The 68682-nt window shown below is 47.6% G+C and overlaps 2 protein-coding genes across 6 annotated transcripts in view; one reads left to right on the top strand and one right to left on the bottom strand.

Moving 5' to 3' along the window:
* Positions 1-10305: 10305 nt before the first annotated feature.
* On the top strand, positions 10306-43535 carry LOC125451686 (chondroitin sulfate glucuronyltransferase). Its single transcript, XM_048529164.2, has 4 exons — positions 10306-12185; positions 14944-15505; positions 35963-36145; positions 37583-43535. The coding sequence occupies exons 1-4, from the start codon at positions 11908-11910 to the stop codon at positions 38840-38842; spliced, it is 2283 nt and encodes a 760-aa protein (XP_048385121.1). The 5' UTR covers positions 10306-11907; the 3' UTR covers positions 38843-43535.
* Positions 43536-54647: 11112 nt separating this feature from the next.
* The window catches only part of smarcd3a (SWI/SNF related, matrix associated, actin dependent regulator of chromatin, subfamily d, member 3a), a 149141-nt gene continuing 135106 nt past the window's right edge, over positions 54648-68682 (bottom strand). For all 5 annotated transcript variants that reach the window (XM_059646287.1, XM_059646284.1, XM_059646285.1 and 2 more), the window contains exons 12-13: positions 66781-66882; positions 54648-56061 (exon numbers count right to left, since the gene is read on the bottom strand). In XM_059646287.1, coding sequence (XP_059502270.1) covers positions 56008-56061; positions 66781-66882 — 156 coding nt within the window. In that variant the 3' untranslated portion in view covers positions 54648-56007. The remainder of the gene's footprint in view (positions 56062-66780; positions 66883-68682) is intronic.

Here is a 68682-nt window from a genome sequence, read left to right as displayed (position 1 = left end):
GCCCTCCAACGTGTCTCCCGCATTTCCCGCATCTCATTCCTCAACCCCCTATCTGCAATAATAACCAAAACAGAATCCCCCTCGTCCTCACGTACCACCCCACCAACCTCCAAATCCAATGCATCATCCTCCGACATTTCTGCCATCTACAATCTGACCCCACTACCAAAGATACTTTTCCCTCCCCACCCACCCTTATGTACTTTCTGGAGGGACTACTCTCTCCATGACTCCATTGTCTGCTCCGCAATCCTCTCCAGCCCCACCACCCCTGGCACTTTCCCCTCCTAGCACTTTCCTCTGCAACCGACGCAAGTGCTACACCTGCCCCTATACCTCCCTCCTCACTGCCATCCCAGGCCCTAAGAAGGCTTTCCACATCAAACAGATGTTCATCTGCACATCTGTTAATGTGATATACTGTATCTGCTGTACCTGTTGTGTCCTCCTCTACACTGGGGAAACCAAGTGGAAGTTTGGGGACTACTTCGTGGAACACCGACGCTCAGTTTGCAACAAACAACTACACCTCCCAGTCGCGAACCATTTCAACTCCACTCCGCACCACCCACCCCCACTCCTTGAACAACATGTCCATCCTGGGCCTCCTGCATTGCCACAATGATGCCACCCAAAAGATGCAGGAACAGCAACTCATATTCCGCTTGGGAACTCTGCAGCCCAAGGGTATCAATGTGGGCTTCACAAACTTCAAAATCTCCCCTCCCCCAACCACATCCCAAAACCAGCCCAGCTCATCCCTGCCTCCCTAACCATTCCTCCCACCTCAAGCCCCACTCCCATCTCCTACCCACTAATCTCCTCCCACCTTCTTGATCTGTCTGTCCTCCCTGGACTGATCTATCCCCTCCCTAACTCCCCACCTACATTCACCTTCACTGGCTCTAACCCTGCCTCTTTGACCTGTCTGTCTCCTCTCACCCTATCTTCTCCTTTATCCATCTTCTATCCGCCTCCCCCCCCCGTCTCCCTATTTATTTCAGAATCCCCTTTCCCTCTCCCATTTCTGAAGAAGGGTCTCAACCCAAAACGTCAAACTTTCCTGTTCCTCTGATGCTGCTTGCTTGGCCTGCTGTGTTCATCCAGCTTCATATCATGTTATCTTACAAGTTAAAGTTTCTGTTTTGTTTGATATTCGGCTGAAAAAATACTTTTGTAACTGGAAGAGGAACATTTTGTCTTTTTAAGAGATAAAGTTTAACACTGACTCCTTGAAAAGGTTTGGCAGAAATCCAATTTGAAATGATTAAAATATTTTGCTTTCGTTTACCAAGAGCTTTTATTTTTCAATGTAAAGACTAGTCTTCCTGATCGTTTTCATGTGAGGCTTCGGTTACGTTTAGGATGTAGAAGGCATAATTAGTAAGTTTGCAGATTAGGGGCTATCACTGATAGCAAGGAAGGTTATCAAAAATTACACAGGGATCTTGATCAGATGGAGAAGTGGCTGAGGATGGGCAAATGCAACTCAATAAAGTGTGACATATTGCACTTTGGAAAATCAAACTAATGTAGGGCTTATACAGTAAATGGTAGGGCCCTGAGGATTGTTGTGGAAGAGAGGGACCCAGGAGTACAAGTACATGCTTCATTGAAAGCGGCATCATGGATAGACAAGGTGGTGAAGAAGACATTTAGCACACTAGGCTTCATCAGTCAAGGCAGTGAGTATGGGACATTATATTACAGTTGTATAAATCATTGGGGAGGCTGCATTTGGAGTATTGTGTACAGTGTTGGTCACCCTGTTACAGGATACACAGTCAAACTGGAAAGTATGCAAAGAAGATTTATAAGGATGTTGCCAGGAGTTGACCTGAGCTATAGGAAGAGGTTAGCCAGGATAGGACTTTATTCCTTGGAAGGTAGGAGAGTGAGGGGTGGCCTAATGAAGTGTATAAAACATGACTGGCATAGATAGGATGAATGCATACAGTACTTTTCCCAGGGATGGGGAATTGAAACCTAGAGGGCATAGGTTTAAGGTGATAGGAAAAAGATATAAAGAAGACCTGAGGGGAAACTTCTTCACGCAAAGTGCTGCATACATGGAAAGGGCTGCCATAGAAAGTGGTTGAGGCAGGTACAATAGCAATATTTTTAAAAAAATCTGGATAGATATATGGATGGGAAGGGCTTAGAGGGATGGGGACTGAATGTGGGCAATTGGAACTAGTTGAGTGGGCACCATGATCGGCATGGACCAGTTTGGACTGAAGGGCCTGTCTCTATACTATATTACTCTATGATTCTAAGTAGCAAACATCAGAATCTGATGTTGTAAAGGAGAAAAAGGATAAACAAAAAGGAAAGTTTCTGTTCCTTCCCTACTGTTTATCTGTAAAGTTATGGTGTTGTTTAAGGGTCCCTCCGTAAACCTTTCCATCAAACACTGTTGAAACCAATATTTAATTGTGAGATCAACTTCTTTGTTTTATTCTGTGTTGATAGTTTTATTAGTCATGTAATCAGGTACATGAAGAATTAATGTGAAAATGTTTCAATCTATGTTCCTTTTAGAATATGTACTATTACTTGATTTGTGTTAAGTATTTGGTTTGAATTAAGTTGAGAGTACTAAAGTTAATATTAAATTCACTAGTGGGACATGGGTGTTGCTGGCTGGGCAGCATTATTGCTGTTTATCATTGCCTTGACATAACGGCTAGATACTTTCTTGAATTGCTGTAGTTCGTGTGCTGCAGGTAGGCCCAATGACATTAGGGAGAGAATTTCAGGATTTTGACCCAGCAACACAAGATCAGCAATATATTTCCAAGTCAGGACTGCGAGTAGGTTGGAAGAGAATGTGCAGGTAGCAGTGTTCCCAATAAATTGTGAAAACTGGAATTTTATTTGTCATCATTGATGCAGTCTAGTTGTTATGTTGAGGCTGGGGAAGCCTTTAATCTGGATGAAACTATAAGACGTAGGAGCATAAGTAGGCCATTCAGATTACTGAGTCTGCTCCATCATTAATGAGATCCCAGCTTATCTAATAATCCTCATATTGTCCCTATATTAATGTTGCGCTTCATTGTCTTGATTCAAGCATCTGTTGCTCAAGCTTTGTGATGCACATACAATATAAGATTGTACATGTAGTAGTAACAATGAGGATTTCTCCTCCTACTGCCATAATGGGTTGGATGTTTTATGGTCCAAGATATGAAACGAGCAGCTCTTGCACCTTCTGTAGGCTAGATTGCAACTTTGGCGTCTAGGGTGAATCATTCCAGGGTATAATCCATTGCTGTGCCTCACAAACTTGGGATAACTTGTGTATGATCGATTTGTAATGTTTCATGATTTGATTAAGCGTGTGTGGTGCTGAGATTTAGTCTCCATACAGTTGATCAATGCATAATGTTTCCATAAAGCCTTTTGTGATCTCAGGTGTCTTTCACCTGGACTGTGTGGATGTTTGTGTAATACTAATGTTCTTTAAAGGGGCTCACATCGCATGAAACTGGAACCCCCTTCCCTCACAAAATAAAACATTTATTCTACCCACTCCAGCTTTGATAGTAGCCATTTTCATCTCCATTGTAATCCTGGTAAATGAATGAAGATGGAAGGAAAGAGTGTGTCATGCTTTACAGAGTGAATCACAATGCTCAGCATTTCTGAGGGTTGTGGTGGCACACAACTTCTGGACAAGGAAGGCTGGGTTCAAGTCTCACTCCAGAGGTATGTCATAACATCTTTGAACAGACTGATTAGAAATACCCAGACTCAGCTTCTCCGTTTATGTGACCTCCCCATATTTTTATATTCCCTTTTGGATACCCTCCATGTTAAACGCAATGGTTTTGATCGTCATCCTTTTTTCTACCTAAATTGTTTGACTATTCACCTCCCTACTCTATCCCGTGAGTTCCAGGAATAGTAGACATAGTGCTGCAGTGCTTTCCCATCAAAGCCAGGGTGATACTGATTTTCACCCCACCCCCTTTGCATCATCCCTTTCCTCCCATGTTATACTATTTCTTCCACCTATGTTGGATTGTCCCCCCTTTACAATTAATGTCTCCTCTGCTTCCCAGTATGCTGCCTTCAATTCTGACAATTGTTCCCTAGCTCCCCACCACAGTAGTGACCTCTAATAGTCTCTCTTGCTTTTTATTGGTCTGACAATGCTAAGAATTGACCGTGATCCATCACCAAAATTGAATTGAAGCTAGAGTCCCAACTGATAGGTAACTGGATCCCTGCCTGGTCTCTGTGTACCTCCCTGATTGACTGCGCTGGACCAATCATGGCTCACTTCCCCGCCTGCAGTGAGACAAAACAATGAACCTGATTGTCTTAAAGCAGCTAAGTTACTGTGACCATGTCCATGGCCCTGGACCGATAATGAAAACTGCCCTTGACTTATTGTGCTGAGACACGCTGGCTGAAGACTGTCTTCCTTGACTTGACTGAAGACTAATCCCCTTAGATTTTGAGACGTGTTCATTTAGCTCATGCGGGGAAACACATTGCATGTGCATACGTTGCTGGCACATGGTGTAGATGTGAATGAGGCAGCATAATGCTATACAACACTGTCCAGACCCTTGTCTGATCACTGCTAACACCATGATAAAGTTCCTGGCTATGTGCTAAAAATGCTATGAGTATCCAAGTAGTTACAAAGGCAGCAAGCAAAGAGCCATAAGGTGTACTTAGGTACAATTCATCAGTTGGGCAGCTGTCTCTGTGCGCAACATCCTGGCAGCAGTGCAATGATAGGTGCCAGGATTGTCCAACAAACAACACTGAAGTGCAGGACTGTTTGGTAAGTGGATCAGAAATGTGCCATGAGGAGAAGCTGATTTGGAGTCATAGAGTGATACTGCATGACGGACCCCTCAGTCCAATAGTCCATGCTGACCATGGTGCCCACTCAGCTAGTTCTATGTGCATGCATTCTGTCCATATCCCCTAAATCCTTCCCATCCATGTATCTATCCAAAAGTTTTTTAAATGTTAGTATTGTACCTGCCTCCACCACTTTATCTGGCAGCCCATTCCGTATATCTGCCACTCTCTGTGTGGAGACATTGCCTCTCAGGTCCTGCTTAAATGTTTCCCCTCACACCTTAAACCTATGCCTTCAAGTTTTCAATTCACCATCTGAGGGAAAAAGACTGTATGCATTCATCCTATCTACAGCTCTCATGATTTTATACACCTCAGTAAGGTCACCCCTCATTCTCCTACGTTCCAAGGAATAAAGTCCTATCCTGGCCAACCTCTCCCTGTAAATCAGGCCTACCAGTCCTGGCAACATCTTCATAAATGTTTTTTGCACATTCTCCAGTTTAACTATGCCTTTCCCATAACAGGGTGACCCAGAACTGTACACAAAATTCCAATAAAAAACAAAAGAACTGCGGATGCTGTAAAACAAGAACAAAAACAAAGTTGCTGGAAAAGGTCAGCAGGTCTGGCAGCATCTGTGAAGAAGAAAGCAGAGTTAATGCTTCTGGTCTGGTGACCGTTCCTCAGAACCTGCTGAGCTTTTCCAGCAACTTTGTTTTTGTTCACAATACTCCAAGTGCGGCCTCACCAACAACTTATACAACTGTAACATAACGTCTCAACACCTATACTCAATACCTCAACTTGTGAAGACCAGCATTTTAAATGCTGTCTTCACCACCTTGTCCACCTGTGATGATACTTTCAATGAACTATGTATTTCTACTCCTTGGTCCCTCTGTTCCACAACACTCCTCAGGACCTTACCATTTACTGTATACGTCTTACCTCAGTTTGACTTTCCAAAGTGTGAAATCTCACACTTATCTGTACTGAATTGCATTTACCTGTCCTCAGTCCACTTCTCTATCTGATGGAAGATCCCTCTGTGATTTTTGATAACCTTCGTTATCAACGATACCTCCTAATTTTGTATCATCTGCAAACTTATTAATCATGTCTTGTACATCCACATCCAGTTCTTTTATGTAAATAATAAATAACAAATGTCCCGAGAACCGACTCCTGTGGCACACCACTTGTCACAGGCCTCCAGTCCAAGAAACAACATTCAACCATCGCCTTCTAGTTTGACTTTGGTGCATGGGAAAATGTATCTCAATGAGGCGAGGTTAGGGAATAATGCAATGCTAATGCATGCAATTACACTTCTCATTGCTACTAGGCTAGATTCTTATCTCTTTGTTTAAAGCGTCAGTAGAGAACTGGACTTCTTCCTCTTGACATCAAGAATCTTATTTTTGCTGATCCCACCCTATTTTCCCAACTGACTCGTCAACAACCATGCTCTTCAGGAGCTAGGAAGATTCCACCTATAGTTCCAAATTAGGGTGTCTAATGACAGGAGGTGTTAATATAGCTCCCTTACATTTGTTCTTCTGGAGCTTGTATTTGGTTGGCGATATTGGAGAAGCCTTGGAGAGTTGCTGCAGTGCATCTTGTTGGTGCTTGCTACTGTTGATACTGTGTACTAGGTACGAAAGATGTAATTTTTAAAATATTAAATGATAGCTCAACAGCACCATCTGGTGTAACCCTTGTGATGCTCCAGTACTCCTTTCATATCTCGAGCCATTCCACATTTTTTTATTTCCCTCAGCAAGACAGGATATACCTTAACTGAAAGAAATACTTATTAATTTTAACTTTGACTATACCAACCTATTAAGCCCCTCCATTTGTCATTTTTAATTGTATTCAATTTTAACATGAAATTGGAATGTACAGATATCCTAAAGATCGTGAAGCAAGGATCTTTTATTCCAAGGGCATTGGATCATTACAAACATGAAGGAAAATAAAGGTTAAACATAGATGACACTACTTATATGGAATTAAGCCTGTGGTTTACATCTGATGTGGAAATGCCTGACGCTTCCGCTCATGAAGCCTCCTTCCCGTAAAGACTTCCTTTTTTTCCAGACAGAGTTTGTTTGAATTGCTCCATCTGCCTTGCTCAACAGCCTCATTCACCATTGCCACGTGCTGCTAGAGGTCTTGTATCACAATACTTCTAGTCTCCTGTTATCTACTGTGACATTATCTCCAGGCTACTTTCTTGTGGAGACAGCTGAGAAGTGTTCATTAAGTATTTCGTTTATGTCTTCTGTTGCAGGATCTTCCTGTTCTGGGCTACACTATTAGGGGTTTGCTCTTACTCTGGTTATATAATGGTGTAGCAAAAGCATATGGTTTAATCAAGTTTCATACTGACCTTGCTGCATGCAAGAGTCCATTGATTTGCTGAACAAAGCCTCTTCAAGATTTCAGTGGGTGACCAGAACACTCCATCCTGATGATTGATCTCCCTCAAATTCATGCAGGCTCATGTCACTCATGCAGACATGCACACCCAATTTCAGAAAATGGTGGCTGATATTATCCAATCTTCTCTCACCTGGGGTTTTTCCTAGGCAAATGTAACACCATAAGAGTAGATGCAGTTATAAGCCATTCAGATCATCGAGCCTGCTCCACCATTCAATGAGATCACATCTGGTCTGACAGTCTTCATCTCTACTTTCCTGCCTTTTTTTTCCCTCAAAATACTTGATTCCCATCCTGATTAAAAATCTGGATGAACACAGCTGGCCAAGCAGCATCTTAGGAGCATAAAAGCTAACGAAGAGTCTAGGCCCAAAACGTCAGCTTTTGTGCTCCTAAGATGCTGCTTGGCCTGCTGTGTTCATCCAGCTCTACACTTTGTTATCTCGGATTCTCCAGCATTTGCAGTTCCTATTATCTCTGATTAAAAAATTGTCTATCTCAACCTTGAATATACTTGTCCAGGCCTTCTTGCTTATAAATATACACGGCTTCAGCATTAAGAGTTGAACATTGAACTGACTGTTGTGCAATAATCAACAAAGTTGGCCAAGCAAGACTTTTTCTTTCCAAAACAGATAGTTTAATTTGGTCGGCATCTATGAGTTTGATCAAAGGGTCTATTTGCATGCTGCATGATTCTATGAGTGAACATCACCCTACTTCACATCCCTATAATGGAGGGAAGATCACTGTTGAAGCATCCAAAGATGCTTAGGCCAAGAATACTATGCTGAGGAACCCTGACAAAGATGTCCTGGAGCTGAGGTTGTTGACCTCAATAGTTACAAGCATTTTCCTTTGTGTTGGGAATGCTTATGGTCATTGATGATTTTCCCTAATTCCCACTGACTCCAATTTTGCTAGGTATCTTTGATGCCAAACTTGGGTTTTAACGCCCAGACAGTCACTCTTTCCTCACCTCTGGAATTCAGATCTTTTCATTGTTTGGACCAAGGCTGTAGTGGAGAAGAGGGGTCACTGGATCCAAAACGTGGACTCTGCTATCTTTCCACAGATGCAGCCAGACCTGCTGAGCTCTTTCTATTTTTATCACTTCATCCCAATAATGAGTTGAGTGAAGCTTTTCTGAACAACTTCAAAAGCTCAGTCCATTTCTTTGATGTTTTTCTTTCTCTTTTGCTGTTGTTTTTCTTCTTACCTCCCATCCTTGGCCATGTCCTGGGTGAAACCCAGAGCAGATTCCTGGCCTTGAGATGAAGCCCGACACAGTCTGTGCTGGAAGGACTGTCATTCTGAACTCATTTCTCTATCTTTCTAATTTATTGCTGGACTTTCTTTTCATTTTTCTAACCCCCCCCACCAAGAATTTGTACTTAAGATTCTGTACCTAGGTACCTTGGAACCTAAGACAGTGCCATAAGTAGCTACTTATAAACTTTTCACTGTACTTGTGTGAGTACAAGTGACAATAAAGCTAATTCTAATTCTAAAGCCATTGCAGCCAAAAAGATTTTGAGACCATGCGGTTATGAGAAGGCTGCAGAGACGGCACTAGAGTTTGACACAGCGACAGATGGGGCCAGAGTGCGATACAGGCATTGGTGAGGCAATTTTAATTTTTGTATTTTTTTGGCAAGGTCCATTCACCTACTGACGCTAGGCTCATACCAATTCTATCTTGTCTTGCTGCTTAGACCAGACATAAGACCAGGATACTTGTCACGGCTGTTGGCAGATCTCACTCAAACAGGGAGGATACCCTTCAGTCAGTGCATCTCAACACTAAGTTAAAGCAGCCTCAACTACTGGCCTGCTCAGGATGATCAGACTGTGCTCTTTTCATAAGGGTAAGGAACTGAATCATGGGCATTATCATAACCCGAAGGCAGCACACGATCACTTAATAAAATGTGAGGCTGGATGAACACAGCAGGCCCAGCAGCATCCCAGGAGCACAAAAGCTGACGTTTCCGGCCTAGACCTTTCATCACTTGACACTTTTTTCCCTACTGTGCCCATTTTCCTCCTGGATTGAGAGAAGAAGCTTGTAAGGGAGACGAAAGTGGTTGGCTATTATTCTTGGTGGTGGTAGGGAGGTATCCAGAGCGAATGAGTAGGCAGTGCAGGGGGCATGAAGGGTTCGTGTTGTCGGGGGTTGGGTGGGTGACAGTGAATCAGGGAAAATGTTGCAGGCATTAGTGACAGTGATAGAGTGTGAGCCTTGGTGGGTACAGTAGCACAGATAAATCGAGTGTGAAGGAGCAGAAAAGACGGTGGTGCCTACCTTGGTGGAGTGAAGAAAATCATTGACTGTTGTGCACTGCTGCCTATTCCTGCCAACGCCTGACAACTTGGACTAGTGTGGTCGTAGTTTTTAACGGCATGGTAACAGGCCCTTTGGCCCACCATTTCCAAACCGATCATCAGACATCCACCAATTTTAATCCTTTTGTTTTAAGCAGATGGCCTGTAGTCTGGTGTGCTGTAAGCGCTCCGCTAAACCTGGTCTGCTGTCGTGGCTTCCCTCCTGATCTAGGAGGATCTATAGGACGCTGGCCACAAAGCAGAGTGCTGACAATCCTCTCATGGATCCCCTTACATCATCAGAACCGTGCAGGGCAGCTCGGAGCTGGCAGTTGTTGTGAAGGTGCACGATGGCCTAAGAGAGAGAGAAATGGAGTAGGGGTTGCCGGTGAGCTCCGGCATGACAGCTGTTGTGGTAAGACAGGGACATGTCTTGACTCATGCAACGGGTTCGGGTCAAGATAGGAGCATCAAGAGCACAGTCCGAAGCACTCCACACAACTCAGACTCGACCGTAAACAGCGGGCGGCCTGTACTCGGTGGGGGGGGGGGGAGGCTGCCGTTAACTCTCCCCTTCTTTCCGTCCCGCGCTTCCTCGCCGCACGCGGAGCCGCGACCGTTGACGCACACGCGCAGAGGGGCAGCGAGCGCCGGCTCGGCGCACGCGCAATTTAACGCCTCAACACCCCCACCCCCACCCCCCCCCAAAAAAAACCGAAACCCAACGACAACGGCGGCCTTCGAGGGAAGTGAGGGGCTGGCCTAGGTTCCCGAGAAGGACAGACCGAGGCCGCGGAAAGGTGGGCTGGGAGGCGCTTACACTCCCGAGGCCCGTGGTCCGCCTGGAAAGACAGACTCGACGCCGAGACCACCCTCGCAGGTAGTGGGAGAACAGAAGAGGCCTGCTCGTCCGGCCGTCTCCCTGAACCCGGACGGACCGCAAAGCAGCTGGCTGCCGGCGGGGGGGGGGCGGAGTGTGAACTTGCAGTTGGCAGGAGAGTTGCAGAGCCGTCCTCCCTCCAGCTCCATTTACTGGGAGCAGCATTGGAAACCCGGAGTGAAACAGGAGGCGGAGAGAGATGGACTGTCGAGCTTGTCCTGGGCAAATCGCTCGAGTCCGGGCCGGAGGTGCCTACAGCCTGGCGCAGTGAGACTTCTCCATGTAAAACTTCTGATCAAACACTGTCTGTGATACACACTCAGTCACAACACCGCCTTTAAAGAAGATTCAAACTCTGGTTCAGTCTTAACTTGACAGCCTCTGGGCTCTGATTCTGGCATTTCTCTGAGAAATTCTGTTCCTAAGTGGGAGGAACATCTTGCAAATATTTAAACAAGGAGGAACTAACTCACCTGTCCCTACGATTTGATTGTCATTTGCTTTCTTGTCAATATAAGGGAGTAAGGGATTGAAGATGATATTAATCCTGCCTGCCAGGTTGCCCAAATTACCCTGCCATCTAACAGTAACCCATTGGCCAGTGCATCCATTGGATCCAGCAATAGAAACCAGAATTTAAAGCTATCAGAAAGCTCTCAAACTTTTTCTCAAGAATAGCACGTTCACTGTGTTGAACACCTAGTAGAATCTTTTCATAGTATAAAACAAAGAATTGCGGATACTGGAGATCTGAAAACCTGTTTTAATTTTTCCATACACTGGGCCATTCCCATTTAGAGGAGCTATTGTCCTCCTCAGCCCAAGGGCAACAGAAGTTTGGAGAGTGTGGGAAAATGTTCTGTATCAATTTAAAAGATGTGGAAAACATAATTGCAGTAATGTTTTAACAAGTTTGTGACAACTGTGACCAAAGCCACCTCGCATCAGGGTGTAGCATGTGTGAAAAGTTGAAATTATTTTGATCCTTCACTGCCATTATTTATTACACATGCTAATAGAGTTTACAGCAGATAGTTTGAATTAAGTTTATTAATGTAAAATGTCAGTTTATGTGTCGCTACATGTGATGTGATCAGTATTAGTGATTTATTGATCAGGTTTTGATTTCTGTTTATGTTGTCGCAGACATGAATTGAATCTCCCTGTGAGGCTGACTTCATGCCCTTTGGGTGTCGCTATGATATGCTTTCTTGTAATTAGGGATTTCTTTTAGAAGCTAACTTCAAAGATAGTCAGAGCTCCTGGCTTAGACTTACCACTCCATGCCTCGCTTTTGTTTGTATCTGTTTTATACCCGTTTATGTCTGAGATGAAGCAAGTCAATTTTAAATTATTTACCTAAGAGAATACCTGTGTGCGTAGGTCTCTCTCTCATTCTTTACTAGTTTTCCAACCCATTCCAAACAATGCGCTTTACTTCTCTGCTTCTCTTCTTTCGGCCTGCTCTTCCGCTTATTTTGGGGCTATCCTTGGGCTGCAGCCTGAGCTTGCTGCGAGTCTCCTGGATTCAGGGAGATGGGCAAGAGTCGTGTATGGATGCTGGGGATAGCAGAGGGCTGCCCCACGATACCAGTCACCTGGAGCCTAGATTGGAAAATGGAGAATTCAGTGACAACAAGGAGTATGAACCCAGGATTGTCCCTTATTACAGAGATCCCAACAAGCCACACAAGAAAGTGCTCAGGTAAGAATTTAGGATGAAAGGTAATGCATGTTAGCAGTGTTTAAAAGCAAATGTACGCACATCTGGAATGTTTGATTTTTGTTCTGCAAAGTCAAGATTTGTTTTTACATTTTACATTTTAATTATTCTGTTCTGTTTTACTCTTGCTGGAAGGGTACTGACCAGTTATGTAACAGATGCCCAATGTGAAAACCCTACCCCGGCAATAATAGTTTCACCTTACTTGTTCTCAAAATCCCTAAAGATGTTGAATACCTCTGTCAAATCTTCTCTGCATAACTTAAACGATGCCCAAATGCCCATGTGTAAACTTTAATTGTGCATGTTGGAAAAATATTTATCTCCGGGGGGCAAGATAACAAAGTGTGGAGCTGGATGAACACAGCAGGCCAAGCAGCATCTTAGGCATACAAAAGCTGACATTTCGGGCCTAGACCCTTCATCAGAAAAGCTTTTGTGCTCCTGAGATGCTGCTTGGCCTGCTGTGTTCATCCAGCTCCACACTTTATCTTGGATTCTCCAGCACCTGCAGTTCCCATTATCTCTAACTGCAGGGGGCATCATAGTTATGTTTTGATTCTGTTTTTGCTTGATGTTCCTCCAGAGTCTCTCATGTTCTGGGAGATGTGGGTTCAAATCCCACTGTGGCAAATGATAAAATTTGCATTCAGTAAAAGTCTAGAACAAAAAGCTGTTCTAATAATGACCATTTAACCACTATAACAATCAATGAAGAAAAATAGCCTCCCCTAAAGGGGATTAATGAGCCAATCTTCTGCCCCTACCTGATCAGCTGACATGTGACTCCAGACCCACAGCAATGTGGTTGACTCAGATGCCCTCAGAAATAATGTAACAAGCCATTCAGTTCAAGCGCAATATGGGTTGGGCTGTAACTGCTAGCCCAGCTGACATCTACATTCCATGAAGGAATTAAAATTAGATTAATTGAAGACAACTGTCGTTTTGCAGCACCTACCATCAGCTGTGGCTTACTGTTACCATCTGCTCCTGTAACTCAAGTTTTTGGGGTCAAGGTTTTGTTCAGTGCTGTTGTTGGGAGAGCCCATCTTTTGGATGCGTCATTAAATCAGATTTCTGCCCGTCCCCTCATTTGCGTAAGTGATACTGCAAGGAAGAGGTTATTGTGAAGAGGAGCAGAGTTCTCCCTGGCCATGATTATCCTGGAACCAACACTCAATATGCTTAATTTGTTTGGTATCTCATTACTATTGATGGAGCTTGCTGTGTGTAGGTTGACTGCTACCCCTCCTACCAGTGTGCTGTTGTTGTCATCTACAGTTATTTATTCAACCCAGGTGAGCAGCACCAGAACTTACCTATTCTGAAGAAGAGTCGTATGAGGTTTGAAACATTCACTCCCTTTCTCTCTCCACAGTTGCTGCTAGCCCTGAGTTTCTCCAGCATCATGTTTTATTTCAGAATCTACATTAGCGATTCTGGCAGAGGGAGATATAGGAAGCTGCCATTCCTGATTGAAGTGCCTGCTGGCTAGGAAATGGTGAGATGGGCATGGATGTTGTCAGCATCAAGTCTGGGATCATGCTCAGACATTGATGCCAAATGATGAAAGCTAGGCATTTTGTAAAAATATCACTAGGCTAAAATACTAGAGTGCAGAAAGCAAAAGAAGGAATTATATTTCTTTGCTGCCTTTCGCAAGTCCAAAATTGGAGAATCTCAGGCTATTCATGTCTGTGCTGGCTCTTTGAATGCTATTCAGTTAATTCCATTTGTTTACAGCCTTTCTGTTGAGTATTTATACAATTGGCTCCTGAACATTATTGCAGCTACTTCCACCACACTTTCTGACAATGATTTGAAATGCACTACAACTCGGGAGTTAGGAGATACCTGTTTCTCATTTGTTGCCAATCTGAATGAAGGTACTGATTCCCCTGCCCTGGCGATAAGTTTCTCCTTACTTACTCTCCCAAAATCCATGAAAATGTTGAATACCTCTGTCAAATCTTCTGTGCATGAGGGAGATCGATTGCAGATTTTAAACATTCTTTTATAGGATGTGGGCATCCTGACAAGGTCAGCATTTATCTGTCCATCTCCACTTGCTCCCCATTACTGAAATACCTCTTCTAGCACCATTTTGGTCGATCCCCTCTACACCCTTTCTCTAAAGCCCTGGCATCATCCTCATTGGGGACACTGCTTCAGGTGAGACTAAACTGTGGTTTGTGATAACTTCCTTGCTTTTGTTCTCACTGTCTCTAAAACCAAGGATTTTTAAAATTATCTTTTCAACTTGTTATATCCTGGCTAATGAATTGGTACTGAAATGTCAGCACTGTTAATACTGTTCTAATGCTAACGGCTGACATATAAGAAAAATTCCACAGGTATAAATAAGATAAAACACTACATCACCAGTTTCTTTAGTCATGCTGATTGCAAATTGAATTTTGCTAGAACACTAGGGAGAATTCCTCTGCCTGTCTTTAAAACTGTGCAGTAGCGTTATTTTAAAGTTCACCTCCATTTCTCAAAAGGAAGCAGAAGCAGGGTACGTGAATATTTTTAAGGCTGAGGTACATTCTCGACAAGTAAGGGAATGAAGGGTTATTGGGTAGGCAAGAAGGAATCTGATCAGATTTAATAGTGGAGCAGTTATGTAGGGTTGGGTGTTAGAAACAGGGGTTTCTAACTGGGGTGGTGCCTCCAGAGGAGGAGGGAGAGAAGTACGGGCACTGGTGATTAACATTGTATGCTTCTTTTCACTCAGGACACGTTACATTCATACTGAGCTGGGAATCAGAGATCGACTTTTTGTTGGTGTCCTGACATCTAAGGCTACCCTGAATACGTTGGCTGTCTCTGTTAATCGGACCGTGGGTCACCACTTCAACAGGCTGATTTACTTTACTGGCTTTCGCAATACCAAGATCCCACATGGGATGCAGATAGTCTCTCATGGAGATGACCGGCCAGTCTGGTTGATGTACCGGACCATCCAGTACATGTATGAGCATTTTGGCAATGAGTTTGATTGGTTCTACCTGGTGCAGGACAACACGTACACGGAGGCCGAACGTATCAAGTCGCTTGTTTCTCACCTGAGCATCAAAGACCTGTACCTGGGTCGGGCAGAGGAGTTCATTGGGGGTGACCTGGACTCCCGCTACTGTCACGGCGGCTATGGTTATGTGCTGTCGCGGAGTATCCTTATCAAGCTGCAGCAGTATTTGGACAGCTGTCGAAACGATATCCTGAGTGTTCGCCCCGATGAGTGGCTCGGTCGCTGCATCATAGATTTCATTGGCATTAGCTGTGTCGATAAACACAAGGTCAGTGGCTAGCCACTTTCTCTTCCTCTGATCTTTGCAGGATAGTCACAGCATCATCTTTATCCAGATAGTGATGAGACTGTGAAATTCTCTACTGTAGTGAGTGGTTTTGACAATAGTATAGATACAGTTAAGAATGTGAGCATTTGATTGGGAGAAATGTGGAGTGCCCTCTCACAAGGCAGGAGATGCTAGCCCAGTAATTACCCCTGCTATTAAAGGTGGTAAGAATAAGTGTTTCCCCCCCTCCATTTATCAGTCTGTTTTTAAAAAAAAATCTTAAATTAAAGGATAGATTTTGCCCAAGTAAGTATTATTTACCTTTTGGTGGAAATCCAGATCTTGAAAAATTGCCTTGTGGTATTATCTCTGAACTATTAATCCAGCAATGCAGGTAATGTTCTGGTTACTCATGTTCAAATCCTGCCGTAGTAGATAATAGAATTTGAAATCCATAAAAAATTTGAAGTTCAAAAATTAATGACCGTGAAACTGTTTTTCAATCAACGGGAAAAATCCATCAGGTTCATAGTGTCCTTTAGACAAGGTAACTGTCACCATTACTTGGTCTGCCTACATGCAGACCCACAGCAATTTTCCCTGGGCAGTTAGAGTTGGGTAATAAATAACCAGTGATGGCCATGTCCTATGAATGAATACAATATTGGGGAATTTATTAAAATTGAGAGTGGGGCAAGTTGATTTTATTTTTGTTGAAGAATGTTGTAGATCGGTTCTGCTGTTGTGGTGGACTTTGTCAAAATGTAAGTAGAACATTGGAACTGGTTCTCACTGCCCTCGAACTTGCAAGTAGAGGACACCCAATGAATTCAAAAAGAAATTGGATGGGGACCTGAGAGGAATAAATTGCAGGACCACAGGAAGTGAGCAGTCGAACCAACCTGCATTGTGGAGAACACACATGGTCACGAGTGGCCAAATGGTTTTTTTTAGCTGTGGTGATGTCTCTGACCTGAAAGGGCAAGCAGGTCCTTGTATTAACCAGATGATTATACCTCCAGTTGTGCAGCTGTCATCCCCAGCTGCTGCACTGGCCTTGTCAAGCTTGATTCTGTGCTCCAGTTTGCTTTCAGTTGGAAGCTATGTTGAACTTAGGTCTTTGCTTGTGGCTCCATCAGTTGTCTTTCCTTAGCTGGGAATGAGGCAAATCAGTACTTCGACCATCCCGTTTCAGGGGATTGCTGCATTGTCTGGTGATGGTGATTCAGTAGGAGAGTTCTGGATTTGATTTTGGGACTGCACCAGGTTGTTTGATCTTGGATGTAGCAGTCAAAGAGGGTGTTACAATTATTTTCAGTTTCTCAAGACTGTTTTATTTCTCTAACCTTTACATTTTAATTGCCAGTGCCCATGAGTACAGACTTTGAGTGAATGTGGGGCTGGGCTAGAATAATGGCCTATGGTACCACATTCATTCTTGGTTCAAAGGTGATCATTTGACTGAGCTGGCAGGATGCCGGGTCAGTTTATTGTAACCACAGAAAATGCCTGTGCCTTTGGGAAAGGAGAGTACTGAGAAGGCAATAAATCTAGGCAAGAAACAAGTAAGGCGCTGAAGGTTCATTACCAGCAAGTGGTTTTAACAGAAGGCACTAATTTGAATGTTTCCTTAGGTTCACAGCAAGAGACAGGAACTAACGAGTAGCAGATGATAATTTTTATGCAGGGTAGGGTCAGTCCTTGTAAGCCACTGAGCATGCTTCTCTGAATTTCGAGGAATATTTTAATGCAGAATGCTTGCTGGAAATTTAACCCCAGAAAACTGGAAAAGTGTCTTAATCAACGTTGGAAGTGATCACTGGATTATTATCAATGTTGTATGGTGTTGGGCTTCTTGAGTGTTGTTTGGAGCTGCACTGATCCAGTCAAGTGGAGATCATTCCAACACAGCCCTGACTTATGGACATTGCAGTATGGGGACACTGGAGGTCTGGAGGTACGAAGTGAGAGAGTGATGGTGAAAGAGATCCAGTGGCGATGACGTCTTCCTGAAAGAAGCACGCTCCTTCTTCCAGCGTGTCGTGACAGTTCACACAATTGAGAGACCTGGCCGCTTTCCTGTTCTCTGGTGTAGGCTTTCCCGTAGTGGGGAAACAGGGGAGGTGGTAGTATAGTATTATTGTCACTGGGCCAGTAATCCAGAAGCCTTGGTGAAAACCCTGGGAACATGGGTTCAAATTCCACCATGTCAGCAGGTGGAAACTAAATTCAATTCTAGAATCCATCTGCTTCACTAATTCCCTGTAAGAAAGGAAATCTGCTACAGGGGTGGCCAAATTCTTGACCAAAGAAACAAATATTAAAGGTTATAAGATGAGGACAGAATTCCAAAGAATAGAGTCCAGGTACTGAGGACCCACTGCCAATGGGGCAGGAAAGGAAGAGGGATACAAAACTCCAGCATCTGAGGAGCAGAAAGATTTGGAGGCAGTTGACGTGTTGTGGAATATAAGGCTGGGCTACTAAACGCAAGGAATAGAGGAGATGTGGCTGGGCCAAGGATCTAAATGCAGTCATTGAGCATAAGAGTAATGGATAAGAGACAAGTATGTGAACAAGGGAGTGACATGAATACAGATTGGAGGGTGAGGCATGAGGTATCAAAGTATCCTCCAAATAAAAACATAGCACTGTGATAGCTGGAAATCTGAAATAAAAATAGAAATGCTCAAGAAACATGTGGAGGGATAAACAGAGTTAACCTGTTGAGTCCAATGTGACTGAACAGTTTGAGCTGTTTGTAAGACCTGAAGGGAGCTGGCCTCCATTTTGCATGAAGAATATTGGGTAGATAGTCAGAATACTTGTAAAGTTTGGAATTTCTTGTCAACCTGCAAGAGTATTGCAAAATACTTTGCTACGAATAGCACCCTGATGAAATCTTCCTACTATGTTTACAAAGCAAGCAGTGCAAAATTATTTTTTCTGTATTCTTTTGGGGGATGTGGGCATTGCTGAAGAAGCCAACATTTATTATCCATTAATTACCGCTCAACTGAGTGAGTGGCTTGCTAAACTAATTCAAAAGACATCTAAGAGTCATGTGCATAAGGAGAGTCACTGCAGAGGGACGGTCACACTCTCAGGGTCAGTTGTTAAGGGAGCTTCCCATTTTCAAAGATTTTGTGATGGGACAGCACCGAACTGTCAGCACAAGGGAAGCGCCACACTGTCAGAGGATCTCTTTGGAGGGTCAATGCTGAGGGATAGTTGCATTATATAGAACATAGAACAGTACAGCACAGAACTGGCCCTTCAGCCCACGATGTTGTGCCGACGATTGATCCTCATGTATGCACCCTCAAATTTCTGTGACCATATGCATGTCCAGCAGTCTCTTAAATGTCCCCAATGACCTTGCTTCCACAACTACTGCTGGCAACGCATTCCATGCTCTCTCAACTCTCTGTGTAAAGAACCTGCCTCTGACATCCCCTCTATACTTTCCTCCAACCAGCTTAAAACTATGACCCCTTGTGTTAGCCTTTTCTGCCCTGGGAAATAGTCTCTGGCTATCAGCTCTATCTATGCCTCTCATTATCTTGTATACCTCAATTAGGTCTCCTCTCCTCCTCCTTTTCTCCAATGAAGAAAGTCCGAGCTCAGTCAACCTCTCTTCATAAGATAAGCATTCCAGTCCAGGCAGCATCCTGGGTAACCTCCTCTGAACCCTCTCCAAAGCATCCACATCTTTCCTATAATAGGGCGACCAGAACTGGACGCAGTATTCCAAGTGCGGTCTAACCAAAGTTTTGTAGAGCTGCAACAAGATCTCATGACTCTTAAACTCAATCCCCCTGCTAATGAAAGCCAAAACACCATATGCTTTCTTAACAACCCTGTCCACTTGGGTGGCCATTTTAAGGGATCTATGTATCTGCACACCAAGATCCCTCTGTTCCTCCACACTGCCACGAATCCTATCCTTAATCCTGTACTCAGCTTTCAAATTCGACCTTCCAAAATGCATCACCTCGCATTTATCCAGGTTGAACTCCATCTGCCACCTCTCAGCCCATCTCTGCATCCTGTCAATGTCCCGCTGCAGCCTACAACAGCCCTCTATACTGTCAACGACACCTCCAACCTTCGTGTCGTCTGCAAACTTGCTGACCCATCCTTCAATCCCCTCATCCAAATCATTAATAAAAATTACAAACCGTAGAGGCCCAAGGACAGAGCCCTGTGGAACACCACTCACCACTGACTTCCAGGCAGAATATTTTCCTTCTACTACCACTTGCTGTCTTCTGTTGGCCAGCCAATTCTGTATCCAGACAGCTAAGTTCCCCTGTATCCCATTCCTCCTGACCTTCTGAATGAGCCTACCATGGGGAACCTTATCAAATGCCTTACTGAAGTCCATATACACCACATCCACAGCTCGACCCTCATCAACTTTTCTAGTCACATCCTCAAAGAACTCTAAGGTTTGTGAGGCATGACCTGCCCCTCTCAAAGCCGTGTTGACTGCATTTAATCAAGCCATGCTCTTCCAGATGGTCATAAATTCTGTCCCTCAGAATCCTTTCTAACACCTTGCAGACGACAGACGTGAGACTTACTGGTCTGTAATTGCCGGAGATTTCCCTATTTCCTTCTTTGAAGAGAGGAATTACATTTGCATCTCTCCAGTCCTCCGGTACGACTCCAGTGGAGAGCGAGGATGCAAAGATCTTCGCAAGTGGCGAAGCAATTGCATTTCTCGTTTCCCAAAGCAGCCGAGGACAAATCTGGTCTGGGCCTGGCGACTTGTCAATCTTAATGTTTGACAAAATTTTCAGCACATCAGCTTCCTCTATCTCTATCCATTCCAGCATGCACACCTGCTCTTCAAAGGTTTCATTCACTACAAAGTTTGTTTCTTTCGTAAAGACAGAAGCAAAAAAACTCATTTAGGGCTTCCCCTACCTCCTCAGACTCCACACACAAGTTCCCTACGCTATCCCTGATCGGCCCTACTCTTTCTTTGACCATTCTCTTATTCCTCACATAAGTGTAAAATGCCTTTGTGTTCTCCCTAATCCGTTCTGCCAAGCCTTTCTCATGCCCCATCCTGGCTCTCCTCAGACCATTTTTGAGCTCCTTCCTCGCCTGCCTGTAATCTTCTAGAGCTGAGCTTGACCCTAGCTTCCTCCACCTTATGTAAGCTACCTTCTTCCTTTTGAAGAGAAGCTCCACCGCTCTCGTCATCCAAGGCTCCTTTATCTTACCCCTTGCCTGTCTCAGAGGGACATATTTATTCATCACTCGCAACAACTGTTCCTTAAACAGTCTCCACATGTCTATAGTGCCTTTACCATGGAACAATTGCTCCCAGTCCATGCTTCCTAACTCATGTCTAGTCGCATCATAGTTTCCTCTTCCCCAATTAAATATCCTCCCATTTTGCCTAATCCTCTCCTTCTCCAGAGCCATGTAGAATGTGAGGCAGTTATGGTCACTATCACCAAAATGCTCTCCCACCACAAGATCTGATACCTGCCCCGGCTCATTTCCGAGCACCAAGTCTAGAATGGCCTCTCCCCTCGTCGGCCTGTCAACGTACTGAGTTAGGAAACCCTCCTGAACACACCTTACAAAAACAGCTCCATTCAAATCTTCTGCTCGAAGGAGGCTCCAATCAATATTGGGAAAGTTAAAGTCACCCATTACAACAACCCTACTACATCCACACTTTTCCAAAATCTGCCGACCTATGCTTTCTTCAATCTCCCTGCTGCTATTGGGGGGCCTGTAGTAAACCCCTAACGAGGTTCTGGATGTGAGTTTGCTCGCTGAGCTAGAAGGTTAGTTTTCAGACGTTTCGTCACCATTCTAGGTAACATCATCAGTGAGCCTCCGACGACGCGCTGGTGTTATGTCTCGTTTTCTATTTAGTCACCCTAACGAGGTGACTACTCCCTTGCTGTTCCTAATTTCCACCCGTACTGACTTGGTAGGCAGATCTTCCTCGGCAATGGAAGCTTCTGTAGCTGTGATACCCTCTCTGACTAGTAGTGCTACACCCCCTCTTTTTCCCCCCTCCCTATTCTTTTTAAATGCTCTAAACCCTGGAACATCCAGGAACATTCCTGCCCCTGAGAAACCCATGTCTATGTTATGGCCACAACATCATAGCACCAGGTACTGATCCATGCGCTAAGTTCATCACTTTTATTCCTGATACTCCTTGCGTTAAAGCAAACACACTTTAACTGATCCCTTGGTTCCTTCCCAGCAAAATCCTTCCCACTAGCTGGTCTCCCTCTTGCTATTGCCTCACCTGCATCAACTCTCACCTCCGGTATACAGCTCAGGTCCCCACCCCCCTGCCATACTAGTTTAAACCCTCTCGAACTACTCGAGCAAACCTTCCACCCAGGACATTGGTCCCCTTCCAGTTCAGATGCAACCCGTCCTTCTTGTACAGGTCCCACCTTCCCCAGAAGGCATCCCAATTATCTACATATCTGAAGCCCTCCCTCCTACACTAGCTGCGCAGCCACGTGTTAAGCTGTGCCCGCTCCCGTTCCACGCCTCGCTATGTCGTGGCACCGGTAGTAAACTAGAGAACACTACTCTGTTCGTCCTGCTTTGCAGCTTCCATCCTAACTCCCTGAAATCACTTTTTATATCCTCAATCCTTTTTCTGGCTATATCATTAGTGCCAATATGTAACACGATTTCTGGCTGTTCGCCCTCCCCTTTTAGAACCTTATACGCCCGATCGGAGACGTCCCGGACCCTGGCACCAGGGAGGCAACATACCTTCTGGGAATCCCAATCCTGACCACAAAATCTCCTGTCGATGTCCCCTACCACGAGTACTTTTCTATTCTGCCCCGTTCCCTTCTTTGCCACAGTGTCAGGCTCAGTGCCAGAGAACTGACTACTATGGCTTTCCTCTGGTAGGTCATCTCCTCTCTCTCTCCCCGCCCCCCCCCCCAAGCAATATCCAAAATGGTATACTTTGCTGAGGGTAATGCCCATAGGGGATCTCTGCACTGTCTGTTTGTCCCCTTTCCTCCCCCTAACTGTAACCCATCTATCCTTGTCCTGAGCCTTAGGAGTGACCAACTCCTGGTAACTCCTCTCAATTACCCGCTCTGCCTCCCGAATGATCCGTAGTTCATCCAGCTCCATCTCCATTTCCCTAACACGGTTTTCAAGGAGCTGGAGTTGGGTGCACTTCCCGCAGATGTAGCCAGCGGAGACGTGTGCCATGTCTCCCACCTGCCACATTCTGCAGGAGGAGCAAGCAACTGCCCTAGCATCCATACCCCACTTATCTGAACACCCACTCAGTACTAAAGTAGAAAGCTTAGCTCAAGTTGCTATAAAATTAATAACAAACTTATATTCAATAGAGAAAGTTTAGAATGAACCTTACCTTATTAACTAGGTTAGAGGAGGAGGGCGGGTGGGAGACACTACAGTTGTAGAGTCTTGGGTTTAGCTGCCTTGCTGATATATATGGTCACTGCTTTCCTTCCCGGCTGCCCCTCTGGTCCTTGTCACTTCCTCTGCTGCTCCCGCTCCTTCTGTGAAAGGGAAAACACCGCTGCCCACTACCGGTAAGTAATTTTAAAAACCTGCCTTACCTTAGCTGCAGACTTCCAGGTTCTTCTTACCTCCGCTGCTGCTCGCACTCAAAAAATCTGCATTGTTGGAGGTCTGGTTGGATGGTCACTTCTGAGGTAGAGCTGCATGTTTGGGTCATAGAAATCTCCAGCACAGAAAATGGCTCTTTGATTAGTGCAGATTCAATGGATTAATAACAAACCTAACTATTGTAACCCCGTTTACCAGCACTTGGCCCATAACCTTGTATGCCTTGGCATTGCAACTGCACATCTAATTATTTCTTAAATGTAATGAAGGTTTCTGTTGCTACCTCCCATAAAGGCAATTTGTTCCAGATTCCCTCCCCACTTTGGGTGAAAAAGTCTTTTTTCCCCTCACATTACCTCTAAACGTTCTGCACTTTGCCATTGGTCTATGTCATTTGTCTTTCCATCAAGGTAAAATGTTTCTTCCGACTTGCCTGTCTATGGTGCTCATAATTTTATACGTCTCAATCATTTCCTCCCTCAGTCTCCCCAGCTCTTAGGAAAGGAATGCCAATCTGTCCAATCTCTCTTCACATCTGAAAATCTACAACCCAGGCAACATCTGCACCCTTTCCAGCATAGTCACATCCCTCCCATAATGTGAAATCCAGAGCTGCACACAATACTCTAGCTGTGGCCTAACTAGTATTTTGTACAGTGCCAGCATAACCTCCCTGCTTCTGCACTGTGTTACAGCTTTTAAAGGTAAGTATCCTATATGCCGCCTTAACCACTTTATCACCTGTCCTGATACCTTAAGGTACCGGTGGACATGCATGCTAAAGTCCTCTGATCCTCGGTGCCTCCCATTATGTATTCCTTTGCGTTGTTTGTTCTGCCCGATTGTGTCACCTTGCATTTATCCAGATTGAACTTCACTCACAAATCACTATATCACAGATTGTAGGAACTACAGATGCTGGAGAATCTGAGATAAGAAGGTGTAGAGCTGGATGTACACAGCAGGCCAAGTAGCATCAGAGGAGCAGGAAGGCTGACATTTCGGGCCTAGACCCTCCTTCAGAAATAAATTTCTAAAGAAGGGTCCAGGCCCGAAACATCAGCCTTCCTGCTCCTCTGCTGCTTGGCCTGCTGTGTTCATCCAGCTCTAAACCTTGTTATCTTATCAATATCTTGTATAGCTAAGGCATTCCTCCTCTCTATTTACCACCTCATCAATACGTTTGCAGGAAATACAAAAATTGATAAAGCTTCCCGTAATGCAAATCGTAAGGGCTCCAATACTGACCCTATGGACTCTGCTAGACACAGACTTGCAGTTGGAAAAACACCCCTCAACCATCATCCTCTATTTCCTGTCTCTTGGCTAATCGTGGATTCAATTTGCCAAATTTCCTTGGATCCCATGGGATGTCATCTTTGCTGTCTGTCTCAAATAATTACTTATCAACAAATATTACTAAAAAACACTTGTATCAGTGATAATGGGAACTGTAGATGCTGGAGAATCCAAGATAACAAAGTGTGGAGCTGGATGAACACAGCAGGCCAAGCAGCATCTCAGGAGCACAAAAGCTGAAGTTTCGGGCCTAGACCCTTCATCAGATAGGGGGATGGGGACAGGGTTCTGGAATAAATAGGGAGAGAGGGGGAGGTGGACCAAAGATGAAGAGAGAAAAGAAGATAGGTGGCAGCGGGAGAGAGATTATCTTCTTTTCTCTCCATCTTCGGTCCGCCTCCCCCTCTCTCCCTATTTATAAGAGAACCCTCTCCCCATCCCCCTCTCTGATGAAGGGTCTAGGCCTGAAATGTCAGCTTTTGTGCTCCTGAGATGCTGCTTGGCCTGCTGTGTTCATCCAGCTTCACACTTTGTTACTAAAAAAACTATTTGGACATTCATTGTAGCTGTTTATTTGGATCAAGCTGTGTATAAAATTGCTGCATTCCTATTGCAATAGTGACTGTACTCCAGAAGAATTTCATTGACTATAAAACCCTAAGGGATTTTCTGAGGTGGTTACAATGTGCTGGAGAAATGAGTTCTCTCTTGATGTTGAGTCTGCAATCCTGCTTTCATGGGGATTTCTGCAGCTTATAGAAATATTTTGGTGGTTTTTACATCTTTGTGAAGCTGCTCCAGGAAACTTGTGCTTGATCTCTCTGGACTGTGTCACAGAGAGAGGCTGAGGCAAGAGGGCTTGTGCTTTTTTTTAAGGAAAGCTCAAAGTGAAATCAGTTGAGAGTAGATTTAACATTTCCAACTGTGAAAGATTTTGTTTGTTTCTTTAATTACTGGGAACTGTTTAGTTTTTGAGAACGAGTGACCTTCAATTTGAAACACAAAATTGTGTGGAATTTTGTTGTGCCTAATCGTTTAACAAAGCAGTCTGCTGTTGCTTGTAACAATTTCATCAGTGAGTCTTCAGTACTACTTCACTCTGGTGGGCTGTTACCGATTGCTGAGCACACGTTGCACGCTACTGACAATTGCACTCGGAGATGACTGATCTGTGCTCTGCAGAACAGTTAGCATAGCCACTTCATTGTTTAAACCAGGGTGAGCATTTGAACACTATATGGATTGCTATCCCCTGTCTCACTCCAGTTTGGAAAATCCATTTAATTTACAGTCTATGTACATGCATTTGTTGTAACAGGATTGCATTTTTAAAAAAAGTACAAGAGAGTATGTGAAATATTTACCAGAGAGTCAGGAGTGTGGAAGTGGTCTGGGATTAATCGCGTAGCTTTTGCAAAAAGCCAGCACAGACATGGTGAGCCGAATGACCTCTATCGGTGCTCTGTGGTTCTGTGATTTGTAGTCTTCTAGATTCAATTAGTATCTGGAAGTCTTGGAAATAACTGGACATTTTCAGGAGCACCACTGATATCTCGGAACAGTAAACAAAATAGCTGCATGTACTCATACTGTTTCATGAACTTTTTGCAAGGACATCAGAAGACCGTGAGCTCTGTGTGTGGGAGAGATTTTGTGGACGAAGCAGAAAACTTTCATTATCTAGGCTGGTGCTTGAGTGCAGTGTTGTAGTTAGATACTTTGAAGGACTCCACCTTCTGAGAGAGGAGCAGGCAGAGCTGAGGCATTCTCACCTTGTCATTGGGGAGTAGTGCTGAAGGATCCCTAGCCTGTCAGTGAGAAGCAATCAGAGCTGAACATCCTCAGCCTGTCAGTGAGGGGTGTGCAGTACTGAGGGACCCCTAACCTGTCAGTGAGGAGCAGGCAGTACTGCGGGACCCCTAGCCTGCCCCCTAGGAGAGAAATTTTCACAGCATATTAAGTATTGGATTCCTGTGGTTGGTGGTAGATGGTCAGCAGTAATGTAGCAGTGATACTGAACGAACAGCAGTATATTTCCAAATTGAATAGTTTGGAGGGAACTTGGAGGTGGTCGTGTTCTCATGTATCTGTTGCCCTTGACTTGGGTGGTCGAGATCATGGATTTGAAAGGTACTGTGGAAGGAGCCTTGCTGAGTTGCTGCAGTAGATTTTGGAGATGGAACATACCACTGCTGTGTGTTGATTGTGGAAGGAGCGAATGTTTAACATGTTGGATGTGGGGCCAATAAAGTGTGCTGCTTTGTTAAGCTGCTTCTGTTGTTGGAGCTGCACCCATGAGGCATGTGGAGGAGTATTCCATCACAATCCTGCCCATGCCTTGTAGTTGGTGGACAGGCTTTGGGGAGTCGGGGGCTGGGTTACTTGCCGCTCATAGCTTCTAACTGTCCTTGTAGTTGCTGTGTTTATTAGGCGAGTCCGGTTCAGTTTCTGGCCAATGGTTATCAACAGGACATTGATGGTTGGTGAGGTACACTCATGCTGATGATAGTAATTGATTAATGTTGTGTGCTGCAAATGTTATTTGTCAACCCAAACTTTGATAATGTCCAGGTCTTGCTGCCTATGGCCACAGACTGCTTCAGTATCCGAGAGTCATGGTGGTACTCAATGTTGTGCAGTTATTGGCAAATTCGGAAGACCTTGTGATGGAGGAGGACCTTTTGATGAAATAGCTGAAGTTGATCCTAGGCCTCAGAGAATATTTCCATCAGTGTGTCTCCTGTGGTTAAAGAAAGTGATTTGCCAGTTTCTTCAGTGCATGGGGACTGCCTCAGCTGCAGTTTTTGTGGATAATTCTGTGACTATTGTTGCAAAATAATATGAATGTCTTGGAGCTCAGGGGATATTCCCGGGATATTCTTACAGCAGAGGCTGGTAAAGGTCAGGCTGCTCTCTTGAATGTAAAGTAATGGTGGTTTTCAAGCTAGAGAGGTTCTGAAAGAGCAAATAGAGAAATGCTCTTTCTTCTGATGAGTAGGGTGATAATCAGCTGTCTGTTATTCAGAATTAAATGGGCATCTCCAGACTAGTGAACGTGTTGGATATATCAGCAACAGTGCAGTCAAGCAGCTCCTCAGCATTAACCTGCCTCGTGATGCCCAGTTTGGGTTCTGCCTGCACCATGTAACTGCTGACTTCGTTACATCCTCAATTCAAACATGGACAAAAGAACTGAGTTCTAGTGGTGCAGTGAGAGTGACAGTCCTTGATGTCAAGGCTGCATTTGACTGAGTTTGGCACCAAGGAGCCCTAGCAAAACTGGGATCACTAGGAATCAAGGGAAAACGCTTCACTAATTGTGTAATCAAACCTCAGTCATCTCCAGGATGTATCTGTAGGAGTTCTTCGGGATAGTATTCCTGAGTCCAACCATCGTCAGCTGCTTCATCAGCAATCTTCCCTCTGTCATAAGGTTAGAAGTGTGGATGTTCAGTGATAACTGCAAGATGTTCAGCACCATTCGCAACTCGTCGGATACTAAGCAGTCCATGTCCCAATGCAGCAAGACCTAGTTGTGGACAAGTGACAAGTAACATTTGCACTGCACAATTACCAGACTGTAGCCATCTCCAACAAGAGAAAGGCTAACCATTGGACCTTGACTTTCAATAACATTGCCATCACTGAATACCTGTAGTTGCTGAAGGTTACTATTGGTGGAACACTCCCCACTTGCCTGGATAAGATCAGTTGCAGCAACATTCAAGAAGCTTGATGCAAGCAGGACAAAGCAGCCACTTTGGTAGTACATCCACTCCCTCCACCACCTCCGAAGTTCATTAGCAGCAGTGTGTACCATCCACCAGATACTTCCAGAAATTCAACAAGGCTCCTTAGGCAGACCTTACAAACGCTGAACAATACCATTTAGATGGACGAGGGCAGCAGATACATGGGAACACTACCACTTGCAAGTTCCCCTATAAGCTGCTCATCTTCCTGACCTGGAAATGTATCACCAATCTTTCAGTGCTGTTGGGTCAAAATCCTGGAATTCTCTCCCTAAAGGCATTTATGGCTCTACCTACAGCCCATGGACTGCGGTGGGTAAGGAAGGCAGCTCACCACCACCTTCTCAAGGGCATCTAGGGATGGGCAACAAATTGTGGCCCAATTAGCAATGTCCATATCCCACAAATTAATAAAAACAAATACTTGTTTTGAGGTGTTAGTGCCTTGACCTGAGCAAGGAAGCTGATTCTATCACTAATTTCAGGAAATAATATTTCATATATTTTACAAGCCTTGGACAAAAAACAGAGATATGGGGTTAAGCATGATTATTCTTATGAGGAGGCATGACTGGCTGAATGGCTTCCTGCATTGTAAGTTGATGATCCAATGAAACCAGCACATGGAACAGGTTTAGTGTTATCTACAGAGCAACAAGCTTAACAAGCACACATTTAAGCATTCTCCACTGTCTCCCTCTCAAATACTGTATGCTGGCAATTGCCCAGCTCCCTGTGTGGAACTACAAATTCAACTGGGTCCTGCTCATGACTGAGGAAACATTTTGCAACAGAATTGGAAAGATTAGCGAATAGTGAAGATGATGAAAAATTCCAATTTAATGAAGACCTATCGCAAAGACTTATAATGTGGGTCATTGTGTCCCAGTATAAAGATCTCCCATGTCAGCACCTTTTGTATGCAGAACCTGGCTCTAATTATTCATGAGGAAGTAATCAGTTGACTCAAACTGTGTAAATTTCACTGAATGCTCACAAAGTCCATTCATAAAATACAAAGGTGTATAGATTTTGACCACAACTTTTCCTGGGTGGTTGGCTCATGGGGCAAAAAGATACCACTTAACTCGATTCTGAGCTTCAGTTACTCATGTTCCCCAGAGGTTTATTTGTGGACCGTGGGTGTCACTAACTGGTATTTGTCCATCTTTAATTGCCCCTGGGCCAAGTGTCTTGCTCAGGGGCAATTAAGAGTTAATCAGATTTAATTGCTTGCTTTATGAAGGAGGGAGACCTCCTTATTGAAAATGCACCCCTCTGGATCTACACAACAGCAAGTGTCACCTACATCATTCAGTACTCTACAGGTAACCTTTTTTTTCTGCCTGTCCTCATCTTTCCTCCCTTGGCTATGATGCCTGACGCAAGAGGGCCACCTCATGGCCTATGCCCACTGTTGTTTTGAAATTTCCCAGTTGTTATAGGTGATCTTCCGCAAGGGCTCTGCTGCTAGTATAAAGCTTGTCTTCAAACTGGTCTTTGGAGTACAGTGATGGAGGAGAGATACTCATGATCTTAACTGGCCCTGTTTTTGAAATGTGCGGCAGATGGAGAAAACATAGAGCCATAGAGATGTATATCATGGAAGCAGGCCCTTCGATCCAAGTTGTCCATGCTGACCAGATAGAACATAGAACATAGAAAAGTACAGCACAGCACAGGCCCTTTGGCCCACGATGTTGTGCCGTGGAATAACCCTAATCCAAAAATAAAATAACTAACCTACGTTCCCCTCAATTCACTGCTGTCCATGTGCATGTCCAGCAGTCGCTTAAATGTCACTAATGGCTCCGCTTCCACGACTACCACTGGTAAACTATTCCATGCGCTCACAACTCTCTGGGTGAAGAAACTCCCTCTGACGTCTCCTCTGTACCTTCCTCCTAACACCTTAATTCTATGACCCCTCGTGGCAGTCAATCCTGCCCTGGGGAAAAGTCTCTGGCTATCGACTCTATCCATGCCTCACATTACCTTGTACACCTCGAGCAGGTCACCTCTCTTCCTCCTTCTCTCCAAAGAGAAAAGTCCAGCCTCTCCTTGTAAGACAAGCCCTCCAGTCCAGGCAGCAACCTGGTAAACCTCCTTTGCACCCTCTCCAAAGCCTCCACATCTTTCCTATAATAGGGCAACCAGAACTGGACACAATATTCCAAGTGTGGTCTCACCAGGGTTTTGTAGAGCTGCAGCATAACCTCGCGGCTCTTAAACTCACTCCCCCTGTTGATGAAAGCCAAAACACCATATGCTTTCTTAACAACCTTATCCACCTGGGTGGCAACTTTGAGGGAGCTGTGCACTTGAACACCAAGATCCTGCTGTTCCTCCACACTGCTGAGAATCCTGCCTTTAATCCTATATTCAGCATTTAAGTTCGACCTTCCAAAATGCATCACTTCGCATTTATCCAGGTTGAACTCCACCTGCCATTTTTCAGCCCAGCTCTGCATTCTGTCAATGTCTCGCTTAAGCCTGCAATAGCCCTCGATACTATCAATGGCACCTCCACCCTTTGTGTCATCAGCAAACATACTAACCCACCCCTCAACCTCCTCATCCAAGTCATTTATAAAAACTACAAAGAGCAGAGGCCCAAGAACAGAGCCCTGTGGGACACCACTCAGCACTGACCTCCAGGCAGAATACTTACCATCTACAACCACACTCTGCCTCCTGTCAGCCAACCAATTCTGAATCCAGACAGCCAAATCACCTTGTATCCCATACCTCCTGACTTTATGAATGAGCCTGCCGTGGGGAACCTTATCAAATGCCTTGGTGAAGTCCATGTACACCACATCCACTGCTCGACCCTCGTCAACCTGTCTCGTGACTTCCTCAAAGAACTCAATAAGATTTGTAAGGCATTACCTGCCCCTCACAAAGCCGTGCTGAATCCCTTTAATCATGCTATGCTTTTCCAAATAGTCATAAATCCTATCCCTCAGAATTCTTTCCAAAACCTTGCTGACCACAGACGTAAGACTGACTGGTCTGTAATTTCCAGGGATTTCCCTATTCCCTTTCTTGAAAAGAGGAACAACATTTGCCTCCCTCCAATCTTCCGGTACGACTCCTGTGGGGAGTGAGGAAGCAAAGATCTTCGCCAGCGGCTGAGCAACCTCCTTTTCTCGCTTCCCGGAGCAACCTAGGATAAATCTGGTCTGGCCCTGGGGACTTATCAATCTTAATGTTTGCCAAAATTTCCAGCACATCAACTTCCTCAATCTTGATCTGTTCAAGCCTGTTTTCCTGCTCCTCAAAGTTCTCATTCACAACAAGGTCCCTTTCCTTAGTGAAAACCGAAGCAAAAAACTCATTTAAGGCTTCCCCTATCTGCTCAGACTCCACGCACAAGTTCCCTATGCTATCCCTGATCGGCCCTACCTTCTGCCTGATCATTCTCTTATTCCTCACGTATGAGTAAAATGCCTTCGGGCTCTCACTAATCCCTCCTACCAAGCCTTTTTTGTGCCCCCTCCTGACCCTCCTCAGTCCACTTTTGAGCTCCTTCCGAGCGAGCCTGTAATCCTCTAAAGCTGTGCTAAGACCCTTGCTTCTTCCACCTTACGTACGCTGCCTTTTTTTCTGACAAGAAGCACATCTGTACCCGTCATCCAAGGCTCCTTAATCTTACCCCTTCTTACCTGTCTCAGAGGAACAAATTTATACATCACTCGCAACAACTGCTCCTTAAACAGCCTCCACATGTCAGCTGTGCCCTTTCTGTGGAACAATTGCTTCCAATCTGTACTTCCCAACTCCTGTCTGATAGCGTCATAGTTTCCTTTGCCCCAGTTAAATATCTTCCCCTGGCAACTGCTCCTTTCCTTTTCCATGGCTATGGTAAATGTGAGGCTGTTGTGGTCACTGTTGCCAAAGTGTTCTCCTACCACGAGACCTGACACCTGTCCTGGCTCATTGCCGAGCACCAAATCCAAAATGGCCTCCCCCCTCGTCGGCCTGTCCACATACTGAGTAAGGAAACCCTCCCAAACACACCTGACAAAAACGGCTCCATCCAAACCATCTGCACTAAGGAGGTTCCAATCAATATTGGGAAAGTTGAAGTCACCCATAACAACCCTGCTACGTTTGCACTTCTCAACAATCTGCCGACCTATGAGTTCTTCGATCTCCCTACTGCTATTTGGGGGTCTGTAGAAAACCCCCAGTGAGGTGACTGCTCCCTTGCTGTTCCTAACTTCCACCCATACTGACTCAGTCGACAAACCTTCCTCAGCAACCTCAGCCCATACCACCTCGGTAGACGAGTCCTCATCAAAGGTTCTTTCAGCCACCGTTATACGTCCTTGACCAACAAAGCCACACCTCCCCCTCTTTTACCACCTTCCCTGACCTTAACAAAAGATCTAAACCCTGGAACCTGCAACATCCATTCCTGACTCTGCTCTATCCATGTCCCTGGAATAGATATCCTAAATTAGTCTAGAGATAATGGGAACTACAGATGCTAGAGAATCCAAGATAATAAAGTGTGAAGCTGGATGAACACAGCAGGCCAAGCAGCATCTCAGGAGCACCTCAGGCTCTCTGATGAAGGGTCTAGGCCCAAAACGTCAGCTTTTGTGCTCCTGAGATGCTGCTTGGCCTGCTGTGTTCATCCAGCTTCACACTTTACTATCCTAAATTAGTCTAGCCCTATTTGGCCCAATATCCCTCTTAAACCCTGCCTATTCATATATACATCCTGATACCCATTAAATATTGTTCCAGCTTCCAACATTTCCTCTGGCAGCTCATTTCATACCCGCACCACCATCTGCATGCAAAAATTGCCCCTCAGGTCCCTTTTAAATCTTTCCCCTCTCACCTTAAACCTATGCCGTCTAATTTGGGACTCACCCACCCCAGGGAAAAGACCTTGGCTATTCACCCTATCCACGCCACTTCTGATTTTATAAACCTCTATAATGTCACCCCTCAACCTCTGATGCTGCAGGGAAAATAGCCCCAGCTTAGTCAGCCTCTCCCTATAGCTCATACCCTCCAACTCTGGCAATACCCTTGTAAATCTTTTCTGAATCCTTTCGAGCATCCCTCCTATTGCAGGGAGACCAGAATTTCATGTATTATTCCAAAAGTGGCCTAAACAATGTCTGGTACAGCCGCAACATGACCTCCCAACTCTTGTACTCAATACACTGACCAATAAAAGCAAGCATACCAAACCCCTTCTTCATTATCCAGTTGACCTGGACTCCCCTTCCAATGAACTATGAACCTGTGCTCCAAGGCCTGTTTGTTAACAACTCTCCCCAGGACCCTATCATTAAGTGTATAAGTCCTTTTTTGATTTGCCTTTCCAAAATGCAGCACCTCACATTCATCTAAATTAAACTCCATCTGCCACACCTCAGCCCATTGGCCCATCTGATCAAGATCAGTTTACACACTGAGGTAACCGTCTTCGCTGTCCACTCCACGTACAATTTTTCCGTCATCTGCAAACATACTAAACATAACTCCTATGTTCGCATCCAAATCATTTATATAAATGTTCATAAAGGTGTTATGTCATTGCAAGTCTTTCTTTTTCTTGAAATTTCCTTTCCACTTTATCTTAGCTTGGACATGTTTTTAAATTCCTTTTCCAATCTGAATTTCTGGGTTTTTTTTGCTGACTTATTCCTCTTCCCTAAGATGGGGAATTTCAAGACTAGGGGGCACATTTTTAAGGTCAGAGGAAAAAGACACGAGGCAAACCTTTTACACAGAGGCAGGTTCACGTGTGGAATGAACTTCATGATGAAGTGGTGGATGCAGGTACAGTTACTACATTTAGAAGATTGGATATATGAATAGGAACGATTTGGAGGCATATGGGCCAGGAGAGTCAGGTGGGACTAATTTAGTTTGGGATTAGGTTTGGCATGGACTGGTTGCACCGCAGTGTCTGTTTCTGTACTGTGTATGACTCCATGACTCTCTGATAATATGTTCTGAACCACTTGTGGGAGTCTATCATCAGAAATAATGAGCTCCTTGTAGTGAAGGTACTTTCCAATTTGATGGAATCTTTCGCAAATCTGCAGTTCAGTGCCTGTCCCATCCCTTGCCTTAAAGCTATTGCTGGAATTTTTTTTTAATCCTCTGGTAACGACAAGCAAAATAATTGTTCATTTCATCCACCATTTCTTTATAGCCTACTATTAACTTTGCATTCTCGCTTTCTAGAGGATCATAACTCACTTTATACTTATTTTTCACTTTTAAATATCTTATAGAGGTAAATAGAAACTTTTGCTATTATTTTTAAATTCCCAAGTAGCTTCCCCTCATATTCTAAATTTATCCCTTCTGATTAATCTTCTAACCATTCTCTGACGTCTTTTATAATCTGACCTAACATCTGGCCTCCCTCTTTTTTTTTGCAGTTATATCCTTTTTCCTCAAGTTTATGCACTCCTTAGTTTTAGTTAGCCATAGATAGTGGATCTACCCTTTATAGAATTTTTCTTTCTAGTGGGAATATGCTTATTCTGAGTATTCTGACATCCACTGTGTCTCTTGATCTATTCCTAGCCTGGTATGTCAGTTCACTTAACACAGTTGCCCTTATTTAGGTTTAATCACTAATCTTAGACCCAGTTTTCTCCCTTTCAAACTGGATGAGAAATTTAATTTCATGACGGCAGCTGCTACCTAAGGATGCTTTAGCTCAGAAGTCATTAATTAACCCTGTCACATTTCACAATATAAAGTCTAACATAACCTGATTTCCTGAACTAGTTTTCAGTTAAGATCCAGACCTACAGTGGAAGTTAATTATTTCATGGTCTATGTGTCACTGTCTAGACCAGCATTTCCAGCACTAATTCCCTCAAACGAGGTGGTAATCTACCTTCCTGAACTGCCACAGACCTGGCAATTTCGGAAAATGTATTGCACTGATAGGAAGGGAGTACCAGGATTTTTGACCCAGCAACACTAAGTGAATGGTGATATATTTCTAACTCTGTGGTGTGTGGCTTGGAAGGGAATGTGCAGGTGGTGCTGTTTCCATGGATCTGCTGCCCTCCTTCTAAGGGGTAGAATTTGCTGGTTTAGAAGGTGTTGTCAAAGGGAACCTTAGTGAGTTACAGCAGTGCATTTGCAGATGTCAATCCTCTCTGGTCAGGCTGTGACTATACCTTGTGATATGGACAGTCTGAATTTATTTGGTTGTGGACTCATGGTGTAAAACTGCCTCTAATTTGGTTCCAATTGTCACTGTGGTGGTTATCTAACTGGGAGATGATGGCCTAGTGGTATTACCACTGAACTGTCAACCGATAGACCCAGTTAATGTCTGGGGACCTGTGTTCAAATCCCACCATGGCAGAAGGTGGGAATCAGATTCAATAAAAATATCTGGAATTAGGAGCCTAATAATGACCATGAATCTGTTGTCAATTGTCAGAAAAACCCATCCGGTTCACTAATGTCCTTTAGGGAAGGAAATGGCCATCCTTACCTGGGCTGGCCTATGTGTGACTCCAGACCTACAGCAGTATGGTTGACACTTAATTGCTTTCTGGGCAATTAGGGATGGGCAATAAATGCTGCTTGGCTGGCAATGCCATCATCCTATGAATGAATAAAGAGGAAAAAAATTGAAAAACAGCTGCTAATGAGATTTGGAAGAGTCGCACTGCTGCATTCAGTGCTGTGATGTAGTAGAGTTGAGGGAACTTTACTTGTGGCGTGGGATTGTTTGCTGATGCTATTCCCTTACCCTGATGTCTGTCACCTGATGCACTTGTTTCAGGATGTACGTTACCACTCCTTCCAACTAGGCAAGAACACAGATCCAGATAAAGAAGACAGTACAGAATTCAAAAAGGCTTTCACTGTTCATCTTGTGCCAGACCCTACACTAATGTACCGTCTTCATCGCCGCTTCAGTGAAATTGAGCTGGAGAAGACATACCGGGAAATCGAAGAGCTACAGGTAATGTTGGGTTGAAAGGAGACATTAATGAGATGGTAAGATATAGGAGCAGAATTAGGCCATTTGGCGCATCGGATCTGCTCTGACATACAATTGTGACTGATTGATAGGTCTCTCAACTCCATTCTCCTGCTTTTTACCCTTAAACTAACTATCTCCATCTTAAATGCACTCACAGACTTAGCCCTCCACATTCTCAGCCCTCTACATTCTCTTGCAGCACACACATTTGCTGCTCTCTGGCTGAAGAACGTCCTCCACATCTCGGTTCTAAAACATCATCCCTTCACACTAAGACTGTGCCCTCAGGTCCTAGTCTCTCCTACTAGTGAAAATATCATCTGTATGTACAGTCTGTCCAGACCCCTCAGTATTCTGTAAGTTTAATCAGATTCCCCTCATCCTTCTAAACAATACTGAATAGAGACCCAGCGTCCTCAACTGCTCCTCATATGACAAGCCCTTCATCTCCAGTACATAAACTAATTCTGATTTTCTTACAGAATTTAAGGAATGTTTATTGGGGCTTTAAGAATTAGAGTCTGTAGATTCCAACTGTTTTACCACAAAATTCACTGTTAGGCCTTATCTTTTGTCTTTAATTCCTAGCTACAGTTCTGTAAAGACCATCATTGCTTTAATCATCATGCTGTTTTGAAAGATTTAACAATTAACCTCACTCCCCTTTGTTGCAAATTTCTCCTTTTGAAGTATTTATCCCGTTTCCTTCTGAAAGTTCCGGTTGAATTTTTTTGCCACTGCCCTTTTAGGCAGTTTGTTTGAGATCTCCACAACTTGCTGCATTAAAAGGAATTGATTTTCCCTGCGTTACAATTTTCCACCAATGACCTTAAATCTGTGTGCTCTGGTCACTGACTCAGCTGTGAATGGAAACACTGCTCCCTGTATAAACCATCATAGAACCTTCCATTTCTTTGTGTTCTCCAAAAGAAATAGGTGCATGTACAAGGTGAACAAAAATGTTGACATTTTGAGCTATTATTCAGCTTGTCAATACTTCCAGCTCCACTGCATGCTTCTCCAAGAAAGAAAGATACAATAACAGTATCCTAAAATTGCATCACTACTTCCTGATTTGGCACTTGTGTCCTGTTTTATTCAGTCTTCTTTAATGTCATTCCCAGCAACCCCTTCGTCCATTTGGGTTTCTCAATGATGGAAAATCCTCAGAACTTCTCACGCTGTCTCTTTCTTGTACGCTAACTGTCTTGAGTGTACGCAATCTCTCCCATTTCTCCCTGTCCACACTTTGCTGACCTCTCTGCCTGTGTTCTCAGTGGTAATCAATCTCTCCTCCTTGCTGTCACACTCTTTGCCAGTCTTTCTGTCTCTGCACTTATTCTGTCTGTGCTCTGTGCTAATCTCTCGCGCTCACGCTCTTTCTGTGCCCTGTGCTAAGCACTCTGTATTTTGCAGGTGGAGATAAAGAACCTCAGTATATTGACACCAGAAGGCGAGGCTGGAGCCTCCTGGCCAATTGGCATCAACCCACCGTTCAAACCTAAAACCCGCTTCGAGGTTATCAACTGGGAATATTTCACAGAGGAGCAGATTTACTCGTGTATCGAAGGCTCTCCAAAGTGTGAGCTCCGAGGCATCAACAAGGCAGACATTAGTGACATCATTGAGACTGCAGTTCAGCAGCTGAACGAGAAGTACCAGCCCCTGTTGCGCTTCCGCAAGAGGCAGCTTCTCAATGGCTACCGGCGTTTTGACCCGACTCGGGGAATGGAGTATACACTAGACCTTCTGCTGGAAGCCCACACCCAGAAAGGTTACAGCCGGACCATTGCCAAGCGGGTCAGTCTGCTGAGGCCACTCAGCAATGTGGAGATCATCCCCATGCCATATGTGACCGAGGCCACCCGTGTTCAAGTCATCCTGCCCCTCACCATACATGAGGAGGGCTATGTGGGCAATTTCCTGGACACCTACTCCATGAATGCCCTTGATATGCATGACAACATGTTGCTGACTTTCCTCTTCATCTATGACCCCTTTGATGCCCAGCGCGTCAGCCAGAATGATGTGTTTGCGGGGGTGAAGTCAGCCATAGCTGAGATTGAAAAGCGTTACTCTGATGTGAAAATCCCATGGATTAGTGTCAAGACAGATATTCCTTCCCAGGTGAAGATCATGGACATCATCTCCAAGAAGCACCCTGTGGACACTTTGTTCTTCATCGCCAGCGTCTGGACTGAGATCAATGGTGAGTTTCTCAACCGCTGCCGCATGAACACCATAAACAATTGGCAGGTCTTCTTTCCTATCCACTTCCAAGAGTATAATCCTGCTGTCATCTATCGGGAGCAGCAGACCCCCTCCTCTGCTGAGTTCCTGAAGGATGGCCATTTTGACCGCCGTGTTTTTAGTGAGTCTTGCTTTTTCAATTCTGACTACATGGCAGCCCGTACCAAGATGGCTGCTGACATCCTGGACAATGACGAAATGCTCGAAAGTATGGAGGTGTATGACGTGTTCATCAAGTATTCGAACCTGCATGTCTTTCGGCCTGTGGAACCAGGCTTGGTGCAGAAGTACACCCACCGCACATGCAACCCCCGACTGAGCGAGGAGGTCTACCACCGCTGTGTGCTCAGCAACCTGGAAGGACTGGCATCACGTTCCCAGCTGGCTTTGGCCATGTTCGAGCAAGAGCAAGCCAACAGCACTTAGACTTGATTTTGTAACAAGGAGTATTTTGGGACTTAATCATCTACAATATTTGATGTGACATGAGGTACTGTTGGCTGTAGACCTGGTAGAGGGAGGCATTTCATCTTGAGAATCTCCATTCAAATCTATTCTTCATGTAAAGGTAGTGGTCATCTGGTACTCTTCCCAACACCCCCACCCGTCCACAGTAAAGCAAACAATCGAGGCTAGTGATCAATTCATAACTTCAAGCCTCAGATCAACAGATTTTGAGCAAAATTTGTTAAAGTTTATGCAGTTGCCCTCTAGTTATGTCAGTTTTGTTTTTATACTGTGCAAATGAGTAATCTGAGATTGGTATCATTTTTGGACAGGCATTCCCAAAGGTTGCTCGATGGCAACATTGAATTCTGAATAGAAATAGATTTCAAGGTTTTTCAATGGCCTTTCCCCATTGCTACGCAGATTTAGATGTTGTCACCAAATTGCCTGTTGCATAGATGTTGCCTGTCATTCAGTGCTGGCTTGATCATTTTAAAAAAAACATATAACTAGAGGATTTCATCACGCCTTAATGATCAGCCATGATCCTATTGAATGGTGGGATAGCTTCCTAGCTTGAAAATCGCTGCTGATCATAAAGATTTGGAATTTTGGACAGTTATAATCCAGCAAGGAATTGGCTGCTGCTTTCAGTTTTTTCCTTATTTCTCCATGTGCAGATTTCCATAGCCCAAATTCAGCCGTATCTGCATCTTCAATTTTTTAAAAATAATATCTTCAGACTCCCTGTGGTGCTGCATCATGGCCTTTTCTTATTACTCTTCTCAGCATCTGAACAGTTCAGAATTGGACAGGAGCTGCTGCTTTCTCTAGTGCTAGGGATTCTCATTTTGATGAGCAAAAGAATCCTCAAGAAAAAGTGCAATGATAAATGGAGGGGAGATTTTGTAAGGCAACTTGACAGATCTGTCTGATCTTCAGCGTAGATCAGCCATTATTTTACATTCCATAAGAGCTTTAACAAGAGCACCTGACAGGATGAGATCATTTGATATGACGATCTCAGTGCTTAGCACTGCTGCTGCACACCACCAGTGACTTGGGTTTGACTCCAACCCTCGGCGACTGTCTGTGTGGGTTTCCTCCAGGTATTCTCGTATCGTCCCACAGTCCAAAGATGTGCAGGCTAGGTGAATTAACCATCAGAAACGCAGGGTTACAGGAATAGAATGGGGGGAGGGGTGGATGGTGTCTGGGTGGGATGCTCTTTGGAGGGACATTGACTCAGTTGGCCAAATAGCCTGCTTCCATACTGTAGGGATTTTATGATTCAGCACATGCAGACCTCCAGCATACTCTGTATACTGTACAGTGTTTAGTTGCAGATGCTACCCATCCATTTGATTTCCTTAAGGAGAGTTCTGAGCTTTCAGTGGAATGAGGACCATTAGCACTAGTGATTGGATCACTTTCCTGTATCAATCACCCTTGTTAGTGCTGAGCACTCCCTATATGGTGGGATACATAGAATATAGTGACGTGAAACCAGATCTTCTAGCCCAGGAACATAAAGCTCCTGTAGTTCTGAAGAAGTCTCATTGGATTCAAAACATTCACTGTTTTCCTCTCTCCACAAATGTCACCAGACCTGCTGAGTTTCTCCAGCATTCTGTTTTAATGTCAGATTTCCATCATCTGCAATTCTTTGCTTTTTTTTGTATTCCTAAAGCTTCCGTCCTTGTCCTATCTTGTAAAACAGTCTGCACCATGCATGGTTTCTAGTTTCTGACTTTTCAGGCAGTGTTGCCAGTTTGTTTAGTTTTAGTCACCTGGCTCAGGCTACCAGAAGAGTACTTTCACTCCCCTCTGCCTGCACTGCTTTTGAAACCCTTCCACATATGGTGAGAGCTTGTGTCTCACTCAGCTGTGCGGGAATGGTTCCTCTGAACTCCAAGAAGGGTCATCCCTGCTCTGATAAGAAATGCCTTTTAATGGATAATTTAGTGAATGGTTTACTTATTGTCACTTGCATTTTACAGTGAATAATTACAGTAAAATGCAGCGAAAAGCTTCAACATTCTCCACAATCTGGTGCCTTTTGAATAGTTTAAGAATAATCCTGACACCTGCATTGACACTCCTCTGCCACTGTCAGCATTGGACCCACCAGTGTAGGAGTCACCACTTTTTAGGTGTCATCTCTTCATCGCCGGGCCTGCCTTGCCAATGCTGATGTCATGTCCTGTGTTGAACCCACACTCGCCCCACAGCCAGGAGACCCTGCCTACAGCGACCAAGAGTCCCTGCCTCCCAGCCAGATCAGGCCTCTGTTCCCATCTCGCCAAGAGTCCAACTGTGGCCACTCTCCTCTGAGATATCAAAAATTACAGAGGGATCTTGATCAGATGGGGACGTGGGCTGAGGTATGGGAAATGCAATTTAATATGGATAAGGGTGAGGTGTTGCACTTTGGAAAGTCAAACCAAGCTAAGACTTGTACAGTAAATGGTAAAATCCCAAGGAGTATAGTGGAACAGAGGGTTTTAGGACTACAAATACATAGTTTATTAAAAGTGATGTCAGAGGTAGACAGGGTGGTGAAGAAGGCATCTAACATGCTGGCCTTCACTGGTTGAGGCATTGAGTATAGGATTTGGGATATTGTTACGGTTGTATAAGTCATTGGTGAGGCTGGACCTGGAGTATTGTGTACAGTTATGATCAACCTGTTACAGGAAAGACATAATTAAACTGGAAAGTGCGCAAAGAAGATTTATGAGGATGTTGCCAGGATTAGTGGGCCTGAATTACAGGGAGAGGTTGGCCAGGATAGGATTTTATTCCTTGGAACTAGGGAGAATGAGTGATCTTATTGAGATGTATAAAATCATGAGGGGCATAAGATGAATACATAAGGTTTTTTTTCCCAGGGATGGGGAATTGAAAACTAGAGAGCATAGATTTAAGGTGAGAGGAGAAAGATGTAAGAAGCACCTGAAGGGCAACTTCTCCAGACAGAGAGTGGTGTGCATGTGGAATAGGCTGCCAGGGAAAGTGGTTGAGGCAGGTACAATAGCAACGTTTAAAAATCATTTTGGATAGTACATGGATAGGAAGGGTTTGGAGGGATATGGACCAAATGCAGGCAGTTGGAACAAGCTGAGCGGGCACCATGGTCAGCATGGACCAATTTGGGCTGAAGGGCCTCTTTCTATGCTGTATTACTCTATGACACTGTGTCGCCTTGCCAGCGCCACCATCTTGAAATGCCTGCTGCTGCTGCCACCGATCACCATGAGGAGCCATGTTTGCCACCATCAGGAGGAGCTGCCATTCCGTAGACGGCCTGCTGTAGCTGCCATGTCAATTTTACCAATTAACCCTCCTCAAAAGTATTCATTAAAAATGAAAGGAAAAGAGCAGAAGTAAAAAGAAAGTGGGGAAAGAAAGGCTTGCGGGAGTGGATGAGCCCCAGGATGAGACTCCATTCAGCACTGCTACGTCCATTTTGAGAATGTGAGGGCACATTTAGTTTTATCCCGTTTCCTGTTCACTAGTTCGAGGGACAGCAGCTGATTCCTGTTGCTCTTGCCTGCTGTGAGGAAGGACCAAGCGTTGAGTCCTGGCTATGTATGAGATACTGTGACTGATGTTGACTTCCCAGGAAAGGGAACTGAGAATCAAACAGGATTCTCATTCCTGATCATTCTGATAATATATTGTGCCGTCAGCTGACCTCATTCATGTGCACAGACATTCATTTAGGACAGTATTGACTGTGCTAATGTCCTGTTCAACACTTAACCATCTCTAATCTCTCATGTAAATGTTAAGAACTTCACTAAGCTCCTGGATCTGTCAGACTCATTACATAGTCCTTACAAGGCTATTGGAACTTGAATGCACATGTTCCCTTCAGGGTGATAGGGAGATGGTTGAAGGAAGGAGAAGTCTAAAGACTGTTTATCAGCTTTGTGTTTTCTCTTTGTCTTTTCCCTCCCAAAGTTATTTTTTTGAGGATGTGATTCACTGTTTGATTTGATTTATACTTTGTTTCCCATTGTCAGTCTTTTGGTGCTGGTTTACTGTTGGGAGCTTCTCCTACTGTTTGGTTATGTTTATGTTAATGTTATTCATCATTTCAGATGACTTCCATTGTTTCCACATGAGTGCTATGCACAGTGCTCCCCCGACACATTGCAGGTCTAGAAGGGCAGAAGCTGTAACTTCCCAGGTTATGAATATTCAACCAAATTTCTACCATTCAGCATTAGTGTTTAAGTGTCAGTGTTGAGGGGGTGCCGTGCTGTCAGAGGTACTGTCTTTGGATGAGCCATTAAATTGAGGCTGCTTAGGTAGATGTTAAAGATCCCATTGCACTTTTGGGTTAAAGGAACAGAGCAAGGACTCTGGCATCCTTGTCAACCTTTCCTTTGTTAACATCAGTTTTATTTTTCATTTGTTTCATTGTTGTTTTGGAAGGGTCTATGTGTAAACAGCTTGCCACATGTACCTGCATAACAGTGGCTTTGACAGTAATTCTAATCTGTGAAATGTTTTTTACTGTCTTTTATTTGCAATTTACTGTAATCGTCTTGGCAGAACTGCTACCTGTAAACAATGTATTGCACTTGTCAGAATGCCTTGCCCCCTTTAGTAAAGGACTGTGTTTAGGGCCTTCTTAAGGTTCTGTCTGACAGTCTTAAATGCTGTAACTCTACGTTGTAACTCTGTTCTCAACATTGCTGCTATGTCATGATTCTGCATTGAGGTCTTAGTGTTTGATTGCTGAATGGGTCGAAAGGACAGCAACGTCACATTACTCAAGACCTCTCGCAAATATATTGTGCTAATTTCCAATGCCATCTAAACAAGTTGACTGTTAACAATCATCATATGAAACTCCATTCCCTAATTCTTTTCATAATCTCTCAGGCACCCAAACCCCTATGAAAGACCACTACTAATGTTGTGCTTTAAAGAAACAAAACACAAACATGGTTATCAGAAATTTAATAATACATTATATGCAGCCGCACAAGCATAGGGCAAAGAAGAGGCACTTCACTCCATTGACTTTGTCGCCAAAACTACACTAATACTACCTATGCTAATAAAGGCAGTGCACCTGCCTTCAAAATCCATATAAGTAACATCAACCGTACTACCCTCATCAATGCACCTGCTGACCTTGTAAAATTAGAACATAGAACACTACAGTGCAGTACAGCCCCTTCAGCCCTCGATGTTGCGCCAACCCATGAAACCAATCTGAAGCCCATCTAACCTACACTATTCCATTATCATCCATGTTTATCCAACGACCATTTAAATACCCTGAAAGTTGTCAAGTCTACTACTGTTGCAGGCAGGGTATTCCATGCCTTTACTACTCTGAGTAAAGAATCTACCTCTGACATCTGTCCTATATCCATCACCCCTCAATTTAAACCTATGTCTCCTCATGCTAACCATCACCATCCAAGGAAAAAGGCTCTCACTGTCCACCCTATCTAATCCTTTGATCATTTTGTATGTCTCTATTAAGTCACCTCTTAACCTCCTCTCTAATGAAATACTATTGTATTTGTTTGGCACGAACTCACTCTGACAAATCTATGCTGGATATCCCTGATTAAACTGTGTCTCCAGGTGGAGATTAATTCTCCTTTTCAGAATTTTCTCTAATGGTTTCCCTACCGCTGATGTGAGACATACTGACCTATAGTTCCCTGGTTTATCTCGTTCTTGAACAGTGGAACCTCATTAGCTCTGGCCTTCTGGTACCTTCCCTGCGGCCAGAGAGGAATGAAACATTTGGGTCTGAGCTCCTGTAATTTCCTCCCTCATTTTCCAAAGCAGCCTGGGATAGAACTCATGCAGACCCTGGGAATTTGTTCACTTTTAAGCCTGTGGAAACCTCAAGATACCTTCTCACTACTGATGGTCAAACTGTTGAAGAGTCTGACTGCCCCTCTTTCTGAATTTTGCACTTACATCCTCTGACTGAGTGAAGACAGATTTGAAGTCCTCATTTTACACCCTACCAATAACCTCCAGGTCCATGTGCAGAATTCCTGTTTGGTCCCTAATGCGCCCTATTCTTTCTCTGCTTATGAAAGAAATGTATAATTTCAATGTAAACCTGAAAAGGACTGCTGTGGCCCCATTGGAGGAGATGAACCCCATACATTTCGCTGTGTGCAGGATTATGACTGAAGGCTTCCAGAAGTACTTTGCACCACTTCATCATGCAGCCTGGTAGATCTGATCTGTCTGTTGACTTGCTAAGCGATGTGCACACAATGTATTAAGGTGAGTGAAGTTTGTGCAGAACTGCTCCTTTTCTGGTTGAGGTAGCTAATACAGCAATGGTGCAAAGTGTTTCACCACAAAGCAGCTGGAAAGACCCAGGTGTGCATTTTTCCATTGTCCCTTCTCAAGTTGCTGAACTAAGTGGGGAGTCTTACCTACTTGTTCGTTGCTCTGTCCACCTCTTTGGCTTGTGTAGTCCTCCAAATAGTATATGAAGACTGTACTCTTGTACACATAGAGGGCTAAAATCCGAGCTTCCTTTCTCTGAATTGTACGGCTGACTAGTCACACCAAGGCATGGTACCAGAGACTTCCCTCTACCCAAATGCAGTTGGGCTGGGGAATTGGGTTGGGAGAGGTTACGTGAGGCACTGTCTTGCAAGACCATCTCAACTCTGCATCATTCCAGTACTTGCAGCCTGCAGTTAAGTGGCCCTGTCAGGGGGCAGAAGGGGAACAGGCAGACAGAGCAGGGATCCCCTGTGGTCGTTCCCCTCAATAACAAGTATGCCATTTTGGTTACTGGCGGGGGGAAGAGGGCTGGGAAATGACTTACCAGGGGTAAGCCATGGGCACAGGTCTCTGGCACAGAGTCTGTCCCTGTTACTCAGAGGGGAAGTGGGGAGAGGATGAGAGTATTAGTCATTGGGGATTCCACAGTTAGCGGGACAGCTAGGAGATTCTGTGGGAACGAGAGAGACTCACGGTTGGTGTGTTGCCTCCCAGGTGCCAGGGTCCTTGATGTCTCGGATCGTGTTTTTGGGATCCTTGAGGGGGAGGGGGAGCAGCCGCAAATCGTGGTCCACGTAGGCACCAACGACATAGGTAGGAAAAGGAATGGGGATGTAAGGCAGAAATTCAAGGAGCTAAGGTGGAAGCTTGGAGCTAGAACAAACAGAGTTATTATCTCAGGTTTGTTACCTGTGACATGTGCTAGCGGGGCGAGGAATAGGGAGAGAGCAGTTGCACGTATGGGTACGGGGATGGTGCAGTTGGGAGGGATTCAGATACCTGGATAATTGGGGCTCATTCTTGGGTAGGTGGGACCTCTATAAATGGGATGGTCTACACCTGAACCAGAGGGGTACCAATATCCTGGGGGGGGGGGGAGGGGAAATTTACTAATGCTCTTCGGGAGGGTTTAAACTAATTCAGCAGGGGGATGGGAACCTGAATTGTAGCTCCAGTGTAAAGGAGGTTGAGTAGTGAGGTCATGGAGGTGGTTTCCAGGTCGCAGGAGTGTACAGGCAGTCAGGAAGGTGGTTTGAAGTGTGTCTAATTGAAAGCCAGGAGCATCCGGAATAAGGTGGGTGAACTTGCAGCATGGGTTGGTACCTGGGTCTTCGATGTTGTGGCCATTTCGGAGACATGGATAGAGCAGGGGCAGGAATGGTTGTTGCAGGTTCCGGGGTTTAGATGTTTCAGTAAGATTAGGAAAGGTGGTAAGAGGGGCAGGTATGACATTATTGGTCAAGGACAGTATTACGGTGGCAGAAAGGACATTTGATGAGGACTGGTCCACTGAGGTAGTATGGGCTAAGGTTATAAACAGGAAAGGAGGTTACCCTATTGGGAGTTTTCTATAGGCCTCCGAAAAGTTCCAGATATGTAGAGGAAAGGATTGCAAAAATGATTCTGGATAGGAGTGAAAGTAACAGGGTAGTTGTTATGGGGTCTTTAACTTTCCAAATATTGACTGGAAAAGCTGTAGTTCAAGTCCTTTAGATGGGTCAGTTCTTGTCCAGTGTGTGCTGGAGGGTTTCCTGACACAGTATGCAGATAGGCCAACAAGAGGCGAGGCCACACTGGATTTGGTACTGGGTAATGAACCAGGCCAGGTGTTAGATTTGGAGGTAGATGAGCACTTTGGTGATAGTGACTGCAATTCGGTTATGTTTACTTTAGCGATGGAAAGGGATAGGTATATACCACAGGGCAAGAGTTTTGGTGGGGGAAAGGTAATTATGAGGCGATTAGGCAAGATTTAGAATGCGTATGGGGAAGGAAACTGCAGGGTCTGGGCACAATTGAAATGTGGAGCTTGTTCAAGGAACAGCTACTGTGTGTCCTTGATAAGTATGTACCTGTCAGAGAGGAAGTGATCGAGGGAACCGTGGTTTATTAGATTCCCTAAAGTGTGGACATAGGCTCTTCAGCCCAACAAGTCCACACCATCCTTTGGAGCATCCCACCCAGACCCACCCCCTTATAACCCACACACCCGTGAACTCTACAGGCAATTTAGCATGGCCAACCACCTCGCCTGCACATCCTTGGACTGTGGGAGGGTTGATAGATATGGAACAGATCTCAGAGGTAGGTTCTTTACTCAGAATAGTAAGGGTGTGGAATGCCCTGCCTGCAACTGTCCTGGACTCGCCAACTTTAAGGGCATTTAAATGGTAATTGGGTAAACATATGGATGATAATGGAATAGTTTAGGTTAGATGGGCTTCAACTTGTTTCACAGGTCAGCGCAACTTCGAGGGCGGAAGGATCTGTACTGCGCTGTAATGTTCTATGTTCTAACATTTGATTGTGCTACCAATGCTTTAGGCAAGTAGTGATGAATAATGGAACCGGGAAATGCTAGAACTGTACTGTACACAGTTGCATTACAGAATAATGGAGAAAGGAGTTGTAATTATATAAATGCCTTTCGCAGCTTTGGGGTGTTGCAAAGCACCTGAAACACTTCTGAAGCATAAGGTTAAGCTTCCACTGGGTATTTCAAGAAAGACACTGGTGATGGTTTAACCTGAGGGTTAGCATGCCTTAGACAAGGGAAGAGGTTGAGAAAGAGATTCCTTCGTGATGACCTCAGCCAGTGCAGAAATTTGACCCATGCTGTTAGTGTGACTCTGTAGTGCAGATCAGCCATCCAGCTAATTGAGCTAATCATAGTCCCTATTGTGGTGAAGAAACTGAGACAACTAATTTATTCAAGAGCGCACTCTGATAGTGAGGGCTAATTATTGACCAGGATGGCCCGGATAACTTCACTGTTCAACTTTGAGATCATTTCATGGGATATCTTGTATTCACTTCAGAGAGTAGGTAAGCCACATTCACACATCCAAAGGTTGAAATGTTCAACAGTGCAGCACTCCCTCAAAAACTACGCTGAAGCATCAGACTAGGTTCTTGTGCTCAACTCTTTGGAATGGCATTTGAACTCAAACTTCAGACTGAGAGGTATGAGTGCCACCCACTGAGCTGTAGCTGGTTAACTGAAGAGAATTGGAAGTTAAATCAACTCCATCTTGAGGCAAGATACAAGGAACTAGTAGTTTATGTCTGAGGGTCTAATAAGAACAAAACAAGTAGCAGACACTCTCAGCTATAATTTCAAAATGTCTGTGGTAAGATGATTTCTATGAACTGCAGACCTACACAGGAAAAATGCAGGAATGGGCATGGAAATGATAGACTGGTTATATGGAATGGTTAGTAAACACTGGGATAGACTTGAATTCATCAGAACCCATCAGCAGGGATATTTAAAATGGCAGCTCATGCTTAACCGATGATTGAATTTGTCAAGAGGGTAAAAATAGAAATGCAATGGATATGGTTTATCCGTAATTTCAAGGCTGATAAAATACCATTTGGGGCAAAGGCATTTTAAAAAGCATTCATTCATCGGGTGCAGGCATCACTGGCTAGGCCAACAATTAGTGTCCATCTCTAATTACTCAGAGCTTTTAAGTGTCAAATGTTGCTGGGGGTTTGGAGTTACATGACTTCCCTAGTGAACATGATGAGGTTTTATGACAAGCAGCATCATCGTACTCCTAATTCCAGATTTTTGTTTTAAACTGAATTTCACCATCTACCTTAGCAGGAATTTGAATCCCAGTTCCCACAATATTACCTGGTTCTTTTGATGAATAGTCTAATGATAGTACTGCTAAGCCATCACCACCTTTCCTTGGCATGTGGAATTAAGGTCAATTTAGCTAGGGTGATGTTTAGAGTGTAGAAAATGCAGTGTATGGAGTTAATGCATGGCGTGGAAAGCTGGGTAATGTTCCATGGTGATCTGTGTTCATCTCAACATTGATTATACTTAACGACCCAGCCTTGACAGCCCTCAGCAGCAAAGAATTCCACAGATTTCAAAACAGTTTTCAAACACCAGCCCGTTCCCTGCCTGCCTGACCCTGTCTCTTCATCAAACTGTTTCTCCTTTAATCTGTCTCACTTCTTCTAAAGAAATGTGTTTAGGCCCTAGTGATGGCTGTGGGGTATATCATTCTTCCTTGTTCCTGTCCCACCTGGGGCCCTGCCACAACTCCTTCTCCAGTACATTGATGACTTTGTCAGTGCTGATTCCTGTTCTCAATCAGAATTGGAAACGTAGTCTGGATTGGTCCCTATTTCCATCCTTCTCTCACCTGTACCTGGTCCATCTGAGTCTTCCTTTCACTGTCTCACCTTGAAGGACAAGGGTAGCAGGTACGTGGAAACATGATCCCTTCAAGTTCCCTTCTAAAGCCCTCGTTTGGAACTATATCATTGGTCCTTCAGTGCAGCTGGGTCAAAAATCCTAGAATTCCCTCCCTTTGGGCATTGTGGGTCTATCCATAGCACATGGACTGCAGGGGTTCAAGGGGCACTTAACCAAGATCATCTCAAGGGAAATGAGGGACGAACAATGAACACTATCCCAGCCAGCAATGCTCACATCTCCTGAATAGGGGGGAAAATACTCACCAATTTCCATCTAGGTATTTGTACAGCTTTCTAAGCTCAACATTGAGTTCAGCAGTTTCAAACAACAGATACTGTCCTTCATAGATAACAAAGTGTGGAGCTGGATGAACACAGCAGGCCAAGCAACATCTTAGGAGCACAAAAGCTGATGTTTCGGGCCTAGACTAGGCCCGAAACGTCAGCTTTTGTCCTGCTTGGCCTGCTGTGTTCATCCAGCTCCACGCTCTGTTATCTCGGATTCTACAGCATCTGCAGTTCCCATTATCTCTGATACTGTCCTTCATTTCACTTGCACCCCTCCCCCCAGCCCCAAGATGGTTTCATTTTTCTAGTTTTGCTCTCAGTAGAGTTGAGCTATACTCTGCCATTAACACCAACTCTAACTCAATCGGTCTTCTCCACAGCCGTTACCACTCCCTTTAGTATTTGTCCTGTGATAGCTGTGGGCTCCAGCCTTCCCTTCAGTCCCACTTCCTTCTTCTCACTTTTTTCTACAAGATAAAACCCATCATTTTTCCACCTCTCTGAAGTCAGGCAATACACAACATATTAACTCAGTCTCTCTCCCTCCTCCCTAAGCTGCCAGATGTGCTGAGTTTCTCCAGCACTTTCTGTTTGTATTTAGGTCTCCTTCGGAGCTAGGGTTTGTGATTCTGCCACAAAGGATTAATTTAGTTTAAAACTGCCAAGAGCAGACGTGTTATTTTGTCACATGGGTAGTAGGTGAAAAGTTTCCACTGACACTTAAGTACCATAGCTTTTTTTAATTTAAGTTAGCAGCTCATTTGCAGAATCTAGTCTCCACTTCAACAAAAAAAGTAGTCCACCCCCCCACCCCAAAACTGTCCATTCCCAACCGAAGTACAATACAAAGTTTTATCAAGCAAGTTCACAGTTACATTGTCAAACACTGCAGATGAGCACGTCTATTTGGATAGAATCTGCAGAATGCACTTGGCTAGAAAGCAACACAGCTTTGTACAGTTAAAACAAGACTTGGAGACAAAACATTGAGACTAACAGGGAAGTTAGCACACAGCAGTTTAAAAACTGCTTTGACAACAATCGATACACCAGAATAAACGAGATGGACAAGCTCGGCTGGGGCTAGAGGAAGAAACCAGGAGGAGTTTCCCAAAGGCCAGATGTTTCAGGCACTCTCTCATTGTGCTCACATCAGTCTGAGCTCTGGGATATCGGGGAACATCCATGGTTGCATCTAGTGTAACAGCACCACATCTACTCTCAAAGATTGTGCTGTTCAGGAAGAACATGCAATGGGCTTTGCTCTGCCATTGGTTAAACTCATGACCAAGCCCCCACCCTGACTACTCCAACACCTTTGTCAATGAATAGTCTCTCCAGCTCGGTCTTAAGCATTTTCAATGACTGCCTTCATCAGTCTCCGGGTAACACAGCCATGGCTCTCAGAAACAATGCTCATCCCCTTCTTAAATGAGCAACCCCACAGTTTTAAAATGTTGTAACTGTCCCACAGAAGGAACTGTACTCCCACAACCCACTCCCTCCAGTTCCCTTCAGGATTTTGTAGGTTTCAATAAGATCACCTCCCACATACAGATCCAAGCTTCCTTCTGGAAGGTAGCACCTAATCCTAGGAACCAGTTTTGAATGAACCTGGGATAAGAACGCCCAGCTGGACGTCTACTGTTTCCTCCATCGGGTGGTCACAGTCTCCCACAGCTGCTGGGCAGAATCCTGGGATATCCATCAATAATCTTTATGGAGATGTCACACAGACTCCCCATCACTGTCTCCCGCCTGAAAAAACCGAAAGACCTGCAGATGCTGTAAATCAGGAACAAAAACAGAAGTTGCTGGAAGAGCTCAGCAGGTCTGGCAGCATCCGTAAAGGAAAATATCAGCATTAACGTTTCGGGTGCAGTGACCCTTGCTCAGTTTTTGTGAGACTGCATGTGCCCAGAACAAATGTGAACATAACTTGGCCTGACCCGATCTCGCGTTGAACAAAGTGTTGTAGGCCAGGAGAAGGTTCACTTGTGATGCCCTCATTGCCAAATAGCCTGGCTCTACAGAGTTCGGAGATTCACAACAGCAACCGAGGTATCACAGTCATTGTGCGAGAAGTGGCACGACCTGACAGTCACAAAGGGCAGGGACTTTTGGATGGTGAGGGGTCTTTAATTTTGAAACAGCCACAGTGCGAGAAACTGTTCATCCAAAGAATGGTCACTGCATTCGAAATGTTACACCTGCTTCTACCTCTCTCTCCACATAGACCTGCTGAGATTCCCAGCACTCTGTTCTTATTTCGGATCTCCAGTTGTTTGCTCTTTGATTGTTTTTTATCCCCTAAATTTGTTGAAATCACAGAATAATTCCAATGTACCAGGAGACCATTCATCCCAAAAGGTCCATGCTAGTCAACAGAACCATCTAGTTTGAGTCCAGCTTCCAGCTGCTCACACCTCTTCAAGGCAGCAGGGAGAGTGTTTGTGTTGTGGGATTTATTGATTACTACATGTCATGAGGACATTAAAAATTGTTTCTACAGACTCTGCTGGAAATCACAGACTGGGTTTGGGGACCTGGGGTGGGGTGGAGGATGTTTTTATGGCAGGGTTCCTGGATTACCTGTCTCTAGCTGTCCTACCCTAGATGGTGTTAAGTTGCTTTCCTGAACCTGCTGCAGTCCATGACTGCAGTGAGCACTGCTGGGATGGTGTGAGAGCTATAAACTAGAATGGAGTCACTTGGAAAGAACACCCACTGGTGTCAGTGCAACAAGACCCCAGCAGGAAGCTGAACTAAAGCAGCCTCAGCTCACTTACTGTCACTCCCAAAGTTCACAGATGTTTCAAGAGTTAGTTCCAATAAAGAATGAGGCAAAGCTACAATAACATCAAGCCTCAGGCTCTAACAGTTGATGTGAGGGAATGTTTCACTGCAATGCTGCTTAAACACAGCCAGGGCCCAGGGTTCCAATCTCTGCAAAAGACTTGAGACATCTCCTCTTAATGTTGCCCCATGCATGAGCGATATTTACTCATGTTGACCACAGCAACAAGCCTGTCACTGAGAGGTTGGATTCTGGTCCAGCAGGGCTCAGGTCTTATACACTGTGCAGAGACAGCTATGGCGTCCTCAGCAAATAGCTATCACAATCAGCTCCCCCTGCTCTACTAAACTGAAAGTAAAACGTCATTTACTTTTCCAAACCAAAAGTGAATCTCCCTCTATTAAATACAAAGCTAAGTTCCTTCTGCTCTTTTAACTGAAAGTAAAACTTTCTCAACATCGTCCTCATCAAACACTCCCAGGACACGGACAGCATGGGGTTTGACATCGATCCTGAACAATATGCCTTTACTTCTTCCCTCATAACAGTTGTCATTGCTACGGAAACTCCTGCATGAAAAGGTCTAGGTTCAACTCTGGTCTCCATGCAGTAGGAAAGATGTTGTTAAACTTGAAGGGTTCAGAAAATATTTACAAGAACATTGCCAGCGATGGAGAGTTTGAGCAATAGGGAGAGACCGAATTGGGGCTGTTTTTTCCTGGAGCATCCTTACAGAGGTGACCTTGTAGAGGATAGATAGGGTAAATAGACAAGGTCTTTTACCTGGGGTAGGGGTGTCCAAAACTAGATGGCATAGGTTTAAAGTGAGAAGGGAAAGATTTAAAAGGGACCGAAGGAGCAACTTTTTCCCGCAGAGGGTGGTGCATGTAAGGAATGAGCTGCCAGAGGAAGTGGTGGGGACTGGTACAATTACAACATTTAAAAGGCATCTGGACGGGTGTATCAATAGGAGGGGTTTAGAGGGATGTGGGTGAAATGCTGGCAAATGGGACTGGATTAATTTACGATCTCTATTCAGCGTGGGTGAGTGGGACTGAAGGGTCTGTTTCTGTGCTGTACCTTTTTAGGACTTTATGGGTGATCCTAGTTTTTCCCTGTCCTTGTGGTCACATGATCCCATGATAATGAACTTGTTGATAGTCACAGCAAATATTCCCTTACATGAAGTGAAGGAAAGAGCATCTACCATCTACACTCCCTCCACCACCGACGCTCAGTAGCAGACAGTGTCTACAGGATGCACTGCAGGAGTTTATCCAGGCTCCTCCAACAGCACCTTCCAAACCCCCTGGTCACTCCCATCTAGAAGGACAAGGACAACAGATGAATGGGAACACCACCCCCTGCAAGTTCCACTCCAGGCCACTCACCATCCTGACCTGGAAATATATTGCTGTTCTTCACTGTCTCTGGGTCACAATCCTGGAATTCCTTCCCTAATAACATTGTGGGTCTAGCTACAACACATGGACTGCAGCGGTTCATGAAGGCAGCTCACCCCCACCTTCTCAAGGGGAAAACTAGGGATTGGGCAATAAATGCTGGGCCCAGCCAGCAACAACTACATCCCATGAATGAATCAAAGAATATTTCACATTTTAGTGATTGTGTGGCCTCTTGGAGCGAGCTTATTAATTCCCAGAGCTCAGATTGCTCTGACCCCGTCTCTGGCTCAGGCACAAACAATCCGACCACTGTATGTTCATGGTGTGAATGGCTGTAGCTGAGTCTCTGAGGAACACTGAAAGGGAGAGGGGAAATAGGGATGGAGAGGGGGACAAGGAGCAGGGGGAGGGCTGGGGCTATAGGGGTGGGTGCTAGCGATAACCATGGCAGACCCATTGGTCCTGAATTGTTGGCTCCAGTGACAGTGCCCTGTGATTGGCCGGCTTCATTTGGATGCAGTGAGAGAGCCAGCTCTCCTCCGCTACTGTGTGTGTGTGTGTGTGTGTGTGGGTGTGTGCGTGCACACGCGCGCACGCAACAGGGCAGTGTGTAGGTGGGGGTGGGGAAGATAGAATATGTATGTATGTGTGGGGGTGAGGTGAAGAGACAGTGTGAGTGTGAGAGAAACAGAGAGGGGGAGAGATTGTGTGTGTGTGTGTGTGTGTGTGTGTGTGTGTGTGCGAGAAAGTTGGCAGATGACACTAGGATTGGTGGAGTAGCAGATAGTAAAGGGGGCGCTCGTAGAATGCGGCAGAATACAGATACATTGGAGAGCTGGGCGGTGAAATGGCAGATGGAGTTCATTCCAGGCAAATGTGAGGTGATGCATTTTGGAAGATCCAATTTAAGAGTGAACTGTATGGTAAATGAAAAAGCCGTGGGAGAAAATTGCACGGAGAGTTCTGGGTGTTCAGGTCCACTGTACCCTGAAGGTGGCAATGCAGGTCGATAGAGTGGTCAAGAAGGCATATGGCATGCTTTCATTCATCAGACGGGGTATTGAGTACAAGAGTTGGCAGGTCATGTTACAGTTGTATAGGACCACATTTGGAGTACTGTGCACAGTTCTGGTCGCCACATTACCAAAAGGATGTGGATGCTTTGGAGAGGATGCAGAGGAGGTTTACCAGGATGTTGCCTGGTACGGAGGGCGCTATCTATGAAGAAAGGTTGAGTAGATTAGGATTACTTACATTAGAAAGACAGAGATTGAGGGGAGACCTGATTGAGGTCTACAAAATCATGAGGGGTATAGACAGGGTGGATAGCAAGAAGCTTTTTTACAGAGTGGGGGACTCAATTACTAGGGGTCACGATTTCAAGATGAGAGGGGAAAAGTTTAAGGGAGATATGCGTGGAAAGTTCTTTACACAGTATGTGAGAGTGTGTGTGAGTGAGTGTGTGTGTGTATGTGAGTGTGTGGTGAAAGAGAGTGTGTGTATTTGTGTGTGTCTGGGAGAGATTGCATGTGTGTGAGAGACTGTGTGTGTGTGTGCGAGAGAGAAAGAGAGAGAGTGTGTGTGTGTGTGTGTGTGTGTGTGTGTGAGAGAGAGAGAGTGTTTGTGTGTGTGTGTGTGTGTGTGTGTGAGAGAGAGTGTTTGTGTGTGTGTGTGTGTGTGTGTGTGTGTGAGAGAGAGTGTTTGTGTGTGTGTGTGTGTGTGTGTATGTGTGTGTGTGTATGTGTGTGTGTGTTTGTGGGGGGGGGAGGAGGGGGGGCTGCTGTAAGGAAGAGAAGGTGCAAGATCCAAACTACACGGCAAGCAATTGGGAAGAGGCCAGCAACAGAGGCTGGTTCCTGTTTGTAGGTGTCCTGGGAGGCAGTGTGGTGTCTATTCCAGTGATGATGATTGTCCGAGGGATTGATTTAGGTGTTGCGCACTCCCATGGCTTGCTCCAGTTCCTGTCTCCGCTGTTGTATCTGAATAAGGAAATAAAGACTCATTAGAAAATGACAGAACTTGCATTTCTCTAGCGCCTATCACAGGCACAACCAATGGAGTGAGTGAGGGCATCATAAGAATGACATCAGCGTATTACTGTGGGATCTTGCTCTGCACAATCAGTGAGATAACGTGCTGGTATTTGATATTGGTGCTGGGGAGATCTCATTGGAGCTGAGGAGAGTGAGAGCTCACCTTCTCACAATTCCATCACTCAGCCTCCAAACCGTTGAGTGAGCCACCCTGTCCTCTCTCTGGGGGACTGCGGTCTGATCTGTGATAACTCTCTGAGAGATGAAATTCCTCCTCCTCAAAGGCGTTAAATGGGAAGACCCTTTGGTTCAGCCTCCCCCACAATCCCCTCGCAGTCTGATCCCTCAGGAGGACAAGGGAGTGAAAGGTTAATGCAGGACAAACAGCAAAATGGAACGGAGATTCATCGGATCAGTGTGGGATTACACTTAATTGAGCTGCAGGCTGAAACGGCAGAGTGGCCACCTCCTGCTCCTAATCATTGTGATTGTAGACATTGGACATGATCGATCATAACACTGCGGCGCTCCCTCAGCACTGAACCTCCGACAGTGCCCGCTCCCTCAGCACTGAACCTCCAACAGTGCCCGCTCTCTCAGCACTGACCCTCTGACAGTGCCCAATCCCTCAGCACGGACCCTCCGACAGTGCGGCACTCCCTCAGCACTGATCCTCCAACAGTGCCCGCTCCCTCAGCACTGTCTCTCTGATAGTGCCCACTCCCTCAGCACTGACCCTCCGACAGAGCCCACTCCCACAGCACTGACCATATAACAGTGCCCACTTCCTCAGCACTGACTGTCCGACAGTGCTGAGCTCCCTCAGCACTGACCCTCCAACAGTGCTCACACCCTGAGCACAGACCTCCGACAGAGCCCACTCCCTCAGCACTGACCCTTCGATAGTGAGGCGCTCCCTCAGCACTGCCCCTCTGACAGTGCAGCGCTCCCACAGCACTGATCCTCCGACAGTGCCCGCTTCCTCAGCACTGAACCTCCGACAGTGCCAACTCCATCAGCACTGACCCTCCGACAGTGTCCGCGCCCTCAGCACTGACCCTCCAACAGTGCGGCCATCCCTCAGCACTGACCCTCCAACAGTGCAATGCTTCCTCAGCACTGACCCTCCGACAGTGTGACGCTTCCTCAGCACTGACCCTCAGACAGTGCGGCGCTCGATCTGCACTGACCCTCCAACAGTGCCCACTCCCTGAGCACTGACCCTCCGACAGAGCCACTCCCACAGCACTGACCCTCCAACAGTGCGGCGCTCCCACAGCACTGACCCTCCAACAGTGCCCACTCCCTCAGCACTGACCGTCTGACAGTGCCTGCTCCCTCAGCACGGACCCTCCAACAGTGCGGCACTCCCTCAGCACTGACCCTCCGACAGTGTGGCACTTCCTCAGCACTGACCCTCCGACAGTGCGGCACTCCCTCAGCACTGACCCTCCGACAGTGTGGCACTTCCTCAGCACTGACCCTCCGACAGTGCCTGCTCCCTCAGCACTGACCCTCCGACAGTGTGGCGCTCCCTCAGCCTGACCATCCGACAGTGACTGCTCCCTCAGCACTGACCCTCCGACAGTGTGGCACTCCCTCAGCACTGACCATCCAACAGCGTGGCACTCCCTCAGCACCCTATCCTCCGACAGTGCCCCTCCCTCAGCAATGACCCTCCGACACTGCCCACTCCCTCAGCACTGACCCTCCGACAGTGCCCACTCCCTCAGCACTGACCCTCCGACAGTGCCCACTCCCTCAGCACTGACCTTGCGACAGTGCCCGCTCCCTCAGCACTGACCCTCCGACAGAGCCCGCTCCCTCAGCACTGACCCTCCGACAGTGCCTGCTTCCTCAGCACTGACCCTCCGACAGTGCCCACTCCCTTCAGCACTGACCCTCCGACAGTGCCCACTCCCTCAGCACTGACCCTCCAACAGTGCCCTGCTCCCTCTGCACTGACCCTCCGACAGTGCCCGCTCCCTCAGCAATGACCCTCCGATAGTGCCCGCTCCCTCAGCACTGACTGTCCGACAGTGCTGTGCTCCCTCAGTGCCTGCTCCCTCAGCACTGACCCTCCGACAGTGCCCACTCCCTTCAGCACTGACCCTCCAACAGTGCCCACTCCCTCAGCACTGCCCCTCCAACAGTGCGGCGCTCCCTCAGCACTGACCCTCCGACAGTGCCCGCTCCCTCAGCAATGACCCTCCGACAGTGCCCGCTCTCTCCGGACTGACCCTTGGACAGTGCCCACTCCCTAGCAATGACCCTCCAACAGTGCCCGCTCTCTCAGCACTGACCGTCCGACAGTGCTGTGCTCCCTCAGTGCCTGCTCCCTCAGCACTGACCCTCCGACAGTGCCCAATCCCTCAGCACGGACCCTCCAACAGTGCGGCACTCCCTCAGCACTGACCCTCCGACAGTGCGGCGCTCCCTCAGCACTGACCCTCCGACAGTGCGGCGCTCCCTCAGCACTGACCCTCCGACAGTGCGGCGCTCCCTCTTGACCGTCCGACAGTACTCGCTCCCTCAGCACTGACCCTCCAACAGTGCCCACTCCCTCAGCACTGACCCTCCGACAGTGCCCGCTCCCTCAGCAATGACCCTCCGACAGTGCACACTCCCTCAGCACTGACCCTCCGACAGTGCCCGCTCCCTCAGCACTGACCGTCCAACAGTGCCCACTCCCTCAGCACTGCCCCTCCCACAGTGCGGCGCTCCCTCAGCACTGACCCTCCGACAGTGCCCGCTCCCTCAGCAATGACCCTCCGACAGTGCACACTCCCTTAGCACTGACCCTCCGACAGTGCCCGCTCCCTCAGCAATGACCCTCCGACAGTGCACACTCCCTTAGCACTGACCCTCCGACAGTGCCCGCTCCCTTAGCAATGACCCTCCGACAGTGCACTCTCCCTCAGCACTGACCCTCCGACAGTGCCCGCTCCCTCAGCACTGACCCTCCGACAGTGCCCGCTCCCTCAGCACTGACCTTCCAACAGTGCCCGCTCCCTCAGCACTGACCCTCCGACAGTGCCCGCTCCCTCAGCACTGACCCTCCGACAGTGCCCGCTCCCTCAGTACTGACCCTCCGACAGTGCCCGCTCCCTCAGCACTGACCGTCCGACAGTGCGGCACTCCCTTAGCACTGACCGTCCGAGAGAGCCCGCTTCCTCAGCACTGACCGTCCGACAGAGCCCACTCCCTCAGCACTGTCTCTCTGATAGTGCCCACTCCCTCAGCACTGACCCTCCGACAGAGCCCACTCCCACAGCACTGACCATATAACAGTGCCCACTTCCTCAGCACTGACTGTCCGACAGTGCTGAGCTCCCTCAGCACTGACCCTCCAACAGTGCTCACACCCTGAGCACAGACCTCCGACAGAGCCCACTCCCTCAGCACTGACCCTTCGATAGTGAGGCGCTCCCTCAGCACTGCCCCTCTGACAGTGCAGCGCTCCCACAGCACTGATCCTCCGACAGTGCCCGCTTCCTCAGCACTGAACCTCCGACAGTGCCAACTCCATCAGCACTGACCCTCCGACAGTGTCCGCGCCCTCAGCACTGACCCTCCAACAGTGCGGCCATCCCTCAGCACTGACCCTCCAACAGTGCAATGCTTCCTCAGCACTGACCCTCCGACAGTGTGACGCTTCCTCAGCACTGACCCTCAGACAGTGCGGCGCTCGATCTGCACTGACCCTCCAACAGTGCCCACTCCCTGAGCACTGACCCTCCGACAGAGCCACTCCCACAGCACTGACCCTCCAACAGTGCGGCGCTCCCACAGCACTGACCCTCCAACAGTGCCCACTCCCTCAGCACTGACCGTCTGACAGTGCCTGCTCCCTCAGCACGGACCCTCCAACAGTGCGGCACTCCCTCAGCACTGACCCTCCGACAGTGTGGCACTTCCTCAGCACTGACCCTCCGACAGTGCGGCACTCCCTCAGCACTGACCCTCCGACAGTGTGGCACTTCCTCAGCACTGACCCTCCGACAGTGCCTGCTCCCTCAGCACTGACCCTCCGACAGTGTGGCGCTCCCTCAGCCTGACCATCCGACAGTGACTGCTCCCTCAGCACTGACCCTCCGACAGTGTGGCACTCCCTCAGCACTGACCATCCAACAGCGTGGCACTCCCTCAGCACCCTATCCTCCGACAGTGCCCCTCCCTCAGCATTGACCCTCCGACACTGCCCACTCCCTCAGCACTGACCCTCCGACAGTGCCCACTCCCTCAGCACTGACCCTCCGACAGTGCCCACTCCCTCAGCACTGACCTTGCGACAGTGCCCGCTCCCTCAGCACTGACCCTCCGACAGAGCCCGCTCCCTCAGCACTGACCCTCCGACAGTGCCTGCTTCCTCAGCACTGACCCTCCGACAGTGCCCACTCCCTTCAGCACTGACCCTCCGACAGTGCCCACTCCCTCAGCACTGACCCTCCAACAGTGCCCTGCTCCCTCTGCACTGACCCTCCGACAGTGCCCACTCCCTCAGCACTGACCCTCCGACAGTGCCCGCTCCCTCAGCAATGACCCTCCGATAGTGCCCGCTCCCTCAGCACTGACTGTCCGACAGTGCTGTGCTCCCTCAGTGCCTGCTCCCTCAGCACTGACCCTCCGACAGTGCCCACTCCCTTCAGCACTGACCCTCCAACAGTGCCCACTCCCTCAGCACTGCCCCTCCAACAGTGCGGCGCTCCCTCAGCACTGACCCTCCGACAGTGCCCGCTCCCTCAGCAATGACCCTCCGACAGTGCCCGCTCTCTCCGGACTGACCCTTGGACAGTGCCCACTCCCTAGCAATGACCCTCCAACAGTGCCCGCTCTCTCAGCACTGACCGTCCGACAGTGCTGTGCTCCCTCAGTGCCTGCTCCCTCAGCACTGACCCTCCGACAGTGCCCAATCCCTCAGCACGGACCCTCCAACAGTGCGGCACTCCCTCAGCACTGACCCTCCGACAGTGCGGCGCTCCCTCAGCACTGACCCTCCGACAGTGCGGCGCTCCCTCAGCACTGACCCTCCGACAGTGCGGCGCTCCCTCTTGACCGTCCGACAGTACTCGCTCCCTCAGCACTGACCCTCCAACAGTGCCCACTCCCTCAGCACTGACCCTCCGACAGTGCCCGCTCCCTCAGCAATGACCCTCCGACAGTGCACACTCCCTCAGCACTGACCCTCCGACAGTGCCCGCTCCCTCAGCACTGACCGTCCAACAGTGCCCACTCCCTCAGCACTGCCCCTCCCACAGTGCGGCGCTCCCTCAGCACTGACCCTCCGACAGTGCCCGCTCCCTCAGCAATGACCCTCCGACAGTGCACACTCCCTTAGCACTGACCCTCCGACAGTGCCCGCTCCCTCAGCAATGACCCTCCGACAGTGCACACTCCCTTAGCACTGACCCTCCGACAGTGCCCGCTCCCTTAGCAATGACCCTCCGACAGTGCACTCTCCCTCAGCACTGACCCTCCGACAGTGCCCGCTCCCTCAGCACTGACCCTCCGACAGTGCCCGCTCCCTCAGCACTGACCTTCCAACAGTGCCCGCTCCCTCAGCACTGACCCTCCGACAGTGCCCGCTCCCTCAGCACTGACCCTCCGACAGTGCCCGCTCCCTCAGTACTGACCCTCCGACAGTGCCCGCTCCCTCAGCACTGACCGTCCGACAGTGCGGCACTCCCTTAGCACTGACCGTCCGAGAGAGCCCGCTTCCTCAGCACTGACCGTCCGACAGTGCGGCACTCCCTTAGCACTGACCCTCCGACAGTGCCCGCTCCCTCAACGCTGACCCTCCGACTGACCCCACTCCCTCAGCACTGACCCTCCGACAGTGCCCACTCCCTCAGCACTGTCTCTCTGATAGTGCCCACTCCCTCAGCACTGACCGTCCGACAGAGCCCACTCCCTCAGCACTGTCTCTCTGATAGTGCCCACTCCCTCAGCACTGACCCTCCGACAGAGCCCTCTCGCTCAGCACTGACCCTCCGACAGTGCGGCGCTCCCTCTGCACTGACCCTCCGACAGTGCCTGCTCCCTCAGCACTGACCCTCCGACAGTGTGGTGCTCCCTCAGCACTGACCCTCCGACAGTGTGGCACTCCTGCAGCACTGACCCTCTGACAGTGACCGCTCCCTCAGCATTGACCCTCCGACAGTGTGGCAGTCCCTCAGCACTGACCCTCCAACAGTGCCCACTCCCTCAGCACTGACCGTCCGACAGTGCCCACTCCCTCAGCACTGTCTCTCTGATAGTGCCCACTCCCTCAGCACTGACCCTCCGACTGACCCCACTCCCTCAGCACTGACCCTCCGACAGTGCCCACTCACTCAGCACTGTCTCTCTGATAGTGCCCACTCCCTCAGCACTGACCGTCCGACAGAGCCCACTCCCTCAGCACTGTCTCTCTGATAGTGCCCACTCCCTCAGCACTGACCCTCCGACAGAGCCCTCTCGCTCAGCACTGACCTTCCGACAGTGTGGCGCTCCCTCTGCACTGACCCTCCGACAGTGCCTGCTCCCTCAGCACTGACCCTCCGACAGTGTGGCAGTCCCTCAGCACTGACCTTCCAACGGTGCCTGCTCCCTCAGCACTGACCATCCAACAGCGTGGCACTCCCTCAGCACCCTATCCTCCGACAGTGCCCCTCCCTCAGCATTGACCCTCCGACACTGCCCACTCCCTCAGCACTGACCCTCCGACAGTGCAGCGCTCCCTCAGCACTGACCCTCCGACAGTGCCCGCTCCCTCAGCACTGACCCTCCGACAGTGCCTGCTTCCTCAGCACTGACCCTCCGACAGTGCCCACTCCCTTCAGCACTGACCCTCCGACAGTGCCCTGCTCCCTCTGCACTGACCCTCCGACAGTGCCCACTCCCTCAGCACTGACCCTCCGACAGTGCCCTGCCCCCTCTGCACTGACCCTCCGACAGTGCCCACTCCCTCAGCACTGACCCTCCGACAGTGCCCGCTCCTTCAGCACTGACCCTCCGACAGTGCCCACTCCCTCAGCACTGCCCCTCCAACAGTGCGGCGCTCCCTCAGCACTGACCCTCCGACAGTGCCCGCTCCCTCAGCAATGACCCTCCGACAGTGCCCGCTCTCTCCGGACTGACCCTTGGACAGTGCCCACTCCCTAGCAATGACCCTCCAACAGTGCCCGCTCTCTCAGCACTGACCGTCCGACAGTGCTGTGCTCCCTCAGTGCCTGCTCCCTCAGCACTGACCCTCCGACAGTGCCCAATCCCTCAGCACGGACCCTCCAACAGTGCGGCACTCCCTCAGCACTGACCCTCCGACAGTGCGGCGCTCCCTCAGCACTGACCCTCCGACAGTGCGGCGCTCCCTCAGCACTGACCCTCCGACAGTGCGGCGCTCCCTCTTGACCGTCCGACAGTACTCGCTCCCTCAGCACTGACCCTCCAACAGTGCCCACTCCCTCAGCACTGACCCTCCGACAGTGCCCGCTCCCTCAGCAATGACCCTCCGACAGTGCACACTCCCTCAGCACTGACCCTCCGACAGTGCCCGCTCCCTCAGCACTGACCGTCCAACAGTGCCCACTCCCTCAGCACTGCCCCTCCCACAGTGCGGCGCTCCCTCAGCACTGACCCTCCGACAGTGCCCGCTCCCTCAGCAATGACCCTCCGACAGTGCACACTCCCTTAGCACTGACCCTCCGACAGTGCCCGCTCCCTCAGCAATGACCCTCCGACAGTGCACACTCCCTTAGCACTGACCCTCCGACAGTGCCCGCTCCCTTAGCAATGACCCTCCGACAGTGCACTCTCCCTCAGCACTGACCCTCCGACAGTGCCCGCTCCCTCAGCACTGACCCTCCGACAGTGCCCGCTCCCTCAGCACTGACCTTCCAACAGTGCCCGCTCCCTCAGCACTGACCCTCCGACAGTGCCCGCTCCCTCAGCACTGACCCTCCGACAGTGCCCGCTCCCTCAGTACTGACCCTCCGACAGTGCCCGCTCCCTCAGCACTGACCGTCCGACAGTGCGGCACTCCCTTAGCACTGACCGTCCGAGAGAGCCCGCTTCCTCAGCACTGACCGTCCGACAGTGCGGCACTCCCTTAGCACTGACCCTCCGACAGTGCCCGCTCCCTCAACGCTGACCCTCCGACTGACCCCACTCCCTCAGCACTGACCCTCCGACAGTGCCCACTCCCTCAGCACTGTCTCTCTGATAGTGCCCACTCCCTCAGCACTGACCGTCCGACAGAGCCCACTCCCTCAGCACTGTCTCTCTGATAGTGCCCACTCCCTCAGCACTGACCCTCCGACAGAGCCCTCTCGCTCAGCACTGACCCTCCGACAGTGCGGCGCTCCCTCTGCACTGACCCTCCGACAGTGCCTGCTCCCTCAGCACTGACCCTCCGACAGTGTGGTGCTCCCTCAGCACTGACCCTCCGACAGTGTGGCACTCCTGCAGCACTGACCCTCTGACAGTGACCGCTCCCTCAGCATTGACCCTCCGACAGTGTGGCAGTCCCTCAGCACTGACCCTCCAACAGTGCCCACTCCCTCAGCACTGACCGTCCGACAGTGCCCACTCCCTCAGCACTGTCTCTCTGATAGTGCCCACTCCCTCAGCACTGACCCTCCGACTGACCCCACTCCCTCAGCACTGACCCTCCGACAGTGCCCACTCACTCAGCACTGTCTCTCTGATAGTGCCCACTCCCTCAGCACTGACCGTCCGACAGAGCCCACTCCCTCAGCACTGTCTCTCTGATAGTGCCCACTCCCTCAGCACTGACCCTCCGACAGAGCCCTCTCGCTCAGCACTGACCTTCCGACAGTGTGGCGCTCCCTCTGCACTGACCCTCCGACAGTGCCTGCTCCCTCAGCACTGACCCTCCGACAGTGTGGCAGTCCCTCAGCACTGACCTTCCAACGGTGCCTGCTCCCTCAGCACTGACCATCCAACAGCGTGGCACTCCCTCAGCACCCTATCCTCCGACAGTGCCCCTCCCTCAGCATTGACCCTCCGACACTGCCCACTCCCTCAGCACTGACCCTCCGACAGTGCAGCGCTCCCTCAGCACTGACCCTCCGACAGTGCCCGCTCCCTCAGCACTGACCCTCCGACAGTGCCTGCTTCCTCAGCACTGACCCTCCGACAGTGCCCACTCCCTTCAGCACTGACCCTCCGACAGTGCCCTGCTCCCTCTGCACTGACCCTCCGACAGTGCCCACTCCCTCAGCACTGACCCTCCGACAGTGCCCTGCCCCCTCTGCACTGACCCTCCGACAGTGCCCACTCCCTCAGCACTGACCCTCCGACAGTGCCCGCTCCTTCAGCACTGACCCTCCGACAGTGCCCACTCCCTCAGCACTGACCCTCCGACAGTGCCCTGCTCCCTCTGCACTGACCCTCCGACAGTGCCCACTCCCTCAGCACTGACCCTCCGACAGTGCCCGCTCCCTCAGCACTGACCCTCCGACAGTGCCCGCTCCCTCAGCACTGACCCTCCGACAGTGCCCGCTCCCTCAGTACTGACCCTCCGACAGTGCCCGCTCCCTCAGCACTGACCCTCCGACAGTGCCCGCTCCCTCAGCACTGACCGTCCGACAGTGCGGCACTCCCTTAGCACTGACCGTCCGAGAGAGCCCGCTTCCTCAGCACTGACCGTCCGACAGTGCGGCACTCCCTTAGCACTGACCCTCCGACAGTGCCCGCTCCCTCAACGCTGACCGTCCGACAGTACCCGCTCCCTCAGCACTGACCCTCCGACTGTGCGGCGCTCCCTCAGCACTGAACCTCTGACAGTGCCCGCTCCCTCAGCACTGACCCTCCGACAGTGCACACGCCCTCAGCACTGACCCTCCCACAGTGCCCGCTCCCTCAGCACTGACTGACCGACAGTGCTGTGCTCCCTCAGCACTGACCCTCCAACAGTGCCCACTCCCTCAGCACTGACCCTCGGACAGTGCGGTGCTCCCGCAGCACTGCCCCTCTGACAGCGTGGCACTCCCTCAGCACTGACCCTCCGACAGTGTCCGCACCCTCAGCACTGATCTTCCGACAGTGCCCACTCCCTCAGCACTGAACCTCCGACAGTGCCCGCTCCCTCAGCACTGACCCTCCAACAGTGCCCACTCCCTCAGCACTGTCTCTCTGATAGTGCCCACTCCCTCAGCACTGACCCTCCGACAGTGCCCGCTCCCTCAACACTGACCGTCCGACAGTACCCGCTCCCTCAGCACTGACCCTCCGACTGTGCGGCGCTCCCTCAGCACTGAACCTCCGACAGTGTGGCTCTCCCTCAGCACTGACCCTCCGACAGTGCCCACTCCCTCAGCACTGACCTTCCGACAGTGCCCGCTCCCTCAGCACTGACCCTCCGACAGTGCCCGCTCCCTCAGCACTGACCCTCCGACAGTGCCCACTCCCTCAGCACTGACCTTCCGACAGTGCCCTCTCCCTCAGCACTGACTTTCCGACAGTGCCCGCTCCCTCAGCACTGACCCTCCGACAGTGCCCGCTCCCTCAGCACTGACCCTCCGACAGTGCCCACTCCCTCAGCACTGACCCTCCGACATCAAGCCATTGGTTCAATAGCTCATGGTCTGACTGTTGACTCTCATTTCATTGTGGAAGGGCTGGGGACGATTAGTGAGGTGGTAAAGCTGCCTCGAGGCGAATTACCTTGCAGTAGAAGTATCTGCTGACAGCTTCCTGTGACCACGGCTGCTGATAAAAATCAGCCCGTCGCTCGTCCTCCGGATTCCCAACCACGTCCGTCATGATCTGTTCAAACAAATAATCCTCATTCTCAGTAATCCCCACATACTGTGAGCCCCCTCCTATCAAGAGATAACGACTGACAAATTCATCCCTGGCCCCCTCTCGACCTGACTTCAACAATCTCCTCTCAAGTGTACCAGGAACCGGAAGAGGCCATTCAGCCCATCTGACCAATTCCACCATTCACTTTGATCTTGGCTGACCTGTATCTCAGTTCCGTACTGTTAGCATCCTGTTTGATTCTGGGCCTTGGTCAGCCCTCACCTCCAGCTGAGTGGGTGAGTAGGATCAGATCACAATTCCCTTTGCTGGAAACAGTCACACAATGAATGCGCCAACACCACTGAGAAGGTTTTTTTTAACCCTTCCTGGATTTTAGCCCCAGAGGGGAGTTTGTCTGTCTGTCTGTCTCTCTCTCTCCTTTTCAGCTTAAAAATCTCAATCATTCCTGGAGTCTCTGTGGTTTTACAGGTTGCGCACAGCTGGAACATTCTCAGTTCTCCTCGCCTTTGTGTTTGGTTGTGACTTCAGTCACTTTGCTGACACTCTATGCCCACTTTGGACAGTGCTGCAATTGAAGGTCGGCCATGATTGAGTAAGTACAAACGGTGGAGTGGCCTCCTCCTGCTCCTTATGCTCTTACAGACACTCAGAGAGACTTGTCAATCACAAGGAATTCTAAGTGAATTTCAGGCAACTGCTGGGATCCAAGAAATGACCAATGCGCTCATGAACAGCAGCTTCAGACAGCAAAGTGTGGAGCTGGATGAACACAGCAGGCCAAGCAGCACCTTAGGAGCACAAAAGCTGATGTTTCGGGCCTGGACCCTTCATCAAAGAGGGGGATGGGGAGACAATTCTGAAATAAATAGGGAGAGAGGGGGAGGTGGATCGAAGATAGATTGAGGAGAAGATAGGTTTCCATCTTCGATCCACCTCCCCCTCTCTCCTCATTTATTTCAGAATCGTCTCCCCATCCCCCTCTCTGATGAAGGGTCCAGGCCCGAAACGTCAGCTTTTGTGCTCCTAAGGTGCTGCTTGGCCTGCTGTGTTCATCCAGCTCCACACTTTGTTATCTTGGATTCTCCAGCATCTGCAGTTCCTATTATCTCAGCTTCAGAGAGCAGTTCACTTTACACAGCTTGGACATACAGGTCTTGAATAAACTGTGTGGTTTCTTGTTCCTTCCTTTCTGGGCTCGTTGCCTGCTTTTGGTTACTCTCAGTCTAAAGCATCATGACCTCCTTCCTGACCTTTATTTTTCCTCTTTTCCTTAACCAAGAGTCAATCACAGATTATCATAGAATTATTGTAGAATCCCTACAGTATGGAAGCAGGTTCTTTAGTCCAACATGTCCACATCGACCCTCAGAGCATCCCACCCAGACCCATTCCCCGAATTTCCCATGTCTAACTCACCTAACCTAAACAACCCTCAGCACCATGAGCAATTTAGCACAACCAATCCACCTAGCCTGCACATCTTTGGACTGTGGGAGGTAACCGGAGCACCCAGAGGAAACCCACGCAGACACGGGGAAAATGTGCAAACTCCACACAGACAGTCACTCCAAGGTTGGGATTGAATCCAGGTCCTTGGCGCTGTGAGGCTGCAGTGCTAACCACAGAGTCGCCCCAAGCTCAAGAAAATCAGAGAAAGGTTACAGCACAGAAAGACGCCAGTTGGGTCATTTTGACTACTCAATGAGTTAATCTCACCCACAGAATTCAAAATATTTCCTCTGCAGAAACTTCTCCAAATTGCCCTTTGAAAGCTCAACTAAACCTGCCTCCCCCACACTC

This window comes from Stegostoma tigrinum, chromosome 5 (assembly GCF_030684315.1).
Source record: "Stegostoma tigrinum isolate sSteTig4 chromosome 5, sSteTig4.hap1, whole genome shotgun sequence".
NCBI classification, from domain to species: Eukaryota; Metazoa; Chordata; class Chondrichthyes; order Orectolobiformes; family Stegostomatidae; genus Stegostoma; species Stegostoma tigrinum.
Note: the sequence above shows the minus strand (reverse complement) of the source record. Positions and strands in the feature narration are given on the sequence as shown.

What these genes read in the sequence shown, in the direction of transcription:
- LOC125451686 (XM_048529164.2), top strand. Translation starts at nt 11,908, where the DNA reads ATGCGCTTTACTTCTCTGCTTCTCTTCTTTCGGCCTGCTCTTCCGCTT. An exon ending in CCACACAAGAAAGTGCTCAG is followed by an intron (nt 12,186 to 14,943) that starts GTAAGAATTTAG and finishes CTTTTCACTCAG; the next exon opens with GACACGTTACATTCATACTG. An exon ending in GCTGTGTCGATAAACACAAG is followed by an intron (nt 15,506 to 35,962) that starts GTCAGTGGCTAG and finishes CACTTGTTTCAG; the next exon opens with GATGTACGTTACCACTCCTT.